Raw genomic sequence first — 63138 nt, 5'->3', positions numbered from 1 at the left:
CTGTTGGAGACGGAGGAAGGCACTGTTTCGCACTCGTCATGGCTGTGTGTAGTGGCGGACCTACATTGAAAAATACGTTACTGCTAGCACCCGAATGTCTTGATAGACGCCCATGTCCAGATGCCACCGGCTGCAGTCTGTTTTTCCCTCCATTTTGTGCGTCCACACGAGGGCCCACGTCGCCTAGACGTCGCTTGACTGCGCTTGCATCACTTGTGCCACACGGGGACCTGTGCCACCCAAACGTCACCCGCACGGAGACCGCTCGCGCCCCCTTCTGCTTCCCACATGCATCCCATGTGCAACATCCGATCTACTTTTGAAACATCCAGATGCAACACTTGCAACATACAAAAAAAAAAGACAGATGAAACACTTACAAAAACAATTGAAAATTACTCAAACATACACAACATCCAGATAAAACACTTGCAACATATGTGTGAAACATATGCAACATTCAGATAAACACACTTTACGTCAGAAAAAACAGATAAAACATTGGGATAGACGCTTGCAACATACATGTACAACCATTACAACATATGCAACATCTCGATCTACTTTTGTAACATCTGAGTGAAACACTTGAAACATACCTCTAAAACATCTTAAACATATGATGTGTACACTTGTAACATGCATCATATCCTGGTGCACCGCAGCCATAGCAAGAGGTGAGACCGGAGGGCTTCCACGCCAAGGCCCGACGCTTCTCCTTTGCGCTGGTGGCGCTTATCAGCGTCATCGAGCGGGGCGGGCAGCAAAGTAGGAGCAACGGCAGGAGCAGCGGGGTGGGCACACGGGGCGAGCGATAGGAACCGCGAGCGTGGGCCCGCGGACCGGGTGGCAGGAGGAGCGGGGTGGGCGGCGGAGTGAGAGATGACAAGTGATGAATTGACTGGATATTATTAAACAAAGGTTGTGTTACATGGCCCATATCCCACGTTCGTCTGATACTCGAGTAAAGAGTTGGATGCTCGGATGAAAACATTACCGTTGAAAATAGGGTTGCAAAGCACTACCCGATAATGTTAAAACAATAACTATGTCCCGGGGCGAAGCCCAGTTATTAGAGGCTATGGGTGCAGCTGCAACCACCAGAAAAAATAAATTTAAATTTTTACGACCATATCTTATTGGCCCTTTATTTATGCACCCCTTGGCCCAACATACTGCCCCCTCCCCTACCCCCCAGCTCAGACAACACACACAAAAGCTCAAATGCTCAATTGAGATTGGCTAGTGGCAACCAATGTGCAAGAACCCACAGGGCACAAGTCTGCAACCCCGTTCTTCCCCTCCACTCAACACCTTGTCTTGGACGGGCGTCGGTCTGACTACCCCAGGCTGGCTAATTAGCTTTTAACTGCGTAGTGAATTGGTTTGTTGGTTCCTCTACGAGAGAATTCCTTATTTGACATTGGGAAAATGAGTCGTTCTTTTCTTGGCCCTGAAATTTTCTTCGTTCCCTATTTGACACTCACTTCAACTTTCATCCCTAATTTGACACTACCGTCAAATCCGTTAGCTAACGGTGTTAACTGGCTGTTAAAAAGACGTTTTTGCCCCTAGAAAAAAAAGCGGCGAAGCAAATTTGAGAGAAAAAAAAACCTGCGCCCGCCTCTGATGCATGCGCCCAGCTGCAAAAAAAAGGCGCAGGTTTTTTTTCCTCTCAAATTTGCTTCGCCGTTTTTTTTCTAGGGGCAAAAACGTCTTTTTAACAGCCAGTTAACACCGTTAGCTAACGGATTTGACGGTAGTGTCAAATTAGGGATGAAAGTTGAAGTGAGTGTCAAATAGGGAACGAAGAAAATTTCAGGGCCAAGAAAGGAACGACTTATTTTCCAATGTCAAATAAGGAATTCTCATTTGCTCTATAGCTTAGCCCCTTTGTGGAATTGTGCTTTGTTGCGGTAAGATCGTTTGCCTTTGCAACCAGTGATTCAACGCTCCATGACAGTGAAAGTATAGAGATTAGCTGATTTAGAAGATTGAAGGTAGAGTATTGTAAAACTGATTTTATTTCCATTGAATAATTCTTAAAAAAATTTAAGTTATTTGTTCATATTTTTTAGGCCATTGAATTGACAAAGATGTTAAGTACTCCCTCTATTCGTTCATATGTTTTAGGCCATTGAATTGACAAAGATGTTAAGTAGACAAAGATGTTAAGTACTCCCTCTATTCGTTCATATTTTTTAGGCCACTGAATTGACAAAGATGTTAAGTACTCTCTCTATTCCAAATTAAAAGATGCATGTTTTGGCTTTTCTAATGCGTACTCCCTTTGTTCCAAATTATAAGATATTTTAGTTTTTCTTGATATGTTGCTTTTATTATGTATCTAGACATAGTGTATATCTAAGTGCATAGCAAAAGTTACGTATCTAGAAAAGTCCAAACATCTTGTATTTGAAACAGTAGTAGTTTTGATTTAGACATACACTATGTCTAGATACATAGTAAATTCAATGTATCTAGAAAAGTCAAAACATCTTATAATTTGGAACGGAGACAGTAAATATTTGAAGTTAAATGTATATTTTATCTATTTTAACTCTCTTTTGTTAGCGTTATACCAAGTTAGCACCCAATATTATCAATGACCACCTTTATTCTGATAGATGTTTTTCACTTTTTTTTTTTATCTCACATCCCCCTCCATTTTACTCTAGCTTCGCCACTTACTATATCTAAATTATAATCATATATGTACCCTTGTTGCATATGTTTAGGTACCCAAAAGATAAGAGTACCCCTACTAATTTGTTCTAGCTTCATCATTGGCTATATGGTGTGAATTATGATGGTACCCAAAGGACGTGGTGCCGGCTGTGTAAGGAAGAAAAAGATCAGTTCAGCTTGCACTTGCAAGCGACTAATGGATTCAAGCTATCAACATCCAAGCTATTATGTCCATGCAGCAAATTGTTGAATTTGTAGACCTTCGGGGGCAACTGGGCAAGTGCAATCCATACAACTAAAATCGGAAGATGAAGGACCAAGTTACATGGAGGCTCAGTGCAGGGTGAGAACTCGGCGCAGTCAGAGTATGCATCCCAATTGCTACTTCTTTGCATTGGCTTTTCAGATTCGCAGATTCGCCTTTGTCTGTCGATAGACTAGCAGCATGGGGATCCTGAAATTTCGATCAACTGGCAGCACAATCCATCTTACTTCTCGTGAAACCTGTACAAGCACAAGATAGAGCAGTGAGTCAGAAGTCACAGAGGTTATTGGGCCTTTTTAATTGCTTAGCAGAGGGCTTTGAAATAGACATATATACTACCATTATTATGTACAAGAACTTAAGCGAATTATTACTGTACCTAATAAGATCACGAGACTGAAGTTTATCATTGTCAGAACAAGCATGCATGATTTTTTTTTTCTTGGTGCTTGTATTTGTAAAAGTGTGGACAGATCAGGGTTCTGAATGTCGGCCAATTTTCATTATATCCATGACCTCCGGTATACATACAGATACTTTCAGTTCCGTTTTGTTTAGTTTTAAAATCCTCGCCAAAATTTCATAAAGATTTAAAAATTGCAACCGAAATTTCAATTATTTTCGCAATTCTCTATCCTACCAGTCCCCTCCGATATTTATATCTCAACCGATAAGCTGAACCCTGCGACCGATATGCTTCTTCCTTGAAAGAAGATGAAGCCAGATTTTTTCCATTAGCTAAAAAAAATATGGAACAGGTGATGTACTAGTTTGCTCTAGTGCCATCAGGCACGAAATAAAAGTAGTGACAGCATTGGAAACGGAATGCAAAACTGTGACAGAAAGTTGTGTTCCGAATGCAAAATAGTGACAGAAAACTGTGTTTAGAAGGCGCATCGCAAACCATTATCCCCTACCACACTATTAGGACTACATACAACACGGACAAACAAAACACGGTAGCATGGACCTATATAGTAAAACGTCTAGCAAAATAAGATGAACTAGCAAATTAGTGAGGGATGAATGTACCGAGGGGTTTGGATGCTGTAACGTTGGTGTGTCCAGGGAGAGAAGGCGCCGGCCCTTGATCAGGTCCCTTAGTCATATATCCTCACACTAGGAATGTGAGAGACAAGGTGCCAATCAGGCTCCACTCCTTGCTCGTAACGCGTAGCAAAACCAGGGGAGCCCCTAATGTTTTTTTTTTGAAGAATCAGGAGGAGCCAGGGCTCCTACTGCAAATGCATTAATAAACAAAAGAGTGTAATTACAAACAATCCAGGAGAGGGTAGGGAGAAAAGAAAAGAATAAAGAGGATTAGGGGACAGCAAAAGAGTGGAAAAAAAATCCACAAGATTACAAATTGGAATTGATCCATGATTCTAGAGAAGGAGCAATTCTAGCTTTACATCTATGCAGAAGCAACAGAGTCTCTACTGTCAAATGCCTTTTGCAATCTTGCACCGAAGGATTCATGTTTCTGAAGATGACATCATTTCTTGTCATCCAAATTGCCCAGAAGAGGAGGATGAAGATGTCCAGGGAGAATTCAACCTTTAGTAGAGATTTCCACGCTAGAAAAATTTGGTGGATTGAGAGGTGATCAGCAAAGTGAAAATCCATCCAACTCCAACAGTCCTTGGCAAAAGGACAGTAGAAGAGCAGATGCATGACTGTTTCCTCTGTGGAGTTCTGACAAAGGACACACTGGTAATTATCTAGATGCATTCCTCTTCTTCTAATCATGTTTCTAGTGTTCAGCCTATCAATAAGAGCCAGCCAGAAAAAAAAATTTGTGCTTCCCTTACAAGAGGTTTTCCACAACCATCTAAAAATTGGTTCAACCTGTGAGTGTTTTATAAGCTTTGGAGGAAGAAAACTGAGCAGAGCCCCAAATGTAAACCCAATTGTCATTCATTTCATTGAGGGCTATTGTTGAGAATTCCAGCTGAAATTCTTGAAGTTGATTATAAGCCTCTATTGACAATGGCAGGTTGAAAAGGTCATGAAGAGTAGCAGTACCATGTGCCTTGCTTAAACTTATCAATTTGTTTTTTGCAAAGGAGTACAATTCTGGAAATTGAAGCTTTCTTATTTGACTGTTCCAAATATCATCCCAAAGTAAACAAGTTTGCCCATTATATATCACCACACTGGCCATTCCTTTATATTTATCAAGCAATTTCAAGACATCCCTCCACCAGAAGGACCTTTTTGGGACAATTGCATTTGGCAGCGTTCCATTTTCTGTAATGCTTGTCCCAAACTAATTCCACCCAAGGTAAATTACACTTGTTGAAGAACTTGTGTAAATGTTTCAGTAGCAGTGCCTCATTGTGAGTTTGCAGATTAAGAACACCCAAGCCTCCTTCTTTAGGAATGCAGACTAGAGGCCAAGGTGCCTTTGTCATCTTTTTGACATTTGCCTCTGCCCCTCTCCATAGGCAATGCCTCCTATACTTGTCGATTTGTTTTATTACTGTTTTGGGCAGAGCAATTGTGCACATAGTATAAGTTGGCAATGCAGTTAGAACCAAATTTGTGAGCTCAAGTTTGCCAGCTTGACTGAGGAAAGGGGAGATATAATTGAGTCTTCTTTCATATTTGCTCATTAGTGGGAGGAAGTCATCCACTCTTGGCCTAGTTAAGCCTAGAGGTAGGACCAAATAAGATCCAGTCTGGCATCCAAAGGTCCTTGTAAGATGACTTAGCTTTTCAGAACTCAGATAAATGGGGACCATCATAGATTTTGAGAAATTGATCCTCAGGCCAGTTGAGTCACTAAAGGATTGTAGAACACCTTTTAGGAAGAAGAGTTGTGCAACTGAACCTTCCAGAACAATCAAAGTATCATCTGCATATTGGATGATGGGGAAATCCAAACTTGGTGCTGGGATTGGTAATTTGAGGAGATCATGCTGAACTGCTTTATTTAGGATGGATTGTAGCAAATCAGTAGCAAGAACAAATAGCAAGGGAGAGAGAGGGTCCCCTTGTCTGACACCCCTTCTGCAGTGAATTTTTTTTCCAGAGACACCATTTAGCAAGACTGATGAGGTACCAGAACTAAGGATGGAATCAATCCATGATCTCCATTTTGAGCCAAAGCCTTTATGATCCAAAACATCCAGGATTACCTTGTGTTCTATCTGGTCAAAGGCCTTTTCAAAATCAAGTTTCAAGACCACAATTTCTTTTTTGGAGTGATGGCACATGTGAAGATATTCAAAAGACCAGGCAAGACAATCCTGGATGGTTCTTGTCTTGATGAAGCCATACTGATTTCTATGCACCAGTTGAAGAATAATAGCCTGAAGTCTATTTTCTATAAGCTTTGTGATCAGTTTGATGGAACAATTCAGCCAAGAAATTGGTTTGAAATCACCAACTTGTTGGGCACCATCAATTTTGAGGATGAGGGTGATATAAGAATCATTTATGCTTTGAAGATTTACTGCATTGTCTTGGAAGGCAAAACATAGTGCATATAAATCTTCCTTAATGAAGTGCTAGCATCTCTTGATAAACTCATTATTAAATCCATCTGGGTCAGGAGCTTTGTCATTGGGCAGATTTCTTACCACTGCATCAATTTCTTCTGTGGTGAAAGGTTCTTCAAGCCAGGACAACTCTGAGTTACTTTCCAAGAAATAGCTGAGATTAAAAGCCATAGTGGTAAAATCAAAATGTCCCAATCTTTCTTTGAAAGCATCCCAGAGAATGATTTCTTTTTCTGCATGGCTGTGGGCTGTTTCTCCATTGTTTTTTGTAGCTGTGCTATTAAGTTATTCCTATGTTTGATAGTTGAGTTTAGTTCCAGCATCCCCATCCTTGACCCATCTGACTTTGTGTTATGTGGCCAGTTGGGATGGAGATGAGAGGGCGACGGTCGCGACGGCGGCTGACGTGCTACAGTACCCGTGGTGCTACAGTACCGCGGGTACTGTTCACAGTGGCGGCGGTTAGGGCTGCAAGGGCGCTGGGGGAGGCCAGCCGCGGGGCTTCGCCCACGGCCGGCAAGAGAGAAGAGATTTCCTTCTAATCTCTTACTTGATTATAGATTGATACATCTCCTCTCATTATATTGAGAGGTCTGACTTGGTTCCTAAGCAAGCGACTAATTAACCCTAATGGGCTAAGGCCCAATAGGCCCTTGACTCCTCTAACACTACACCCCACCTGGACATGCAGCTCGTCCTCGAGCTGCAATCTAACGATGACACTAACGATGCCTCCACTAGACACAAACTTAACACCTAAAAATAAGCCTTTGACATCTCGGCTTATTTTATTGACCTGAAAAAGACTACGACTCTTTATTTTTGACTCCTGAAGATACGACGGGCACCCTCCGCTTGCTGGACCAGCACGTGTGTAGCCACCTGGATCTCATGGAGACCATCGGAACGAGAGGGGTGCACAGGTATGGCCACCTAGAATTAGTGGCAACAGCAACCAGCGGAGACGTGCTCGTGGCGGACGGTGGCGGACTGCGATGGCGCTAGGCAGTACGTCCCCGCCGGTGACAAGGAGGGAAGCTGCTCCCATATCGCCGGTGCCGCAGAGTTGGAGTTCGCCGCCCACGAAAAAAACACCATGCTTGCGCCTGAAGACAACAGCAGGTCGGCGCGGTTGCTGGTGGCCATCCGACCAGGCGAGGTCGACCGACCATGCTAGGTTACGCTCCCCTATGCTGAGGCCGACCACCGCCAAGGTCGCCTCGTGCATAGGTGAGCGCATCTTCTGCAGCCGCCGGCGCGCTAGGAGGCCACGCGCCGTAGCCTGCAGCCGCACCGCCGCAAACACCTTGCAGGCACTTGCCCGCGCAATCGCCTTCCTCTCCGTGAGCTGCAAGGCTGCTGCTGTAGGGACGACTGGCCGCCGCCGCTTGAAGATGGGGTGTTGTCGTCCCTGCCGGCGCGCTAGGAGGCAATACGCCACCGCCTGCAGCTGCGTCGCCGATGCCTGGATGTCATCCACGCCCCCGTAGAAGACGCCATCGCTGTCCTGCTGTGGCGGCACGGGGCTGGGGGCGGTGAACGACGGGATCAATGAAGGAGAGGTGGAAGACGATGGGCTGGCATCGGTGGGCATCCCGTAGGGGTACGAGATCGGCAGCATCTGCTGGGAAAACGGCAGGAACGGCTGGGTCGGCATCGGCGGATGGAGGTACTGGAGGATGGACTGCATCGTCAGCCGCATCTCCGCCATGCCATTGCTGAGATCGACGATGGCCGCCGTCGTTTGCTCGGGCGTGAGGATGACCCGCGGGGCAGCCGGCGCGCCCATCGGCAGCGACGACGTCGGCACCATCGCCGACGTGGAGGAGAACGCAGGTGGCGGCGCGGTGGTGGGGGCAGGCAGCAACGCCGACGAAGACGCTGGTGGCCGCGGGTGGACATGATCGAACCAGAGATCTCTGATACCAGATGTTATGTGGCCAGTTGGGATGGAGATGAGAGGGCGAGGGTTGCGACGGCGGCTGACGTGCTACAGTACCCGTGGCGCTACAGTACGTGGGTACTGTTCACAGCGGCGGCGGTTAGGGCTGCAAGGGCGCTGGGGGAGACCGGCCGCGGGGCTTCGCCCACGGCCGGCAAGAGAGAAGGGATTTCCTTCTAATCTCTTGCTTGATTATAGATTGATACATCTCCTCTCATTATATTGAGAGGTCTGACTTGGTTCCTAAGCAAGCGACTAATTAACCCTAATGGGCTAAGGCCCAATAGGCCCTTGACTCCTCTAACACTTTGCCCCTTTGTTTCCAATATACTCTTTGCTGTTCTAAAAGATGACTTAACTTCTCATTGAGTGTTTCCTTGAAATTCCACTCCATTACTGTTAGATCTCTGCATTCTTCTATGATTTCTATGAAGGATAAGATAATCTTGACATTATTTAGTGTTCTCTTGAGACTTGAGAGATTTTGCTGCCAACTTCTAAGAACTTTCCTCAGATTTTTGAATTTGGCAGTGATTGTTCTTGCCTTATCAGCCTGGCTGCTAACTGCCTCCCAACCTTGCTGTGCAGTTGTTATGAAAGAAGGTTGCTGTAGCCAATAATTCTCAAACCTGAAGATTTGGCTCTTTGGGATAGATGCTGAGATGGATATGTTGTATGGCCAATGATCAGAGGTCTGCATCACTAAAGTACTGACAGAAGTTTCTGGTTAGAAAGTGGTCCAGGAACTTGAAGTGAAAAACCAGTCTAGTCTCTCCATTAGAGGTGACGGCTGTTTATTTGTCCAGGTGAATTTTCTACCATACAGAGGCAGCTCTATGAGTCCAAGCGAGCTTATAGCATCATTAAAGAGTAACATCTCATTCACATCTCCTGGCTTATTCCTGTTTTCAGGCTTTCTTAGTAAGTTGAAGTCTCCTATAACAAGCCGATTTACTACAACCACTGCTGTGTAATGTTTGAACCATTGAATGAAGCTTCTTTTTCCCTCATGAGTGCAGGGCCCATAGACATTTGTTAAGAACCAGTAGTCACTGTTATGTTAGGCAGTGAGTTTGACAGTTATGGCAAAGTTATTCTGAAAAACCAGCTGGCCACTAAATGTAGAGCTTTTCCAACCAATGATAAGCCCACCTGATGCACCATTAGATGGCAAAATTTCAAAGGAATCAAAGCCCGGGGGACTGAACTTTCTGAGGAATTGAGCATCACAGATTTGTCTCTTTGTTTCATGGAAGCAAAAAACATCGCAGCCAGCTTCAATTAAGGTATTCTTAATTGTATTCCATTTTTCATCTGAATTAATACCTCTGACATTCCAACAAAGGACTTTCCAAAATCTGTGGTTCTGATTATTCATGGCTAATAAATTTGAGAGCAATCGACAAGCAACTTATGTAACCGTGAGAAAGAACTAGAAAGATCACAAACATCATGGAGCTTGAACTTAGGCCAGTCTCAATGGGGATTTCATAGAGTTTCATGGGCATTAAATATGCTGACATGGCACTGTCTTGATGAAGAGAGAGAAGATAAAAGTTTCATGGGAGTAGAGAGAGTTTCATGGGGATGAAACTCTTCTGCACTGTTTCCAAAATATGGGTGTGTTGGAAACTGGGAGATGAAACCCCCACTGAGACTGGCCTTAGAGGTAACAAACAAGAGTGCCAGGTACTTGGACATAGCCCACTTCAGACCAGAACCAGATAGAACAGACAAAGTTTGACACAGACCAGAACCACTTAACAGCTACCGAGAATAGACCTAACCAAGTTCTTAAGATAATCTGCACACACATTCAGTGGCGGAGCGTGACCCAATATTAAGGGGGGGGGGGCTAATTCAATGCTAAACACTACAGTATTGTCTACTCCTACGTCTCTTGCTCTCTGCTGCCCCTTCCCAGATACTACTAGGCTTTACCTACTTTAATCTTCATCAGCATGCTACTACTAGTCCTTCGTGATTTTGCGAAGGCAAGCAGGGGCCGGAGCCCAGTTTCGCCTCTACTGAGCTCCGTCCCTGCACACATTGCCAAGCAAGCAAAGAAAAAAGAAAGGCAAACTGCCCATAACTCAAAAGTGCAATGCCAATCTTCATCTTCGAGCTGCACAATCATCCTCATTTCTTCATTTCCATTGCTGTTGCAGCACCCTCTGAAGCCTCAGGGTTGGCACCATCTTCATCTTGAAAGTTAGGATCATCACCCCTGGACTTCTTGTTCTTCTTCGCTTCCTTCTTCGCAGTGGTCTTCTTGATTCTTTTCTTCAGCTGACTTAGAGTTTCCTCTTCATCTTGATCATCAGAAATTACTTTGCTAGGCTTGACGTTTTCCTTCAGGATCTTCTTACTGACAAATTTCTTCTTCTTCTGATTCAAGGCTTCTATAGAAAGGAGGCCCTCATCAATCTGACAGAGGTTGTGACCCAGCTTCTTGATCATAACCTGTGAGAGCTCAGGTGGATCAGAGTTGCAGGCCAAGCATTTTTTGCTGGTGCAGCAGTCAGCCTTGAAACCCTTGTTTACTTCTTTGAGTCTAGGGCTCCTTTTAACTTCACTTTCAACTAATGGTGGGTTCCTCTTCTTTTGTTTCCCAGCAGGCAAATTTTCAGTTGCAGGCAAGTTCTCAGCTGACTGTGTACTTTCATTGATAGATTATGACAACAACAGTGGTGGACCGAACTCAGAATTGATGCAGGATAGGGACAACTTGTTCTGTGGGCCTTTGTCTGGGATTCTGATAGAGGAAGTTTTTAGGCTCTTATTGAAGAAAGCCCAAGCTTCAGATTCTATGAAACTTTTGGCCCACTTATAGTTTGCTGGTGAAAGCAGCAAAGAAGTGAAGAAGGGGGCCCACTGAGCTGCAACTTTTACATTTTTTCTAGGGATATTCTCCAAAGCTGCCAACCAGGCTTCATTGCAACTGTCCATAGAGCTATTCTTCTTATGGAGGAGGATGGGATCCACTGAGGTTTCATTTCTCAGCAGCACTGCTCCAATTTGCATAACATGATTCTCTGCATTTTCTATTGTCTGTTCTTCATTTTCATCATCCTCTGAATCTTGCTCATTCTCATTAAGCAGCATATGATAGGGTATTTCTTCATAACTATCATCAATTACAGGTTCAATTGACAGATTGACATGAGGAATATGGACTTCTTCATTAACTTGCTGTTGAACTGGCTCTGCAGGGAGACCATTTAGGTTAAAACCATGGTTCTGTGCTGCCAACTGGATGACCTCTTCATCAGCTTCCTGCATGAGGTTATTAAGTTCCAGAAAGCCTTCATTCATAGCATCAGGAGCAGCTGCGGGATTAATGATAGCTTCCTGCATATCCATGTTGTTGGCTGCCAGAGGGCAGCTTGGCCAACAGGCCGCTTGGATTGTATTGCAAAAAATGACTTAGATACAAGAAGATGCTAACCACTGCATATATAAGTAAGTGGTGTACCTACTCCTTAGCATATTCTAACTGCATAAAGCAGATGTTATGATTCCTACTTGGTTGCCAAGGCACCATGATCAACTTGGTTGCCAAGAAACCTGAAACCTTACATGACAGTGAATAGTAAATAGCTATAGTAGGTAAATAAAAAACATCAACACTAGGTTAACTACTGACAATTCTCCCCTTTAGCCTTGTGGTCCTTGGAAGTGATCTGCTTGAGCCCAATTCTTCCCCTCATCTCTTCAAATTTTGATCTTCCAAGAGACTTGGTTAGAATGTCAGCCAGCTGATCAGTGGTGGATATGTGATCAGCCCTGATACTTCCATCTTCCAAGCAGTTTCTGATGAAGTGATACTTGATCCTGATGTGCTTACTGCGCTCATGAAAGACTGGATTCTTAGCTAGAGCAAGTGCAGACCTGCTATCAACTTTCAGTTCAACCACTTCCACATTCCTTCCAAGGAGGTCTGCCAGCAGCCTAGATAGCCAAATTGCTTGTTTTGCAGTTGTGGTAGTGGCAATGTACTCAGCTTCACAACTAGATAGAGCCACCACCTTCTGCTTCACTGACTGCCAGCACACAAGATTGCTTCCCAGGAAGAACAAGGAGCCACTAGTGCTCTTGCTGGTGTCAATGTCTCCAGCCAAGTCACTGTCGCAGTACCCAACAAACCTTGCTCTCCCTGGAGCCTTAGTGTAGTGCAGACCAAGCTCCAGAGTACCAGCCACATATCTCAAGATGCGCTTGATGGCTGCTTGGTGTTCTGCAGTCGGCCTCTCCATGAATCGACTGACAAAGCCTACTGAGAAGGCTAAGTCAGGTCTTGTGTGGACCAAGTAGCGCAAGCTGCCCACCAATCTTCTGTATTGGGTAGGATCAACCTCTGCAGCTGCGCTCTGCCTGCTCAACCTTAGCCGCTCCTCCATTGGTGTATGGGCGGGGTTGCAGGCATCCATACTTCCCAGCTCAAGGATCCTCTTGGCATAATGGGTTTGCCTCAGAGTGATCCCAGCTGAATCTTGGTGTACTTCGACCCCCAGGTAGAAGGACAGGAGGCCGAGGTCGCTCATGTCGAAGACCTTCTTCATCTGAGCCTTGAAACCTTCTATGGCTTGAGCGCTGGCACCGGTGATGATCAAGTCATCAACATAGACGCCAATCAGCAGCAGCTCCTCCCCTGTTCCTCGCCTGTACATTGCGGCTTCATGGTCGCTTTGCTGGAAACCCATCTCCTTGAGGGTGGCATCCAGCTTGGCGTTCCAAGCTCGCGGAGCCTGCCGTAGGCCATACAAAGCCTTGCGCAGATGGTACACCATCTTCTCCTTCCCGGCGACGGTGAAGCCAGGCGGCTGCTTTACGTATACCTCCTCCTTGAGGTCGCCGTTAAGGAAAGCAGATTTGACGTCCATATGGTGAACGCGCCATCCTTCTTGGGCCGCCAGCGCGAGGACTCGGACGGATTCCATGCGCGCCATGGGAGCAAACGCGTCGTCGAAGTCGATCCCTTCCTGCTGGACGAAGCCCCGCGCCACCAAGCGCGCCTTGTACTTGGTCACCGTGCCCCGCTCGTCCTTCTTGAGCTTGTAGACCCACTTCAGAGTGATGGGCCGATGACCGGGAGGAAGCTCCACAAGCTCCCAAGTGCAGTTCTGCTCAACTGCCTTGATCTCCTGCTCCATGGCGGCCTGCCAGGCAGGATCGCCTTTAGCCTCCGTGAAGTTGGCCGGCTCGCCGGCGTGCGTGAGGTGAAGCTCGGCGAAGAGACGTGAAGCCGGCAGCGGTGTGGGTGCGTCCCCGATGATGTTGGGCATGGTACGGTACCGCAGCTGCTCGCCGTTGTAGGAAGCATCAAGGCGATCGTCGTCGTCCTCGAGCGGTGACACGAACTCAACTGGGTCCGCCTGCTCGGTCTCTGCTGCTGGTGAAGCAGAGGAGGCTGGTGAAGCAGAGGAGGCTTGTGGATCGTGCTCCCCTGGAGCTGGTGACGGCGCGCGCGGCGGAGCTCCGTCTGTGTCGACTCCCCAGAACTGGATGTCGAAGTCGCTGGAGGCGGAAGCAGACGTCCCGGCACGCGAATTGGACCAATCCCAGCCGCGCCCTTCATCAAACACCACGTCGCGGCTCACCTTAACGCGTCCCGTCGCCGGATCGAGGACCCGGTAGGCCTTGGCGCCCTCGGCGTAGCCGATGAAGACCCCAGCCTTGCCGCGGTCGTCGAGCTTGCGCAGCTGCCTGAGCTCCCTTGTGTAGGCGACGCAGCCGAATGTACGCAGGTAGCTCACCGCCGGCGCTCGTCCATGCCAGGCTTCATAGGGGGTCTTGCCTTGCAAGCTTCTTGTCGGCGCGCGGTTGAGCAGATGCACCGCCGTCATCACCGCCTCCCCCTAGAATTTTGCCGGCATGGACCTCTGCTTCAGGAGTGCGCGCACGGTCGCCACGACCGTCTGATTGCGCCGCTCCACAACACCGTTTTGCTGCGGTGAGTGTGGTGCAGAGTAGTGCCGCTTGACTCCTTCGGCGGCGAAGTACTGCGCCAGCTCGCCGACAATGAACTCTCCTCCATTGTCGGTCCGCAGTACCTTGAGCTCACGGGCGGTCTCCTTCTCTGCTTCGGCCTTCACCCGCTTCACGGCATCCGCAGCAGCATCCTTGGTCGGCAGAAGCACCGCCCAAATGAAGCGGGTGGCGTCGTCCATCATCAGCAAGAAGTAGCGGCGCCCTCCTGGTGTCGCCGGTGTCACCGGCCCGCACAAGTCGCCATGGACGAGATCCAGGGGCGCCTGCGCGCGGTACTGCGCCTGCTGCGGAAACGGCTTGCGGCGGAGCTTGGTGGTGACGCAGGTGTCGCAGACTTGCTCCGCATGCTTGATCACCGGCATCCCCCTCACCATCTCCTTCTTGCCGAGCTAGTGCAGCGCCTCGAAGCTGAGATGCCCGTAGCGCTCATGCCACCTCCATGACTCGTCCTCCTTCCCGGCGGCAAGACATACCGGCTGCGCGGCCTCCAAGTGCAGGATGTACAGTCGACTGGGCCCGCGATGTACCTTAGCGAGAAGACGACCACGCCGGTCCTAGATGCGGAGCACTCCATGATCAATCTCCACCCTGGAGCCTCCTTCGTCGAGCTGCCCCAAACTCATAATCGAGTTCCGGAGCGCTGGGATGTAGAAGACGCCATGGAGGACGCGCTGCTCTCCGTTCTTGGCCTGGAAGACGATGGAGCCGGTCCCCTTGATTTCCACTCGAGACGAGTCGCCGAAACGCACCGTGCCGCGCGCCGTGGTGTCGAGCTCGGCGAAGAGCTCCCGGCGGCCGGTCATGTGATGCGTGGCCCCGCTGTCGAGGTACCATCCGTCGAGCGCCTCCTCGTTGGCGCTGGTGTTGAGGAAGACACGCGCGCGCGGCTCGTTGATGTCAAGGGAGACCGTGGCCTTGGAGCAGACGGCTTCGTCCTTCTTGTCGAGCTCGAGGAAGCCTTGGGCGAAAAATAGAGCACCATCATCGTCCTCTGCTTCTGTGACGTGCGCAGCACCGCCACGCCCTCCACCGCGCCGTCCACCTCGATCACCTCCAACGCGGTTGCCTCCTCCGCGTTGGTTGCCACCGCCGCCGCCGCGGTCACCACCACCACGGCGCGGCTGGCGACAGTCGCGCGCCCAGTGGCCGCGATCACCACAGTTGAGGCAGGTGTCATCGTTTACCCCGCGATCGTCGCCACCGCCTCTGTCTCCTCCGCCGCGATTTCCCTTCCCGCGCTGCTTCTTGCCGCCGCGTGGACGACGTCGCGGTTCCTTGCCCGACGCGGAAGCGGCAGCCTCCTCCTTCTCCTTGGCACGCCACTGCTCCCTCGTCAGCAGCAGTCCACCGATGGCGGCCGGTTCCGCGTCCAACGCCTCCATGTCGTCCACCGTCTTCAAGCGCCCAGACACCTCCTCGATGGTGAGGTCCTGGAAGTCCAGAAGCGTCTCGATGGCGATCCGGAGCTGAGCGTACTTCGGCGGCACGGCGCGCAGGAGCCTCTCCACCGCGCGCTCTTCATCGATGTCGTTGTCGCCGTGGAGAAGAAGCTGCTGCTTCAGGGCCATCAAGCGAAGGGTGAAGTCCTCGATCTGCTCACCCGGACGGAAGGCGAGCTTCTCCCAGTCGCTGCGGAGTCGCTGGAGCGTGGCGCGGCGGCGCACCCGATCGACTCCGATCCGCGCGGCGGCGATGGAGTCCCAGGCCTCCTTGGCCGATCCCTTCTCGGACAGCGGCATCTGCATCTCCTGTGGCACGGCGGCGATGATCGCCTCCACCGTGCGCCTGTCCTCATGGTATGGCAGGTCTTGGTACTCGATCGCATCCCAGAGTTGCCGCGCCTGGAGCTTCAGCTTCATGATCGAGGCCCACTCATGATAATTTGTCTTGGTGAGCATCGGCCAGGTGGAACTTGCGCCAGAGTCCTTGTACACGGTCTGGATCACTGGCGAGCGGCCCCTGGCCTGTCCGCGGCGGCGATCCTGATCCCGATCGGGCGACCGCGTCTGCCTGCGCTCGCGCTCCGGACTCCTCTGCGGAAACGGGCGGCAATCGCGCGGCGGATCCTCCTCCACCAACTCTCGATGCAGAGCCGCGGCCGTGGCGGCCGCGTTCCGAGCTGCTGCTGCTGCGGCCTGCGCGGCCTGCTGCGCCTGCGCGGCTGCGGCCTCTGCCGCGGCCAGACGCTGCGCCCGCTGCTCGGCGGCGGCGGCGGCTGCTGCTGCTCTCTCTGCGGATGTGGCCATGCTTTTCCCTATCTCTCAACCGGCTCTAGATACCAGTTGTTGGCTGCCAGAGGGCAGCTTGGCCAACAGGCCGCTTGGATTGTATTGCAAAAAATGACTTAGATACAAGAAGATGCTAACCACTGCATATATAAGCAAGTGGTGTACCTACTCCTTAGCATATTCTAACTGCATAAAGCAGATGCTATGATTCCTACTTGGTTGCCAAGGCACCATGATCAACTTGGTTGCCAAGGAACCTGAAACCTTACATGACAGTGAATAGTAAATAGCTATAGTAGGTAAATGAAAAACATCACACTAGGCTAACTACTGACACATGTTTGGGAGACCAACATTCAAATCAATTCCCATGTTATTTTGAGCAAGAAGTGGCTGCTGATCTTGGGGGCTGGCCACTGATCCTAGGGTACATTCTGAACATTTTGTGCTGCTAAAAAATCCCACTGAGCATTGGGATTAACCTCTTCAACTTCAACTTCTTGATTATCAGCAATTGCTAGGTCATCAGCCTCTCTAGCCTGAGCTTGATTGTTAGCAGCATTACCCTGTCCAAACTGAAACTGTTGGTTGTTTTGTTGCCCCCCATCAACAGGTCCTGCACCAGGTTGCCCCAAACCAAAGAAGTCAAAGGGAGCAAGATGATCCAGGTGTTGTGGAGCAGGGTCTTCAGGTGGAGGACCACCTCCAACAAAGTCATGACTCACTATCTCACACTGGACTGTCCATGAATCTAAATCATTTCCCACTCCATCAGAGTAAACAATCCGTTGTGGTATGCTTTGCAGATCAGCAACCCTAGCTCTGACAAGCAACCTAGTGAGACGCCTCCTATTGTTTACCCAATTATCAACTATGCCAAAAGAACATATTGCATCCTGAATGTAATCTATGCCAAATCTCTGAGCAAGAAACAGGCACCCCAACCTGAAGACCCTGCTAGGCCGCCCGGCTTGCTGGCGAAACCAAGAAGAGTAGGGAGAGAGGGCTGCCGGTCCATTGTTTGCATCCAAAGGTCATTTGCCTTTTGAATTAGCAGCCTTGAGACATGTTGCCGCCACATGTCCCCAGCCAAGGCAGGCAAAGCATTTAATGGCGCTGTTACAGCTGCTCCTTGAATGGGTTGAAGCCAGGCATCTAGAGCACCGAGCTTGGTTAATGCCAGGATTAATGGACTGCTCACGAACCAAGGAAGAACTTTCAAACACAGCTGGCTGCAGACGTTCAAACGTAGAAACTTTTGGGAAGATGATTCTGTCCAACACAGACTTTCTGAATGGTTGCTTGTGAACCCCATTGCCTAACGTGATCGAACTGGAAGAGTGCTTGGATCCACCATTGCCTAGTGGGATGGAATTAGCACTAGACAGGGGTGGGCACTTGACCGCATCCGCGGAAGAAAAGCCAGGACGAGAATGAGCAGAGCGCAGAGAAGAATTGCTAACAGATGACCAAGAGGCAGCTTCTTCTTTACTGAAGGCAAGAAACTCACTTCACCAATTCGGACCACCACCTCCCCAAAGGTGAAAAAAGATCTTATGGGTATAACACTCATAGGAAATCGGACGTCGGACAAAGAAGCCCACTTGCTGATGGCTAACAAAGAACTTGAAAACCCGGGGGGAGAGCTGGGAGACACGAAAATGATTAGCCACACCACCAATGGTGGCCTGAATCAACAGACCAACTGACTCATCCAAGAGGCGGAACTTACATCGCCCAAAAGAGGCCACAAGAGCGAAAGAGCTACCAGAGAGCTCTGAGCAAGAAACACGCACCCCAAATCCATGCCAAATCTCAGACTGTACCCAGAGACCGGGCTCAAAGGAGAGACCACGGAGATCCATGGAGCAAAGCCAGGGAGGGCGAAGAGAAGGGGGGATCAAACCTTCACAGGCGGCAGCGGTCACCACTCACCAGCTTAGATTGTGCTGGCAGTGATCATCAGCTTAGATTGCGGCTCGCCGTCGAGCACCTTGAGGGCAATCCTTCCAGTATTAGTCCCCGTTCCTCCAGGAGTGACCAGCCACCACCTTGAGAAACCAGCACAGTCAACTCCGGTGAGAAGGAGTTGATTCAACACCCTTGGCCTGAGTTGAATCAACGCCCGAAGCCAGCGCCTCGGGTCAGTGGCAGCGAAGCCGCCATGTCGAGGGAGATCAGCAACAGAGCTCGGTGGATGCCGTACCGTCGGAAAGACGGACAGCAGAGGGCGTTCAGAATCAGGAGCGGACAGACGCCGCGGCCAAGGGGGCCGCCGACGGGCGGGTGGGCGAGGGGCACGCAGGCACAGAAGCGGCAGAGCGGTGGGAAGCAGTTCGCCGCGGCCACGGGGGCCGCCGGCGGGCGGGCGGGCAAGGGGCACGCGGGCTCAGGAGCGTCCTACAGCTGCTCACTCCGCTGAAGGAGGGTTGGATGCTAGCGCAACACACAGGGTGCAATCGACTGATCACTCAATCTGATTGTATGGGGGAGCCTCTAATGTACAGTAAGGCGTTTTATGGATTGGGGCAGGAACTGAAGGGCAGGACAATGCTGGATCCAAAGTTGCCGAAGTGCCGAGAGTTGTCCAATCCACTCCGGCAGCACAGTCAGTTCACCACATAGTGCCAGGTTGAGGTGCTAGCTCCAGGGAGCTGAGGTGCTGTATCACGTCAGGCAGCTGCTTCAGATTGTCCCAGCGAAAATGCTCAGCGAGACGAGGGACGTAAGTTGCTTTGTCGACTGTGGGAGATCGTCAATTAATGGGGTCACAAAGACCATCAGCCTTCGCAAAGAGCGCAGTTCGCCAAGCCAGTCAGGCAGCATGCCAAGGGCCTGGCATTCCATTTTCTCCAACTGCTGCAGGGATGTTAGGTTTCGAAGGATCTCAGGCAATTCTGTCATGTCATTGCAGTACTCAATGTGCAAGGTCTCCAGTTCAGTGCAGTGCTGCAGGTACTCCCAGCTAGATGATGATCCTGTCAGTCGTAGTTTCTTGAGACGAAGGGCTACTGAATGCACGTTGCTGGATGACGAGGATTCATCGGCAGATGGAGGAAGCCGCCGATGGGAGAAGCTACATGGGGATAGCAGCTGCTCATTGCTGTCTTCAAAAGACAACGTCCCCAATGAAGGTGGGAAGTAGGGCTTCACATTCAATTTTGGGCAGCCTGTTACACAGCTCAGACAGGACAGGGAAACAGCATTGTGCTCCAAATTCTTCCTCCTGAATTTCAAAACCACTTGTCGTAGTCCGCAGCTCCTCTAAATTAGCCATTCTGAGCTGGTTCAGTGACTTCAGCGAACCAAACACCAAAAGTCCTCGGATATACTTCAAGTTTGGAAATCCTTCTAGTGTCATGTTTGTTGGAGAAAGGAACTGGCATAGGCTGGTTTGCTTTATCATTTACCTGCACAACAAGAAGAATCATTTTGATTCATCATCCAATGCGGCAAACAGGGGCTTCTATAACCGCAGATTTTCAAGTAATTAATTTGCGATGGCGGTTCAAGAGCATTAAGCACACCCTGGTCTTGTTCCACATCTGATCCTAACTCTTCCTCGGTTTGACTTGAAGACCAACCCAACTCCAAACTCCATATATTCTTCTGCTTCAACATGGCCTTTTCTGCCTCACTTGGATCCTTTAGGTCTTTAAGGTTGCTAATTTCCACATGACCACCTATCAAATCAAGATTTTCAAGCCCTGAGATCCTTGCATCATCTTCACCACACCCAACAGCAAACCGGCCTATTTGTCTTAGACGAGTCAGCTGTCTAAACCCTGATGGCATGCATTGTAGTTTGCTGCAACCTGCTAGATTCAAATCCTCAAGATTTCTTAAGTTAGTTATACCTTTAGGCAACTCCACCAGCTCCTTGCAATTATGAAGGTCTATATGCTCTAGAGTACCAATTGAAGCAACCCATTGGGGTAGCACAGTCATTTGGTTTCAGATAGGTCAAGAGTATGCAGGATACGATAGGCAAATGTGTTTGGTAGATCTCGGAGAACCCGACAACCATGTAAGCTGACTGTCTGTAAGTTGCTTAACTCCCCATTGAAATCTAACAATAGTTGTTGCAAAGATGAACATCCAATTATATGAAGAACCCTTAGGTTTCCCAATCTGCCCACAGAGCTTGGTATCTCTCTGAGCTTTTCACAATAATTTAGTTGCAAGGACTGAAGATCTCGGCAGTTACCAATGGACTGAGGCAAAGTCTTGAGATCAGTAATAATATTGCACTCTAGGGTTTGTAGCTTCTTAAATTTGCCAATAGACTCAGGTAATGTCACAAAACCTTTGCAACTAATAAGATGAAGTAGGGCTTCACATGCACTTTCGGGCAGCCTGTAATGCTATGCTAAATTCAGACAGGACAGGAAAACAGTATTGTGCTTCTGATTCTTCCCCCTGAATTTCAAAACTGCTTGTCGTAGTCCAGAGCTCCTCTAAGTTGGCCATTTTGACCAGAGAGAGGGACTCTAGCAAAGGAAACTCCAGAAGTCCTCGTATATACTTCAAGTTAGGAAATTCTTCTAGTGTCATTCTTGTTAGAGAAAGGAACTGACATAAACTAGCCTGCCTGAACACTATACTGATAGACAATAGCCTAACAGGCTTAGATTCCTTGAATGAGTTTACAGAAGAGATTACATATAAAAAGAGAGGAGGAGGGTGACCCAAAGGGCCAGCCGAGTCCCAAGAGGCCAGCCGAACCCCAAGGGGCCAGCTGGGCATTAACTCAGTACAGCTAGCTAGGAGATTAAAGCTAGGAGATTACACAAGTAACTAGGTGATTAAAAGTAAATAGCAATTAATTCTAACACCCCCACGCAGTCAGATTGTCGGTGGAGCGAACGTTTAGACTGGAGCGAAAATCCATGAAGACAGAGGAAGGGAGCCCCTTGGTGAAGACATCGGCGAATTGCGACGTGGTGGGCACATGAAGAACCCGGACTGCACCCATGGCGACACGTTCACGGACGAAGTGAAGGTCGATTTCCACGTGCTTGGTGCGCTGATGTTGAACGGGGTTGGTGGAGAGGTAGCAGGCGCTGACATTGTCGCAGTAGATGAGGCATGCGGAGTCCAGGGGATGGTGAAGTTCCAGGAGCAGTTGCCGCAGCCAAGTGGCTTCAGCGACGCCATTGGCAACAGCCCGGTACTCTACCTCGGCGCTGGACCGGGAGACAGTGGGATGCCGCTTGGAGGACCAGGAGACCAGGCTGCCTCCGAGGAAGACGGCGTAGCCAGAGGTGGAGCGGCGGGTGTCCGGGCAGCCGGCCCAATCAGCGTCGGTGTAGACACGGAGCTGTGTTGGGGCTATTCGGGGAATGACCAGACCATGGCTGAGGGTGCCCTGAAGATAGCGAAGGATCCGCTTGGCAGCGACAAGGTGAGTTTCCCACGGATTATGCATATGAAGGCACACTTGTTGGACGGCATAGGCAATGTCGGGCCTGGTGAAGGTGAGGTACTGGAGGGCACCCACAAGGCTGCGATAAGCAGTGGGATCAGCAACAGACGGGCCGGCATCAGCTGGTACCTTTGCACAAGTGTCAACTGGAGTGGAGCAAGGCTTGCAGTCACTCATGCTATGGCGAGCAAGTATGTCCAGAGTGTACTGACGCTGTGAAAGGAGAACATAATCCCTGTGGCGCTGAACTGCAATGCCAAGGAAGTGATGTAGGGGTCCAAGATCTTTCATGGCGAACTCCTTTTTCAGAGCAGCAATGACACGGTGAAGGAGTTGCTGAGATGAAGTCGTAAGGACAATGTCATCCACATATAAGAGCAAGTAGACTGTCTCGGTGCCACTACTGAATATGAAGAGAGATGTGTCTGACTTGGCTTCAGTGAACCCCAGAGAGATCAGAAAGGAGGCAAAGCGGCTGTACCAGGCCCGCGGGGCTTGCTTCAAGCCGTAGAGGGATTTGTTGAGTCTACAGACATGATCTGGAAGTGCAGGATCAGCGAACCCAGTAGGCTGAGAGCAGTATACTGTTTCTGAAAGAGTCCCGTGGAGGAAAACGTTCTTCACGTCAAGTTGATGAATCGGCCAATCCCTGGAGTGTGCCACCGTGATGACTGTCCGAACAATGGCTGGCTTGACAACCGGGCTGAAAGTTTCATCATAATCAACACCGGGCGTTGAGTGAATCCCCGAAGTACCCAACGAGCCTTGTATCTCTCCAATGAGCCATCGGCATGGAACTTGTGTTTGAAAATCCATTTTCCAGTAACAACATTGGCCTTGGTGGGGCGGGGGACGAGGTCCCAGGTGTGGTTGTCCTGAAGAGCCGCATATTCATCTTCCATGGCCTGGCGCCAATGAGGATCAGCAAGGGCATCTCGACAGGACCACGGTAGGGGAGACAAAGCCTCGGTATGCAAGGCGAGGCGAGGCTGCCGGTAGCCTATTTTTCCACGGGTCGCCATGCCGTGGGAGTTGGCGACCGGCGGAATGGAAACAGCACCAGCAGGAACCGGAGGATCGCTCTTGACATAGCGAGGTGGAGAGGGGACCATGCTGGAACGTCGAGGAGGCGCTCCTGCCAGGCGCTCGAGTGGCGGGGCAGGAGCAGGAGCACGCCTGCTGTAGACATGAATAATGGGCGGCTTCTGAGGCGCAATCACCGGGGGGAGCGCGCCGGCTGTAGACGTGGACGATGGGTGGAGCCGGCGCCTGTATAGGGGCGCCTGTACAAGGGGCGCCTGTACAGAGGATGCCGGGGACCCCCGAGACACAGCCGGTGGTGCCGGGGTGGAGGGCGCTGGCAGTACCGGGGCCCTGGACACCGGCGTGCCTGCGCGTGCCAGAGATGGTGCCAGAGGCACCAACTGGAAGGGGGCAGCAGCGCCGGGTGTACCTGCAGGAAGGGGAGACACTGGAATGGTGTCATCGTCAGTTAGAAAATCAAGTTCCTGCTGAGGAGGGGATGGCCGGCTGAGGGAAAAAGGAAACGTTGTTTCGTCGAAAACAATGTGGCGAGAAATGATGACGCGGTTGGTGTTGAGGTCGAGGCACCGATAGCCCTTGTGATCCGGTGAATAACCAAGGAAAGCACAGAGGGTGGAGCGGGGGGCAAGCTTGTGAGGAGTGGTGGCAAAAAGGTTGGGGTAGCATGTGCACCCAAAGGCACGAAGATCATGATAGGAGGGGAGGGTGCCATGGAGGGTGAAAAAGGGGGTGCTCATGTTTAGAGTTTTGGTGGGAAGGCGATTGATGAGATAGGTGGTAGTGGCTAGAGCATCAGCCCAGTAAGAGGGGGCATGGAAGCTTGGAAGAGGAGGGTGCGTGTGATGTTATTGACGGTGCGGATCATGCGCTCGGCTTTCCCGTTTTGCTGGGAAGTATAGGGGCACGACATGCAGAGAGTGATGCCGTGAGCAAGAAAGAAAGCACGAGAGGCGAAGTTGTCAAACTCGCGACCGTTGTCACATTGGACTGATTTAATGGTGCAGCCGAATTGGGTAGACACATGAGCGAAGAAATTAGAAATCGTGGGGAATGTATCGGACTTAGCGCGAAGGGGAAAAGCCTAGAGGAAATGAGAGCAATCATCAATAATAACTAAATAATATTTGAAACCAGAGACACTAACAACAGGAGATGTCCACAGGTCACAATGGATTAAATCAAAATTCTTGGCTGCTCTAGATAGCGAAATAGAAAAAGGGAGACGAATATGACGCCCAAGCTGACAAGCGTGGCAAAGGGAGTCATCTTCAGGCTTGCTGCAGACAATGGAGGAGGACTGCGCAAGGGACTAAAGAGTGGCCTTGCCGGGGTGACCGAGGCGCCTGTGCCAGGTAGTTGGTGAAGGAGTGGCGACAAGGGCGCAGGAGCCAATGGTGGATGAAGGGATCTGAAGAGTGTAGAGAGGCCCCGTGCTGTTACATCGGAGGAGGGTGTTCCGGGTATGGAGATCCTTCACAGAAACACCAAGAGGGTCAAACTCGACAGAAACACAATTGTCAGTAGTGAATTTTCGAACCGAAAGGAGATTTCTGATAATGTCGGGAGCTACAAGGACATTGTCGAGGCGAAAAGGGTCTAGGAAGGACAGAATAGCCGGTGCCAATAACAGGGAGGGTGGCCCCATTGCCTGCGACAATGGAGGAGGGAAAGGAAGAGAATGGTGTAGCAGTGACCATACCAGGGTTGGCGGTGATGTGGGAGGAGGCGCCCGAGTCGATCACCCAATCCGAGAAACTCAGAGGTGGGGTGAGGGAGACGGTGCTGAAGGCGCTAGTGAGACCCTCGGGCGTCCAGGGCGCCCAAGCAGGAGGTGCCTGAGGGGGCTACGGGTAATAGGACCCGAAAGCCGATGGTGGAGCGAAGTATGCCGGTGGCACACCGGCCACCAGAGCCTGCTGCAGAGGTGCAGGCTGGACTGCGCGTGGTGGAGGGCCACGAGCGCCGCCGGCGGTGGACCCTGGCCACATGTGGATAGAGCCGGTCCAGGGGTTGAGCAGCGAGGGCCACTGTGGTGTGGCTGGTGTAGTCCCGCCCTGTGTACTGCTATGGGAGCTGCCAGAGCCGCGCCCGCCGTGGCGGCGTCGGCCGCGGTTGCCACTGGATTGCTATCCAGCAGCAGCATGATGTCCAGCAACAGCCTGATGGCCAGCAGTGGCTTGATGATGGCGTGGAGGCGCAGGCGAGGATGAAGTGGGCAGCCTGATGGAGGGCGCGGCGACGAGAGCCGAAGGAGAGGTAGAGGGCGTCCCCATGTTGAGCTCGGCCAAACGGAGGTCAGCACGAACATCGACGAAGGACGGGAATGGCCTCTGGCGGGTGACGAGCTGGGACATGAACTGAAAACATTCATTGAGACCCCATAGAACGTTCAGCACCCGAGTTCGGTCCTGGATGGGCTCGTCGAGGTCGGCGAGGGCATCCACCATGCTCTTCATTTTGCGGCAGTAGTCATCAATGGAGAGGGCACCTTGGCAGAGAGTGCGAAACTCGGCGTCGAGGAGCATGGCGCGGGACTCGCGATTGTTGAGGAACTGCTGTTCAATCCCGAGCCATGTTGTCCGGGTGGTGAGGCTGTCGTGCTCATGGATGACGTCTAGGAGGTCGGCGGAGATGGTGTTGAAAAGCCAAGAGAGGACGACGCAGTCCATGCGTGACCACGTCGGATCGTAGGGGCGGGAGTCGTCGCTGAGGACGTGATCCTTCAAGGCGAAACGACCGAGGATGAGGAGGACATAGCCGCGCAACTTGGAGTAGTTGGAGGATTGAAGATCAAGAATGATAGGGATGAGGTTCTTGATGTTCTGGACGGCAGCAGCTTGAGTGTGGAGGTGGGCGATGGCCGCTGCTTTAGAGGAGGCGGAGTGGACGTCGTCATCCTCAGGATCGGCGTCGTCGTCCGGATGCTCGGGGCGGAGGCGACCCCGGAGGGCCGCGGCCTGCTGCTCCAGGGTATCTGCCTGCGCGCGCTTTTTGTCAAGAGCAGCAGCAGCGGTGCGGACACGCTCCTGGGCGGCGGCGGCGGACTTGAGAAGGGCAGCTTCTTCCTCGAGCTGCTGGCTGGGCTCTGTGTTGGTGGAGCGCAGAGAGGAGGCATCATCCTCCAGGCGCTTGGTAGCAGAGAGGGCTTCGTCGCGGAGCTTGGTCGCGGTAGCCATGGCGGAGGAGCTGGAGGTGGCCATGGGCGCGCACAGCAGCCTGGGGTGGGTGGAGTGGGAGCGGAAGCAGAAGGATCGATGGTTTAGTCTGATACCATGATAGACAATAGCCTAACAGGCTTAGATTTCTTGAATGAGTTTATAGAAGAGATTACATATAAAAAGAGAGGAGGAGGATGACCCAAAGGGCCAGCCGAGTCCCAAGAGGCCAGCCGAACCCCAAGGGGCCAGCTGGGCATTAACTCAGCACAGCTAGCTAGGAGATTAAAGCTAGGAGATTACACAAGTAACTAGGTGATTAAAAGTAAATAGGAATTAATTCTAACATATACGAGCAAAGAAGGAAGAATCATTTAGTTCGTCATCCAACATGGCAACTTGGAACCTCTGTAACCACAGACTTTCAAGTTCTTAATTTGTGACGGTGGTTCAAGGGCATTAAGCACAGCCTGATCTTGTTCCACATCTGATACTATCTCTTCTTCAGTTTGATTGGAAGACCAGGTCAACTCCAAACTCCATATATTCTTCCGCTTCAACATGGCCTTTTCTGCCTCACTTGGATCCTTTAGGTGTTTAAGGTTGGTAATTTCCATACGTCCACTTACCATATCAAGGTTTTCAAGCTCTGAGATTCTTGCATCATCTCCACCACACCCAACAGTAAAGAGGCTGAATAGCATTTTGATCAACAGTAATCAATGCTTGGCCACTAGATGATGTGGAACCTCTGAAAAATATATCTGCAGGCTTATCCTTTCGGCCAAAAACAGGTTGTTGTGGAACAGCTGATCAGTGCAAAGCTTGTTCGCTGCCAAGAACTCGAAGGCCTCTTCATCTAGAGGCGAGGTGGTGTCGCGTGAGGACGAACTATCATCATAAGACAGATCAACAAGGTCCATTGGGATATCTGGTCCAAAAGCTCTGAGAAAGCGCATAGAGGAGCCTGAATGGTCAACATCAATAAGATCTTGAGGGAGGACCGTGTGACGCAGGACAATCACTTGTTGTTCGATTTCTGGGGGCTCTTGCAACTATTCTTTGGAGGAAGGGGTGCAGACTCCGGCACCTCAGCGACTCCGGCGTGAGAAATCAGAGATCAGTTTGGGGATTTGTTTCGGCATCCAAACTAATCTGGGCCGAGCCTTGGTAAGACACTTCCTTTGAATGTGCCCGTAATTGTGGCAGGCTAGACATCTAACTTCATTTCTGCAATCAGAGCGCAAGTACCCAACTGCCAAGCAACGACTGCAGCCTATCAAAGAGTTTGAATTCGAATGCAACTTGGAAGCCTCCGAAGAATTCGCCGCTTGCACGGGATCGTAGACGCGGACAGGGAGCGAAGAACTGTCGTGAAGAACACGGCGCTCGAGATGGAAATCAAAATTAACACCGATGAAAACACTGGGAGCCAAACAATGAATGGGCGAGGGAAGGGCACAACATAGAGATCCAAACTTGATCATCCTAGGGGTGATCTGAGGACACCCCCAGGGGATTTAGCCATGATCTTGGGAGGACGCTGAATCAACATTTTAGCAAAAGTGACATATTTATTGGTGGCCTTTTTGAGAGATCTCTTAGTGCGCTTGGCGAGGACTTTAGACCATTCTCTTTCCTGCTCTTCTTCCCAGAGGCGCTTCTCTTTCTCCCAATTGGGAGTACCATTACTCCAAAGATGGAAATAAATGTCAAACTGAGAAGTGATCACCCGTCGGAGGCGATAGACATGAAAACCAACTTGTTTGCAGGAGACAGAGAAGCGAAAGTGATTGGTACTTAAAAATTGCATGTGAAAACCCGAAGCACGGCCACCCAAACAAGATTGGTGGGCCAAAGAAACTGAATCTTCAGTCAAGCGAAACAGGAAATGACGGAAGGTAGCCAGGAGGAAGAAAGATCCATTGGCCCAGGGAGAAGGATGGTGTACCAGGCTGCCAAAACGACGATCAACCTCCTCGTCAAAGGCACGCCCGTGGGAGAAATCCAGGCGAGCCGCCAGATCAGAGGAGGACCCCATGTCACCACGGCGGGGCTGGTGATCTTGTTGGCAAAGATCAGAAACACAACCCAGATAGCCAAAGATGCACAGTTTACCTCACAGGCATTTTGTCAAACACCTCCTGTGCGCTTATCGATGTCGAGGTCGAGGTTGAGTCGCGTATTAGAGTGGTGATGGTGGTGGGTGCTGATGGGCTGTTCGCGGCACCGCACCGCCGCCTCCTTCGTCCCGCCCTCGTCGGGCTATTCACGGCACCGCTGCGCCGCCTCCTTTGTCACGCCCACGTCGGGCAGCCAGCGGAGCTGCGCCTCCGCCTCCTCCGTCGACCTCGCTTGAAGCCGCCGAGCCGCCGAGGGGGAGGGTCAGTCGGCCAGACACAGTCGCCGGAGGGGTGCTGCAGAAGGGGCGCCGCCACCGCTGCCTGGCTGCCGGTGGCCGGCTCCTTTGCTGGCCGTTTTCCTGCAGACTAGCTCATGTAGCTAGGTAGCAGCCAAAGTACCCAAATGGCCACTAACAAGCTGACTTGCCGACGTCGATCGTGCAGTTGCGCGAGCACACCCTGATCTTGTTCCACATCTGATACTATCTCTTCTTCAGTTTGACTTGACGACCAGGTCAACTCCAAACTCCATATATTCTTCCGCTTCAACATGGCCTTTTCTGCCTCACTTGGATCCTTCAGGTATTTAAGGTTGGTTATTTCCATACGTCCACTTATCATATCAAGATTTTCAAGCTCTGAGATTCTTGCATCATCTCTACCACACCCAACAGCAAACAGGGCCAGATCTCTTAAGAGAGTCAGCTGGCCAAATCCTGATAGCATGCATTGTAGTTTGCTGCAACCCACTAGATTCAAAACCTCAAGATTTTTCGAGTTAGCTATACCTTTAGGCAACTCCACCAGCTCCTTGCAATTATGAAGGTCTATATGCTCTAGAGTACCAATCGATGTAACCCATTGGGGAAGCGGAAGCACAGTAACTTTGGTTTCAGAAAGGTGGAGAGTACGAAGCATCGGGCAGGCAAATGTGCTTGGTAGGTCTTGGAGACCCCAACAACCATGTAAGTTGACTGTCTGTAAGTTGCTTAACTCAACATTGAATTCTGAAGGAAGTTGCAAAGATGAACATCTGAGTATATGAAGCACCCTTCGGTTCCCCAGTCTACCCATGGAGATCGGTATGTCTCTAAGCTTTCCACAGTAATTTAGTTGTAAGAACTGAAGATCTTGACAATCACCAATGGACTCAGGTAAACTCTCAAGATCAGTAATATCATTCAGCTCTAGAGTTCTTAACTTCTTAAGCTTGCCAATAGACTTAGGTAACACAACAAAACCTTTGCAACTAATAAAATGGAGTGACTGCAAGTTCCAACAGCATGATATAGCCTCTGGAAGTTCCGTGCATGTAAGTTGATGCATTTCAAGATATCTAAGATGTTCTAACTTCAGTATGAATTGTGGAAATAGAGTATCAACTGCATAGTCTAAAACAACACTGCGGATATAGCAAATCTCATGGTTATCAAATGACGGGTTACCTCCAGAGACATATACAGCACAGACTTTGTCAAATAGGCCCCCCTCAACCTTCTCACTGCAAGACATCAAAGACAAATATCTGCATTTTTGTGACCAGTTATGTGTAGTCATGTTCTTTGGTAGAGATGCCATCACTTCATACTGTAAAATATAACGAGTAAGATCATGAATCAGGTCATGCATCTCGCATACTACACTTTTTTCAGGCCAAGTTTCAACCGGACTTTGAAGAAATCCAGCTTTCATAAGAGCATCAAAGTATTCATTTCCAATATCATGTGCCAGCTGTTCATTCTTCAGCTTGATGAATCCATGGGCAATCCTTTGTTCAATCAAGTAGTCTTTATTGATTTTGTAGCCTTTGGGGAATATGGAGCAAAATGTGAAGCACTCCTTTAGATGATCTTTCAAGTAAATATAGCTCAGTGTCAAGGATGCAAACACTCTGCCTTCTATAATCTCTTCTTCCCATAGATTATTCTCTCTTATGGCTCGCCAAGTATTTATTGTTCTGTTTTCATGGAGAACAGATCCAAGAGTTTTTATTGCTAGTGGCACCCCACCACATTTCTTCACGATATTTTTTCCAACTTGAATATAAGAAGAATCCAAATCTTGTTCCACCCAACCACAACTGTTTAGAAAGAAGCTCCAGCTCTCATCCTCTAAGAAGAACGGCAATTTGAATACATCCTCTGATTCCACAGCTTCCGCAACACTTTGGTTGCGAGTAGTTAGAAGAATCTTGCTTCCATAGGCACCATTATTTAGGAGAACCATGAAATTTTCCCATTCTTGCCTATCCTCATGCCAAGCATCATCCAAGACAAGAAGAAACTTCTTTCCGCTCAATTTGTTTGAAATTGCATGGAGCATTTGATCTTGGGCATGGACACCAGAGTTTTGCTCAACGACAGCTTCAAATAGCTTCCCAATGAGTTTATCCTTGCAAATTTCTTGCAATACATGGACCCAGAATATTGTATTTGTGAAGTGCTCCTTTATCTTGTCATCATGGCAGATATGTTGGGCTAAAGTAGTCTTGCCAGAACCACCAAGCCCAACAATAGAAACTATATGATTACATTCTCCTTTGTTAGGTTGTACAAGCTTAGATATGATTTTGCCCTTCACAGGATCCCTTGATGGTATTTTTAAGTCTTCAACATAACTCAACAAAGACTGATCTGATGTTTCCTTGTTTCTGCTTTGAACTGGTTGATCCACTTGTAAATCGTGTAGTGTATTTTCCTTCACAATTGTATCAAATGTCACCTTGATTTCATCGATCTTATGGGCCACCTTGTGTGGGAACACAAGCAACTCCGGTTTTGCTGAAAAGTTGTCAGTTATAGCAGGCTTATCATGGTCACTATTTACCTTGTGTTTCTCATCTTCAATGTAGACATCATCAAGTAAATCATAAATCTCATTAGCAAGACTTCTCAATTTCATCACCCCTCCACCAGATACTTCATGGTCTATTGTTCTGCCACGAACCACAGACAGCCAGCTCATAATCTTTGTATGTATATCCTGGAGCTCGGAGAGGTCCTTTTTTAAACCAATTATGGAAGCAAACTCACTGGATATCAGTGAACCTAGCCTGTTTCCTGCAACCGTCAACAGTCCAGATGCTAAAGCACCCTCAATTCCAGCCATATTTGGAAGGCACCTGCTCCAAACCCCTGTGGATGAAGTTGCAAAATGAATGGTTATACGTGTTTTGCCACCTCAAACTAATATGGTTGATGTGCTAATACAAGCAATATTATTTTTGTTGGCCCACAGGATCACCGGCTCAGGTGAGTAAACCACTCACTAGTCTTGCCGAGCATCCGCTAGTGTTGCCGAGCACCCACTAGCTAAGCCGACCACGAACAAGCGTTGTCCGTCCCCACACACTATGGCTAGAGATTGAAGAAGGAGAACATAGCATACACACACAGTACAAGACACCAGCGTTGGCCGAAGCCCTGTACGGGAGATGGCAAATCTGAACTCTCTTTACTGAGTTGTCGTGTATGTCTATTTATACAACTCTATTCATCTAGTCCTAGTATAGCGCACATGCTATAACAGTAACTAGATAACACAGCAGGACTGACTTCTCCGCCTGTCCCTACATGTGGCTACAGTGCGTCAGGTGAGCCATTCGGCGCCTGCCTCTGTCAGCGGCTACAGTACCACAGTAGGGGGCCTTTTCGGCGTCGCCTACCCTTGCTGTGTGTTCACACAAGGAAAACAGTAGATTATTCTAACAATTCTTCTCCTAATCCTAATGCTATCCCTTGTACCCTCTCTATGCCGATCATCTCCTTCAGCTCCGTGTGTCGAAGACGTCTGAGCGGCTTGGTGAGGACGTCTGCGAGTTGCCGACCAATTTCGACGAACTCGATGACGATCTGCCCTCCATCGACATAGTCCCTGAGGAAGTGGAACTTTACATCGATGTGTTTGCTCCGGTCGTGCAGAACCAGATTCTTCGCGAGGGCAATGGCAGGCTGGTTGTCCACCATCAGTGCTGGTGGGTGAGTTTCCTCGCCGGTCAGCTCGCCCAGTAGCCGGCATAGCCACACAACTTGGCACGCCGTTGTGGCCGCCGCTACGTACTCTGCCTTGCACATAGACAGCGCCACCATCTTCTGTTTTAGCGACAGCCATGAAATTGGGGCCGACTCGAGGAAGACGAGCACATCAGAGGTGCTCCGTCGCCCGTCGATGTCCCCTGCTATGTCTGCATCGCTGAACACAGTGAGCTGCAGCCTACTCTCGCTGGACTTTGGAAAGATGATCCCTTGATCCACCGTCCCCTTGACGTAGCATAGTAGCCGCTTCACCGTAGCCCAGTGATCCTCTCTGGGATCCTCCATGAAGCGACTGACGTAGCCCACGTTGAACGCAATGTCCAGCCTCATGTGGACTAGGTAGCGCAGACCGCCAACGATGCTCCGATAGAGTGTTGCATCCACCTTCGCCACGGTGCTGGCCTTTGTTAGCTTCAGCCGCTCCTCCATCGGAGTCTCGCATGGCTTGCACTCAGCCATGCTGCTCCGCTCCAACAGCTTGGAGGCATACATGCTCTGACCGAGCGTGAGTTCCTCCTTCCCCTGTCTCACCTCGATGCCGAGGTAGTAGGAGAGTACGCCGAGATCGCTCATTCGAAAACGAGCCGCCATCTTGCGCTTGAAGCTGTTGATGTCCTCCGTGCGCGCGTTGGTGACGATCAAGTCGTCCACATACATGCCGATGATGAGCTCCTCCTTCCCCCATCGCCGCGTGTAGAACGCGTGCTCAGTTGCGCACCATTGAAACCCAAGCTCGCCCAGCATGGCGTCAAGCTTGGCGTTCCATGCTCGTGGGGCCTGCCGCAGCCCGTAGAGCGGCTTACGCAGTCGGAGCACCCTGTGCTCCTCTCCCTTGACGGTGAAACCTAGAGGTTGCCTGACGAAGACCGTCTCCGCCAGCTTGCCGTTGAGGAAGGCCGATTTAACGTCCAGTGATGGATGTGCCAGTCCTTTGCTGCTGCCAAGGCTAGTAGCAAATGGACCAACTCCATGCGCGCTACTGGCGCAAAGACCTCCTCGAAGTCTATGCCCTCGTGCTAAACAAAGCCTCGGGCGACGAGGCGTGCCTTGTGCTTGACAATGGCGCCGAGTTCGTCCCGCTTGACCTTGTACACCCGCTTCAGGCTGATCGGACAGCATCCTTGAGGTGGATCGATGAGCTGCCATATCTCGTTTTCCTCAATCGCCTTCATGTCCTCCAGCATCGCCCGTCACCAGTTTTCGTCCCGCTCGGCCAGCACGAACATGGGTGGTTCCTCTGCACTGACGAGCAGCAACTCTGCATCATTGAGCAGCTGACCAACCAGTCCTGAGGGTCCTGTGCCGCCGACGATGTCGTCCAGCCTACAGAACCGCACCTCCTCACATTCGTGGAAGGCATCCACGAACTCAGTGATGTCACTTGGAGGAGAGGCGAACTCGATCGGCGTCGATGGAGTTCCCTGTTCTGCTGGAGTGCTCGGCACAGCACCTGGAGTGCTCGGCACCCTGGTTGCAGTGCTCGACACTACTTCTAGACAGCTCGTCATTACTCCTGTAGTGCTCGGCACCACTGTAAGAGTTCTTAGCCTTAGTCTTGGAGTGGTCGGCACCACTGCAAGACCTCTTGGCTCCACCACGGGAGTGCTCGGCACCCGTCCTAGAGTGGTCGCCACCACTGCAGAACCTCCCAGCGCCACTCCTGGCGTGCTCGACATCTCTCCAGGAGTGCTCAGCACTGCCCTAGGAGTGCTCGGCTCTGCTGTTGGAGTGCTTGGTGCACCTCCCGAAGTGCTCGACACCTCTTCCCTAGCGTCTCCACCATCGTGGATGACCAGGTGCTCGACGACGAAGGTGCTGGTGAAGCCGTTAGCTTCCCCATGCTCGGACTGGTACAGTCCCAAGCCGCCTTCTCGTCGAACTCAACGTCGCGTGAGACAAGCACCTTGTCTCCGCATGGGTTGTAGAGCCGGTACACCTTGGTACCGTCCGCGTAGCCCAGGAACATCATGGGTGTGCTCCTGTCCTCCAGCTTGGTGAGGTTCGGCTTTGTCTTCTTGACATGGCCAATGTAGCTGAATGTTCGGAGGAAGGACACGCTCGGCTTGTGCCCATACCAAGCTTCGAACGATGTCTTGCCCGTTAGGGCTTTGGTCGGAGCGCTGTTGAGGATGAACACCACCGTGGTCACCGCCTCCCCCTAGAACCTTGCCAGCATGCCTTTGGCCTTCATCATGGATCGGGCCATGCCGACCACCGTCTAGTTCTGTCGCTCCACCATGCCATTCTATTGTGGTGAGTACAGCGTGGTGTGGTGTTGCACCACACCCTGATCCGTGCAGTACATAGCGAACTCCACCAAAGTGAATTCACCGCCACGATCAGTCCTCAGCACGTGGAGCTTCTTGCCGCTCTCGGCCTCCGCGCGCATCTTGAACTTCTTGATCGTTGCTGCCGCTTTGTCCTTGCTCGTCAGGAGTTGCAGCCACATGTAGCGACTGCAATCATCCACGAGTAGGAGGAAGTATCGCCGACCACCGTTTGTAGTAGGCGTGATCGGCCCACAGAGGTCGTCGTGGACGAGCTTGAGAGCGTCCTTCGTGCGATACTTGGCCACCTTTGGTAATGGTAGCCTCCTCTGCTTCTCGGCCAGGTAGCTATCACACAGCTTGCCTCCGTGCCTGGTGTGGGGTAGCCCTCGGACCATCTTCTCCAGCCTACCAAGCGCGTTGAAGCTGAGATGTCCGAACCAGGCATGCCACATCCATGGTTCCTTGGAGTGCCTTGCCGCCAGGCACACCGGCTGCTCTACCTTCAGGTCGAGCAGGTACAACCAGTTCAGGGACCTCTTTACCTTGGCGAGAAGTCACTGCTCCCGGTCCCTAATCCTAAGGACTCCGTCCTTGATCAGTACCTCGCTACCGCGCTCATCCAGCTGACCAATGCTAATGATGCTGGAACGCAGCTACGGGATATAATATACATCCGTTAGCGCGCGGTGCTCCCTGTTCTGGCACTTGAAGATGATGGTGCCGCACCCTTAGATAGCCACCCTTGAGCCATCACCAAACTTCATCGTACCGGTAACATCGTCATCGAGCTCAGAGAAGGATTCCTTGGAGCCCATCATGTGGTTGCTGGCACCAAAGTCCAGATACCACCGCTGCTCCTGGTCGGCACCCACACGTTCGAGGTGGACTTAGGCGCATGGTTCGTCGAGGTTGATAGTCTTCAGGGCCTTCCCAGGTCCTTCTACCATCGTCGCCTCTTCCTTCTCCTCGGCCTCGACGTCGTGCAGTGCACAGAACATCGCCATCAGGATAGTGGCCTCATCCTCATCATCAGCTTGCGCCAGATGAGCCTCAGCCTTCTTCTCCTACTTGCGATTTAGGCACTCCCATGCCCAATGGCCCATCTTCCCACAGCGCCGACAGACGTTGGGGTTGACCTGCTTCTTCTTCTCCGAAGAAGCCTTGCTGCGGCACTTGCCATCGCCACCGCGGCTGGAGGAGGCTGCCTTCCCAGAGTTCCTCTGAGCAGCCCACTCCTCTTCCGTCAGTAGCAGTTTGTCGCTGTCCTTCGTTGATGTCGCCTACTCCAGGCGCTCATCCACCGCCCGCAGACGGTCTGTCACATCCTCAATGGTGAGGGTGGACAAGTCCAGCGTCGTCTCTATGGAGAGAGCGATCTAGATGTACTTTGCCGGCACGGAGTGGAGGTACTTGGAGACCGCCTCCTCTTCGTCGATGGTGACGCCATGGCTCTTCAGCTTGTTGATGAGCGTCTGCAGGTAGAGGGAGAAGTCCTCCACTGTTTCACCATCCTTGAACTTGAGGTTGGCGTACTCCTGTTTCAGAAGCTGGGCTTTCGCCTTCTTTACGCGGTCAGAACCAACGCGCATTGCCGCAATAGCCTCCCACGCCTCCTTAGCAGAGCTCTTCATCGCCAACGGCTTCCTGTACTCTGCCGGTACAGTAGTGAGGATAGCCTCCAACGCTAACATGTCATCTTCCTCATTGTCGGTGCCCTTGTCAATAGCATTCCAGAGCCGTCGGGCTCTGACCTTTACCTTCATGGTCACCGACCACTCCATAGTTGGTGCGAGTCAGCGTCGGCCAACTGGTGTCGCTGACCTCCCGCACCGTGCGAACAATGATCTCCGGTCGTCGCTGGGTAGCCACAACAGTGCCACTGCTGTCGCCCATCTCCGAACCGCCCATCATCGCCAGCGGTTAGTCTGGCGACGATGCTTGTACGGCTCCGATACCACTTGTTGGCCCACATGATCACCGTCTCAGGTGAGTGAACCACTCACCAGTCTTGCCGAGCACCCGCTAGTATTGCCGAGCATCCACTAGCTAAGCCGACTACGAACAAGCATTGTCCGTCCCCACACACTATGGCTAGAGGTTGAAGAAGAGGGAGAACAGAGCATACACACAGTACAAGACACCAGCGTTGGCAAAGCCCTGTATGTGAGATGGTAAATCTAAACTCTCTTTACTAAGTTGCCGTGTATGTCTATTTATACAACTCTATCCACCTAGTCCTATTACATCGCATATGCTGTAACAGTAACTAGATAACACAGCAGGACTGACTTCTGCGCCTGTCCCTGCATGTGGCTACAGTGAGGCAGGTGAGCCGTTCAACGCCTCAGCGGCTACAGTACCACAGCAGGGGGCCTTTTCGGCGCCGCCTTCCCTTGTTGTGTGTTCACACAAGGAAAACAGTAAATTATTCTAACATTTTTTCGGCTCTTGAAGGATAAAACGGATGCAAAAGGTCTGAAATTATGAACTAAGGTGAGCTATCTGGATAGTATATAGGAACTCACTGGAAAAAATTGGTCCTACGGCATTTTATCTTACATGGGAAAACAAAAAGATATAGTTTGGAATGGATGTTGGCCCTTGCTCCCTGTGCAGATGCTCTAGATTAAGCAATTCCATGCCACTTCGTTATGAGCCACATATGAGAGGATACAAATTGATGCAGCGACAGAGAAATAAGTTGTCTACAAGTACCTCTGGTGATGGTCAGAGCAGAGCAAGAGCAACAAATGTATGACATATGACACTTGTGCTTATTATGATGTAAGTACCTTGTGTAGATTGTCTAATTTGTGGCACTCACTGAGAAACCTGTAAAACAATTCAACATCGTTAGCGAGAAATTTAATCAGGGAAGACAGTAGGAAGATATAGTTGCAGAAGGAATCAGAGCATGTACGTAGAATCGAAGCTCTAATCAGCTGCCTGATCCTATTGCTTCCCCTGATACGGCACTGGCTTTGGTGGTTCAGGATGCAGAGTTGCAGACAGTAGGAGCCTAGGAGGTGCAGCTTAGCTGGATGCCTGGATGGCAGAGAGACGACCCTGGTAGTGCTTTTGGTAGCTCCAGTTCAGCGCTTCGGGGTCAACTGTCCCTGCATGACACCACAAAATGCAGTGGCGCATAATTTCTGCGGATTAATATCATGAAGGAGACATGTAACTACTCTTGGAGCCTACTGCAATCAAGGAAGTGGAAAGGAAACCATCATAAAAATTCGTTGCCATCCAAAATTCGAACCATAAAAACTATACCTGTGCGTTTGATACCTTCACGGATGGTTGACAACAAGTAGATGAACTCCTTGGCGCTCTCTCGTCCGTCGACGTTGGTGATGCGCAGGCAGGACAGGCAGGCGAGAACTTCGAGAAGCCCCAGGCCAGCAGCGGTCGAGGACGCAGCTACGCAAGTACCCATGCCTTAGACTGTCTCCAACAGATCGGACATAAAAACGAGAGGCATACCATGGTTTGGGTACCGCACAGCGAAAGGTCACGGACCAAAAAAAATTACCTTTTCCAACAGCCGACACAAATGAGAAAAGCTCCCATCGCCTCCCCTTCCTCTCTCCCTCTCCCTCTCTCTCCCGAGGTGGCGGCGCTGCGGCGGGTCCCGAACGCGGCGGCCTCCCTGCGCTGCGCGTGGCCATGGGCCCCGGCGGCGGGCGAGCTCGGCTTGGCGTGGTGAGCCACCTCTCTCTCTTCCCCCTCTCCCGGTGTGCAGGCACATCGTACGGGCCCGCCGCGCTGGCCGTCCTCCGGCGAGGTGGCGCTTCCCACGCAGTCCGCCGCGCCGGAGTCCCGACCCGGCCTGCGACCGCCGTCGCCACAGCAACCGCCATGGCCGGACGCCGCTGGGGCCGAGCATCGCCGGAGCCGCGCCACCGAGCGCCGCCATCCGCGACCGCCGCCGATGCCCTGTGCCCGAGCACCACCCGCGCTCGCCATCAACAGTCACCGGAGCCGGGCACCACCAAGGCTGCTGCTAGTCGCCGAGCTCTGCTCTCCCTCTGTTCCACCCTCTCTTCCCCACGCTCTCTCTCTGAATCCGCTCTGCCCTCGCACTGGAGCTGAGCGCAGCTAGCAGCCGAGGGCCTGCCGCGCCGAAGCCCTCACAGGAGAAATCGCTGCCGCTGGCCGTGCCATCGGAGATTTGCGTAACGAGGAGAGAGGCAATGCTTTTTTGCCTATGGTCTGTGCCAGTACGCAAAATGGGTGATGTGTATGGGTCACCCGTTGGAGGCTGTTTTTGGGTAGGCAAAGTACTGTAAGGAATGCATTTTGGGTTTGCATCTCCTTATTGGAGATAGTCTTATATCCGCCAGAAGCTGTGATCTGACACGATACTCCGTCCTTGGGCTTTCCGTCGACAGGTCCGCAGCCATTTCATCGACCTTGCCGTCCTTGGGCTTTCCGTCGAATGAGAATATTGCATACTTAGCACTCCAAACAATGCGCTTCGCAGATATAGGACTCCAAACATTGATTTCATAGAAATAACCTTCGAAACGTTGGCTTCTTGATTTCCATGACATTAAGTGTATTTCATCTCTTCTTTAATCTAAATTGCTGGTACCTTCACATCCATTGCTGGTATCTTCACCCTCATTGGCACCTTCACCATCTTTGGAACCTTTCTTCTTGTGGCCACCTTCTATCCATCCCTTCCTTCTTAGTTTTCTTCGTCTTTCTACCAATAATTTAGCAAGAGGTGCACCAACTAAAAATGGTAGTTCAACTTATGGCCATTGTGTTTTGTCTGTCATTGGCTCAATCTCTCTACCATAAGCGGCCCTGAATCTATCAACCAAGTAATAGTCATGCACAAACTGTTCAAGGTCAACTCCCCGTTCGCTGGTTACAAAGGCCAATACATGTTGACATGGCTTACCAGTGTGCTGCCATCCAAAACAAGTATAGGTCCTTTGGTTTAACTTGACAATATGCCTCTCAACTTTGCTGCTATGGTCCCACACCTCTGCACTCCAATTAGCACATGTAACAATTTTCAAGTGGTCCAAACCTCTAGTATTTGCCTTCAGCTGAAGCATAATAGCCGAAAGTATCCTGTCGGTAGGGAGCCTGTATGCAATATTTTTTCTCTTGTTCTATAATACCATGATCATTTCTCTAATCTTATCAGCAAGGTCAGCAACAGGTAAGTCTTTATGTTCTCTAATCTAGTTATTAAATGACTTTGCAATATTACTAGTGATGTAGTCACATTTAATTTCTGAATTGAAAGCACACCTATACCATAATAGCTTATGATTGGTCTGTAACCATTTCACTGCTTCTGGTGATTCACTTACCATTTTTGCTATATTGTCATAGAATGTCTTCTTTGTAAGCCCATGCTGTAGGATATATCTGGCTGAACCCTCTAAACCTCTTCTAAAAATTTCTCACAAGATGATAAAAGCATTTTCTTTGCTCTGCATTTGGGAACACATCCTTCACTGCATTCTATAAGCCCTTGCAAGCATCAGAACAAATAGCAAGGAGTGGAGGATTAGCTATTGTCTTCTTTAGTTGTTCCATGAACCAAGTCCAGTTGTCTGTTGTTTCAGAAACTATGAAGCCATAAGCGACGGGATACATCCAATTGTGACCATCAACTGCTATAGCTGCAGCCAAGTGGCCATTCCACCTTCCATTAAGTGTTGTAGCATCTATGCTCAAATGAGGCATACAACCTTCCAAGAAACCATCAATGCATGGTTTAAGAGCATACAAAAAATGGTGGAAATATACTTGTCCATCCACCTCAAGTACCTCAATCTCCATGACACTCCCGGGGCTCCGCTTCATTACCTCGGCCTTCCACCTAAACAATAGCTCAAAACTCTCTTCCCATTTGCCATAAACCTCGGCAAGAGCTCTGTCTTTACCGCGCCATACAATGTCATATGCAATTGTGACCTTATGATCTGTCTGCAACTTCTTTTGCAATTCCTTAGCACCAATATTTGGATCATCTCTAAGGATACTCACAGCCTTGCTAGCTACCCACTTTTGAGATGGAGTTTTAGTTATCGTCCTCATGGTAGACGCACATATATAGTGATCGACCAAAACTATTACCTGCAAAACACAAAATCAATGAGATTCATATTAATTTAAACGAAAAGTAGAATCATTCATAAATTATACAAAGACTGTGAAACTAACAAAAGAGTGAAAATAGCATTTGCGCTAACAAAATTTAATACAAATTGACTTGTTCTGATTTGTATATGTAATGTCTAGAAACCATAAAAAAAGTCAATGTCGTAAATATATATATCTGGAAATATTCGCTCAATATGCTAAAGCAAATGGTGCAGGTCAAGGAAATTTGCTATTAAGTAATTGCAAAGACCACAAAGATAACTGACATGACCTATTTGAACAAAACTGTTAGCTAGAAAAGGCAATAGCTAAAAGTAGAATTAATGAAAACAAATAAATTTATTCACCTCTACGTTGCTTTGGCCTTTATGTTTGGTGCCATTTATTCTCCAAGGGCAATCACCACCGGACCTGCAATAAGCCATATATCTCGTCTTACATGACTTATTAGTGTAACACCTCTGGTGTTACGAGCTTGCTTAGCACCGAGGTTTAGACCTAAGAGGATTTAACGAAATGATTTTCTCGAATTTTAAAATTTTAACTTATGTTTAAAAATGACCGATAACGATTCTAGCAAGTAAATGACGAATGGCTTGTTCTGTTGGATTGAGTATGAAAGCAATTTTTATAAACAAAATAAAATATACTTTGTATTTAGTACTTGAATAAATATGGAGCGCAAGTTTAATAGATGAAAATGCAACTCTTGTTTTGGTAAGAAAAAGTTATTCAATAGTATATATGATAGCTCAGAAATCGAATCTGAGATTTAAACTAGAACTTTTCGTGAGTCGGCAAGAAATAGGATTTATGTTCGAAAGGCCAATTTTGGCAAAGTATGTTAAGCAAATAGTTCAATAGCGCTTAAGTATTTCGCTCCTATGGGTTAGTATGCAGTATGGGCTAGGTCATGATATACTTGTTATTTGATATCGATAGGATTTAGATCTTTTGGTTTGCCGACGATGTATCGCTATTCACATCCGTGCCGCTTCGCAGTCGTCACATAGTGGCCGCTGGTCCTGGCTTCTGGTGTGACAAGGCACCTCACTGCCGTCCTGATCGCTAGGCGACGTGGTGCGTCCCCCGCTCGGAGTCAGTCATCCAATTTATTTGCGTTGCGCCGCATTGTCGAGTCGTCGTTTAGTCTTTCTTTTCTCTGCTTGCCTGCATCTGCTTGTCCCTTCTCTACTGGATACTACTGCTATACTGGACGAGCACAGTGGCCATGTGCGCTTGCTTTCTCGCGGTCTTGCTTGGGAAGATTGTTGAGTCGCTCCTTGCTTTCCCTCCCTCACTGCCTATCTCGTCGTTTGTTGCCGTTTTTCACGTTACCGCATGTGGTCCTCCTCCTACCCAACGCAGTGCCATTACGTCAACATGACCATGCCGTGCACGCCGGTCCATCTCCAAGCTACTCCTGCTACCTCCTACCCTCTGTTTCTTGAGGACGCCAAGCCACTGCTCGCCTTGCTCGCCCCTCTCTCGGTCTCACCCTCCCGGTGCTCCCTGCTCCCTACCTCGCACGAGCACCCGCCTAGGGCCGTGACCGTCGATGCCGCTACCCAGCCACCACACGCGTAGAGCCCACACGTGGCTCTTCGCTCCCTCTCCCGCGCTTCTTCTTGTGCACGCCGAGGTTGAGTTGCAGCGCCGCTGCGCACCGAAGTCGCCGTGCCATGTCTTCTTCCCGTCTGTCGCGAGCCCACGGCCCCACGCTGGTGCTGCAGCCTTGCAACGTTGCCTCCTGAGTGTTTTCCTCACCGCCAGGTCCGCCGGTGATGGCTTTTCCCCACCGCGCTCTGCCAACCGTGATGTCCCTGGTCGCGCGCCGCCGTCGCCGGTCAACCTCGTGGGTAACCACGTGCGCGCATGAGTCCCTCGGCTCTACGCTAGACCTAAGACTCCACAACACTGTCTTCCCGTGGCCACTTCCACCGCCGCCACCATGCGCCGTGGCATGACAAAGTCACCGGCCTCTCCCTCGCGAGCGCACCCGAGCTCGCATTGTCCTATGGCCGCTCGGTCACAACCGTCACCCGGTTTCCCTCACGCGCGCGCGAGCTCCACTGCGCTGCCTTTCTGCACGCCTCGGCCGTGCTGGCGCGCCGCCGGTGCCCCATGCGCCACCCCACCATCTCCGCCGGCCGGCACACCGCCTCCCCTACAGCAGTCGCGTCCGGTCGCCATGCCACGTCGCCACCGCACGTCTCCCCGCTGCTGTGAGCCACCTCCTCCCGTGCTGTGGGCACCTATGGTTGCGGGTTGGTCCACCGCTGCCCGCGGCCGGTTTTCTGCCGTCCCATGCCCTCCTCTACCGGGATTGACCGCTGGCCGGTGCTCCTCTGTTCCTTCATTCGTAGAAGAAGAAGAAGAGAAGGTGAGAAGGCTAAAGTAGAAAGTGTTTTTTGGATCTGAATGCGAAAACTATGACTCATGTTAATAGTGTTAAATAGTGTAGAGTACTGCAGGTGGATTAAGTAAAAGTACAGGGGCCTCAGCGCAAAGTGGGCCACCGCCGTTGGGCTTCCCATCGTGGGCCGGCCGGCTTGCACTGGGCTGCTCGCGCCGTTACCACGCGCCCCGCCGTTGCTGGGCCACTGCCCGCGGCCTGCTCGTCGCCCGTGCCTAGGCCGAATGCGCGCGCTATGCGCCTAGGCCGGGCGTCCATGTGGGCCGACCGTTCCGGCTGCTGGACCACTGCGCCGTGTTGGGCCGCGCGCGCGCCTTGCAGGCCGAGTGTGTCCGCCAGGCCTTTTTCTTGTTGTGATGTTTTGTTTTGTTAATTCAGTGCTCTTCGAAAATGGAAAATATAGAGTAGAAAAATCATAAAAATGCCAAACTAATTTTGTTAAGTTTCTAAAATCATGATCTACCTGATAGGGTATTTCGTTCGCATAGGTTCTGTATATTTTTAGGGTTGCTCTAATTATTTTAACATGCTTAATATTGTTAAAAGATGAACTTGTAGGAATTTCCGTGATAAATCGGTGATAGTGTTGACTCTGAGAATTTTACAATAAATTACTAATATTATTAACTGCTCACTGTAATGTTCGTAGCTCTAGAATAATTAGTTTGCTAGCTAGATAATAATGCCCTATTTCGAATAAAGATTAAATCGATAGAATGAAATAAAGAAACACATTGGAATTATATAACTAAAATAATTATGGGAAATAACGCCTTATTCGACAACATGGATACGTAGCCTAATTATGGTCGTTGCTAGAACTACCTCGTTAACTTGAAAGGCGGAAAGCGTATTTTACGAGTCACGATTGCAGTTGATTAATTACGTCTTTGCATTGCATCGCATTGCATATCATAATAGGGACATCGATGGATCACGGAGTCATCGGGAGTTGCTGGAGAAATGGTGCCTTTGGAGATCATGTCGCCATGATGGAAAGCTAATTTCTGATTAAATCTTACCTAGACAAGCCCCGGTGCATAACCCCTATTATTCTGCACTTAAAATTATCTTTGTGCATTAAGTTTTAAGGAGTTAAATGAAACCCACTTGCATATATATATATATATATCTTCATCCTATGAGTCTTACTAGTACGATAGGATCGTGTAGATTGCTATGCTACAGGACTCCGGTAGAAATCGAGTGATTGCCTGTCACCCGCGAGAGATAGGAAATATATTACTGCATGATAATCACATGGAAAATTTTTGTAGTTCCAGAATAATTAGTTTGCTAGCTCGATAATAATGCCCTATTTCAAATAAAGATTAAATCGATAGTGTTGGCACGAAAATTCGTCCCGTGCCGAGGGCACACGAGCAAGCCGGAAGGGTCCGCTCGATGGGGCTGGAGATCCACCTAGCTTCAGCATAGGGATGGTCGATCCTGCGCACTCCTCCCAAGACGTGCCAGTCAATTTGACCCTGCAATTGATAAGGAGAGAAAGTTTATCACTAATTTAGGGCGGAACGTGCCGGTGTTGCCAGACAGTCCCGAATGTGCGGCTCTGAGAGCCGATATGAAAGGAGATCGACTAAATAGTTGATTCCAGCATATTCATAAGAATACATCAGTCAAAGCTCATGGGGTTGTATAAGAAGAATCAGTTATCGTTCCGGATGAATATCATTATTTGGATAAATATCGGTCAATGGCAATAAGATGTCAACAATAATTAGTTTACGTTAAGGCAATGACTGCGAGTAACCAAACCTCTTTTTATGTAAAAGAAACAGCACATCATCATTCAACCGTTTAATAAAGATAAATCTAATGAACATATTAGATCTCATCTATCGCTATGACTAGTGGGGCATGAGGTAGAATCATGCAGGCCGTAGAAACAACAATAGACTTGATGACCCTAACTTATTACTAATATCAGTGAGGCATGAGGCAGAATCATGTAGGCCATAATATAATAATAAGATCATGGGGCTAACACATCTTTCAACCTATCCCTACTTCAATGATCTCGTGATGTGAACTGTTCGTGAAAGCGCTCGATATCGGCTAAAACAACCGATTCAGGCATAGCACACAGTTAAGATCATGCCCTCTCAGGAACTGATCTACCAAATAACGATGCCCACTCCACGGTGCTAACAGTGGGGTGTGACGCAGAATCACACAGGCCGTGATAACGGGCAATGGAACGGTTTTCGCTAGCCAATAGATCTACTCAAGGTCAGACATGCCATAACCGCAGCTTATGCACGATCAAGATTGACATAAAACAGTCGATAAAACATAACTCATCGTTTAAAGTGTAGATTAGATCAGTTTAGATTAACAAACGATGGGTTAAACAAAATATAAGGCCGATCTAGGTCAATCCCAATCGGGCGAAGTGATATTGCTGTAATTAAATAAATAATGGAAGCAATAAGCAATATCGGTAACTTAATGAATCTATCCGAAGGAACACTACCCTTAGATAGAGCCGATAACTTGACCTTAATCTAGTTCGAGCAGTGGAGGTCGACCGGATCAATGCAGCCTTACTTGAACTAGACAAGAATTGATAACTAACTTATACCAGAGTCGTAGTGGAGGTCGACCGGATCGATGCAACTGTACGAATAGAGGTATAAGCCATGACGGTACTTACAGACAAGCAATGGAGGTCGACCGGATCGATGCAGCCGTACTTGCTAAAGAACTCGCTGAGATCTACTCTACGCCTACTCCTAAGGGTTGGCCAGAGCCAAAAAAGTAAGTAACTTGTATTTGATTGATTGTGTGTTTTTTACAATAGCCGAGGTTTGATATTTATACCCGGGACCTACGCATGACTCCTATCTAAGCACGACTCATCACAATCTTTGGCCTTAGAGAAAAAATTCCTAATTTAAGATAACTTGGACTCTAATCTTTCCCTTTTGTAGAGTTCAACATGCTTTGTCCCGGCGCCGATCGTAGCCTTTGACGTTATCTGCTGGCGCTACCTGAAGAAAGCCGACTCCAGTGTTGCATTCAAATCAGCTGGTTCCAATCTACATGCAATTAATTCCTTGATGACATGATCTTGGGAGCTTTTGAGTCCCTGCGGCTCTTCTTCCAAATTTTGGTGTAAACACATGCCCCCCAATTTTGGGATAAAAGTAATTTTATTCCAAAATTATCACGTCTATACCCCCGATAGGTCCGCAGTCACGGGTAGAGAATCTTGATCTGGGGTCTACTGTTTGTCGCCACCTATGTCAGCTCATGAGCCCATGCTTCAAAACTTTTATGAGAGCATTATTGCTTCACGGGCAGTTGGATTCATCTTTCTAGGCCGTCTTTAAAATGTCTATCCGACCCTGGCAAGAGCAACTCAACAATTCAGCCATGTTTCTCTTCTATCTGCCTCCTCAAGTGCTTCCGACTCCATTGGACCCTCCATGGTCTATCCTTTTGCTATGAAGATCTTGATCGGTTAGAAGAATTCTTGTGCATAGGATGATTGTGTTGCTCATTCTAGCTCCTTGTCGAGCAAGAGGATCAGCTATTGCGGTTAGAAGAATTCTTGTGATTTCACCTGAGTCTTCTCTCCATGCTCGCAAAGCTGTTCTAGTGTTTGCAAGGGCTAAAATGTGTGGACACCTTTCCCTTGTTTGTTCCACCAAACGCCCACCGGGAAAGCCACATGCTTCTTTCCCATAGTTTCTCAGTTTACCGAGAAATTGACTGGGCATCTGTTAGGCAGGCGACCTTTCCCCTTCTCTGGCACAATTTTATCAATGGGCCGATGTGATTCGGTTCACGATGACCTTCGGCCTTGTGGGGACCCAGACTCCCTTCAATCCAAAGAAGCCTTGATGGGTTGATCTCAGGTCAATGTAAATTCTTTGCATCCATCCCACGATATTTCATAATTTGGGGAAGCAATAAGTTCGAATCTATTATCTCTTTGTTAGCTGTCCCCTGAATTACCGGAGTGTCGATCCGTTTCCGTTCTTGATTTCAATTTCACACCCCGGCGAAATCTATCTTCTTGCCTTCCCGGGCTATATATACGGGCCACGGTTGTGGATCGAAAAAAAAAACCCGCTTCATCTCAAACCTTTTGCATCCTTAGTATACTTCCTGCTTTTTCCGTAGGTTTGAGATCGTGGAGAACACAGCAAGAGGTCTGCTGAGGAGGCCCTCAATGGATCTGCATCATCGCGCCAGCGCCTTCATCGCCAATAGGGTGCAACTTGGGATGCTCCCATCATTCCAGAGTAGAAGACCGACTCTACTCAGCCTTTGGGGTCACCTTTAGCACTAGTTCGCCGCTAGCTCCCGCGTTACCCGAGGAGGCAGATCGACAATGACGATCTGCTGGCCTCCATCGATCGGACTAACCAGAATCTAGCTAGCTGCCTCTCCCTTGCAGAATCAGCTTTGGCCATGATTCAAAGCCGATCATCCCCTGAGGCCAGCCCGGTGGGGGAAAGGTTGGCTAGAGCTGAAGCCAGAATCATGGGTGAGACATCTGCCACAATTTTTTCTGCCTTCTTCTTAATTTTGCCCTCAAGATTTCTGATCATTCTTTCCTTAAATCTTTTTAGATCTAACTGCACAGTTGGAAAGCCTTCGATCAGCTGAGGATCACGTGGCGGGATTTGTCAATGCCAGGGGCGCCGTTTCAGTGGTTCGCTTGCATGACATCCCGAACCGTGTCAGGGAGGTCGCTCTTCATGGCGTTTGTCATGGAGCTGCCATGGCGTTGGCTGCTGCACAAGCTCGTTCTGGCCACAATCTTCATCTTCTTCCCCATGGTTTTCTAGATGCGGCGCACCCTAGGGAGCATGAGCATTTGGTTGAGGATTTTTCTAGTGTCGCCAACTCTATAGTCTTCAACACCCTGGCCGATGATATAGTAAGCAAATTGTTTTCTAGCCCATAGCTTGTAATAGGTGATATTTAGCAAACAACTTCTTCGTCTTGAGTGATTTTCCTTTGTTTCATACTCCATACACATCACTTCGTCCGTGTTTTCTTTGCTTCTATAGGCGATACATATCGTATCGGCTTTTACACCTTTGGGTTTATTTTTGCACTAGAGGCGATACCTTTTTTATATTGGCTATTAGAGCTGACGGCTGAACAAATTGGTTATTAAGTATTCATCCAAACGCTAGGGTAATATTTCTTTAGATATTTCCCATTGATTGCTCGGCCAAATTCTTCCTCTCCTCTTAGTGTCTCCAAAATATAAGCATTACCAGGCACACAACGTTTGATTCGATAAGGTCCTTCCTAGTTAGGTGACCATTTACTGAATTTACTGTCCTTTGACCTGATCGGCAATTTCACTTTCTAGACCAAGTCTCCCTCAGAAAATTGCTTAATCTTGACTTTTTTATTGTAATATTTTGCAATCCTTAGTTTATTGGCTTCGATATTTTTAAGAGCATGTAGCCGAAGGCAACTCAAGTCCTCCAAGTTGTCTATCATAAGATTCTTGTAGACTTCGGCTGACAAATCATTCTGCAATGTAACACGCCTCGATCCAATCTGAACTTCCCAAGGAAGAACTACATTATGGCCACACACAAGTTCGTAAGCTGATGTTTTAATTGATCCATGACATGCCATCCTATATGCCCATAGTGCCTCATTAAGCGTTGAATGCCACTTCCTTGGCTGTTCCTCAATCTTTTTCTTGATCAGCTTAATCATAATATGATTAGACGCCTCTGCCTGGCCATTAGCTTGAGCATAGTAAGGAGAGGAATTTAGTAGCTTGATTCCCATACTGGCAGCAAAATCCCCAAACTCTTTTGATGTGAACATTGTCCCTTGATCGGTAGTTATAGTTTGAGGAATCCCAAAACGATACACAATGTGTTCCCCGACAAAATCAATCATGTTCTTTGAGGTTACCGTCTTCAAAGGAATTGTCTCAACCCATTTAGTGAAGTAATCTGTTGATACCAATATGAACTTATGTCCTTTGCTTGAGGGCGGAAAAATTTGGCCAATTAAATTAATTCCCCAACCTTGAAATGACCATGGCTTGATTATTGGATTCATGGCCGACGCAGGTGATCTCTGGACATTACCAAAACGTTGATAGTCCTGGCACCCCTTGTAATATTCAAAACAGTCTTCCAATATCGTTGGCCAGAAATATCCAGTTCTGCGAATAATCCATTTCATCTTATAAGCCGATTGATGAGCTCCACATATCCCTTCATGTACCTCACCCATCAACACCTTAGCTTCTTCTTGATTTAATCAACACCCCATCGACTGTTTTATAATATAACTGATCATCTAATAAAACATATTTAGCCGATTTATACCTTAGCTTTCTGGTAACTTTTTGAGACGGATTTCTAAGGTAATCTGCTATTTCAACTCTCCAATCATCATTCGAGGTTTCACTACTCAAGATCTCTCAAAACACTCGATATCCTAACGCACTTTGAGCTAGATGATTAGCTTCTTGGTTTTGTGCTCTCGGAATATGTTGGAAAGAGACATGAAGAAATTCTTTGAGCAACCTTTGACATTCATCATAATACCTCTTCAGAGTTTCTTCTTTGCACTCATATAGGACGATCAACTGATTAATAATTAACTATGAGTCTCCAAATACTTTGATTGCTTTGGCCTTTACTTCGTGAAGAAGTTGAAGTCCCTTAAGAATAGCTTCATATTCCGCTTGGTTGTTGGTAATCATTGGCCCAGTCAGAAGAGCAAACTCAAAACTTGCCCCTCGAGGCAAAATAATAACGATGCCAATGCCACCACCTTGCTTGCATGATGATCCATCAAAGAACAATGTCCAAGGCACCGGTTGTACATAATCAATGCTTGGCTTATGATGTTGGGTGACAAAATCGGCCATTATTAGCCCCTTGACTGCTTTAGCCGATTCGTACTTCAAGTCAAATTCCGATAATGCAAGAATCCACTTTCTCACTCTCCCATTCAGTATTGGCATTAATAACATATGCTTAATCACATCGGCCTTGGAAACAACTATACACTTGGCCGATAATAAGTAGTGTCGTAGCTTAGTGCAAGAGAAATATAAGCACAAGTATAACTTTTCGGTGGGAGAATATCTTGTCTCTGGATCCAATAGTCTTCTACTCAGATAGAAAACAACTCTTTCTTTTTCTTCAAATTCTTGCATCTAGATCGATCCAATTGTCTTGTCATCAGCCGATATGTACAACTTAAAAGGCTTTTCTTGCTAAGGAGGGACCAGCACAGGTGGACACTTCATGTATTGTTTTATCTCTTCAAACACCTTTTGTTGTATGTCACCCCACTTAAATTCTTGATCATTTTTCAACTTCAACAAGGGAGAAAACGGTAGGATCCTTTTCGACAAATTTGAAATGAATCTTCTGATGAAATTGATCTTACCAAGCAAAGATTGCAACTCTGTTTTAGTAGTCGGGGGAACTGCCTCATCAATTGCTTTTACGCTTTTCTGACCAACTTTGATTCCTCTCTCGTGGACCATGAATCCCAAGAATTGTCCAGCTGATACTCCAAAAGAATACTTATTAGGATTCATCTTTAGATCATGTTTTCTTGTGCATTCTAGGGTTTCTCGCAAATCAGCTAGGTGCACTTTGTACCCTTTGGATTTTATCATTACATCATCAATGTAGATTTCAATAATCCTGCCGATCAACTTATGAAAAATATAATTCATCGCCCTTTGATAAGTTGCACCGGCATTCTTCAGACCAAAAGTCATCACAACCCACTCGAATAAACCAATCACATCTGGGCACCTGAAAGCGGTCTTTGCTATGCCTTCCTCAGCCATGAAAATTTGGTTGTACCCTATATTTTCGTCCATGAAGCTAATGACCTTGTGCCTGGCTGCTGCATCTACTAACATATCAGCTATCGGCATCGGCTAACCATCCATGGGTGTGGCTTTGTTCAAATCCCTGAAATCAATGCAAACTCTTAATTTTCCATTCTTCTTATTCATAGGGACAACATTCGATATCCACTCTACATATCGGCACGGTGGGATAGATTTTGCTTCCAGTAACCTTTCAGTCTCCTTTTTTATATCATCAAGCACGTTCGGGTTGAATCTCCTTGGAGCTTGTTTAAATGGCCGATATCCATGTTTGATTGGCAACCGATGTTCAATAATTGATCGGTCTAGACTAGGCATCTCATAGTATTCCCAAGTAAAGTAGTCTTTAAATTCATTTAATAAATCAACTAATTCTCGCTTATACTTAGGTTCCAACTTAGCACTTACGTACGTCGGCCTAGGTCTATCTCCAGATCCAATATCTACTTCTTCTAATTCATCGGCCGACGTGAAGCCGTGTCCTAGTTTGCCATCTGTACCATCTATCGGATTATCCAATAAGACAAATTTTTAAAGCCGACTGCTTTGATCGACTGTTGGCTTTCACCATTGACTCTAATGAAGCCTCCTTCCCATAACTTGCCAGAAAAGCATTCGAAGTCTCCTAGTTCCCAGAAGACTGGATCGGCTATTGCGATGCTCACAGACTCATCAGCGCAAACTAGTTCAACATCATCCCCATGCCATTGAATCAAATACTGATGCATGGTCGATGGCACACAATAGTTTGCATGAATCCAATCATGACCGAGGAGCAGGCTATACATCCCTTTTCCATCGATGATGAAGAATATGGTGAGCAGAGTCTTACTCCCGATTGTTAGCTCGACGTTTATTGCTCCCCGGGTCTTAGACGCATTACCTCCAAAATCCTTAAGCATCATGTTAGTCTCCATCAGATCTCCTGGTCCTTTGCCAAGTTTACAAAAAGTGGTGTAAGGCATAAGATTGACAGAAGCACCTCCATCCACCAACATCTTGTTCATCGGCTTCCCATCAACAAAACCTTTCATATATAAAGCCTTTAGGTGCCGATGCTTGACTGGTTTATCAAATATTGCTTGTTGTACCACCGTCAACTTGGCAACTATCTCCTCGTACTCTGATTCATCAAAATCTGAATAAACTGCTTGGTCTGCGGAGCTCTGAATTATGATGGCAACAGAAAAGCCATTTGGATATTAGCCGATGGTTGCTTTCTATCGGCTATTCGCTTAGTACGCCATACTTGAGGTTTACCGGATGCCTGAGCCTATTCCAACTCTTTATTCCTTAAGCATTGTACACTTCTCTTCTGGCTTCTTGTCAAATCTCCTGGACACCATTGGCCTTCCTACCAAACATATTTTCTCTCATTTCCTTCTTCATAATCAGCCCAATCTTAGTTAACAACTCTTTTTCCCAGCCGATTATGAACACTTCCATTTTTTAAGCGCTGATCCATGTTATTATGATGATATGCATATTGAGCATGGATAGACCGGCGGTTGATTTGAGATTGCCTAAACTCCCAATATTGATTGCTGCATTCTGGACAGTCAGGTCTGGTAGGCAACTTCAAAACTTCATTCCAACAATGTCTGAAGAAAGGACAATTTCAATGTGATTCAGCTTGTTTCCTTTCATACCTCTCTTTTTCCAGTTGACGCTGGTATTCTTGATCCTTTAATCAACGCTGATAATCCTTTTCCTTCTGTCGCTGCCACTTATTCAATAGGATCCGAGATGTAACTCGCGGCTTTGTCGCCACATCTTTTGACGTTTCTCCCTGCTCATATCGACTCTTTTGCTTATCGCGACATCTCTTAATTTCCCTGTATTCATCGGCCTATATTTGCCTCTTGGGATCGATTGTTCCAGCTTCTCTAGATTTGGTTGATGTTAGGACCTTAGTTTTTCCTTTGAGTAGCCTAGCATCAACCATGTTTTGATCTCCTGGGAAAGGATTATCATCAACTTTCATTTTCCGAGGCGTATCTAATTTAATCCTCCCTTGCTGAATAACCCTCTGTATATGCTGCCGGAAAATTCTGCATTCATTAGTGGAATGAGAAGTAGCATTATGGAACTTGCAGAACTTCTTATTCTTCAACTGATCAGGGGGCAACATAACATGATTATTGGGCAACTTGATCTGTCCCTTCTCAACCAAGAAATCGAAGAGCTTGTCTGATTTTGTGACATCAAAGTCATAGCTCTCCCTGACTCCTCTTCCCCAAGGATTTGGCACCATTACCATCTTTTTGCCCCAATTCCATTCAGCCATAGCAACCTCTTCCTCTTCACCTTCATAGCTGTCATCGACTGAGTATGGATTATAAGCTTCGGCCACTGTGGTACTCTTCTGAAATTGGGTATCTCTGCGTATACTCTGGAATTGGCTATTATGTGCTGCCACTCGTTGAGCCAATTGACCCAAGTTATCAAATTCTTGTCCTAGCAGCTTTTCTTTCCACATGGCAGAATTCCCTAAATGGCTAAAGCAGCTAGTTGATCATCAGCCAAGTTTAAGGAGAAGCATAAGTTCCTAGTTTCTTAGAACCTCTGAAGAAACTCAGTGCCGGATTCATTAGTCTTCTACCTTATAGTTGTTAGATCGGTAATCTTCTTTTCTCTAGTCCCAGTATAAAAATATGTATGAAATTTCTTCATCATCTTGGTCACCTTTAGCAACAACTCGTTAGCTTGCGGATTTGGATTTCTCTGCACCTACTGACCCATATGTGGATTGAAATCCCGTGTGCCTTGATACCCTAGATTCGGAATCATGTGAAGGGTGTTATAATCTGTGCTATAGTGATACCCTTGTGGAATCTCTATCTATTAGGTCCTTTGCTGGCTTGCTGTTTGAAGTCTCTGATTGTAGACATAAGGATCTATATCTCTATGGATCCTTTGAATTGATGGTGCTACTTTTTGAGCCGATGACTGTATGTGGCCTAATGTGCCAAAATTAACCACCTGGTTTTGATCTTGCCCCACCGGCTATTGCACACGCTATACCGATGGTCCAGGATTATACGGTATCTGATTAGTAGTAGTACCTTGAGCTTGTTTAGATGAACCCTGAACTGCATGGACATCACCATTACCAGTTGGTGCTGCTTCTTTATGGCTGGTACCGACTTGATTAGTCCCTTGGGTTGATGAATGTGGAATATTGTAATAAGTCGGCCCAACTTGACCAACTAGAAACCCATGAATCGCTTCTTTCATGGCGTTGTGGAACGTGTCCAAGAAAGCTTCATTATGGCTTGACATGGCATCACAAACAGATTTGTCTACAACTTCCGTAAAGAAATGCCTGTCTTCAGCTTCAACTGTATCTGTCTACCCATGTAATAGAACTCTTGGTAGTGGAAATTTCTGAACAATTATGTTGTCACGTGTTTTGGTGTAGGACAACAAACATTTGTTCTGAAATTCTTCTGTAGCTTTGCTGATGATATCTTTATCTCCATCAGGTAGGTCTTCGTAATGTACCATAAGGATGTCGTTGTTGTTGTGAACCACCATGATGATTGTGGGGTCCCACCGAGCGTGCCAGAAACATGTGTCAGCACGAAAATTTCATCCCGTGCTAAGGGCACACGAGCAAGCCGGAAGGGTCCGCTCGATGGAGCTGGAGATCCACCTAGCTTCAGCGCAGGGATGGTCGATCCTACGCACTCCTCCCGAGATGTGCCAGTCAATTTGACCCTGCAATTGACATGGAGAGAAAGTTTATCAGAAATTTAGGGCGGAATGTGCTGGTGTTGCCAGACAGTCCCGAATGTGCGGCTCTAAGAGCCGATATGAAAGGAGACCGACTAAATAGTCGATTCTAGCATATTCATAAGAATAAATCAATCAAAGCTCATGGGGTTGTATAAGAAGAATCGGTTATCGTTTAGGATGAATATCATTATTTGGACAAATATCGGTCAATGGCAATAAGATGTCAACAATAATTAGTTTATGCTAAGCCAATGACTGTGAGTAACCAAACCTCTTTTTATGTAAAAGAAATAGCTCATCATCATTCAACCATTTAATAAAGATAAATCTAATGAACATATTAGATCTCATCTATCGCTATGACCAGTGAGGTCGACCGGATCGATGCAGCCGTACAAACAGAGGTATAAGTCATGACGGTACTTACAAACAAGCAGTGGAGGTCGACCGGATCGATGCAGCCGTACTTGATGAAGAACTCACCGAGATCTACTCTACTCCTACTCCTAAGGGGTGGCTAGAGGCAAAAAAGTAAGTAACTTGTATTTGATTGATTGTGTGTTTTTTACAATAGCCAGGGTTTGATATTTATACCCGGGACCTACACATGACTCCTATCTAAGCACGACTCATCACAATCTTTGGCCCTAGAGAAAACATTGCTAATTTAAGATAACTTGGACTCTAATCTTTCCCTTTTTATAGAGTCCAACATGCTTTGTCCTGGCGCCGATCGTAGCCTTTGTCGTTATCTGCTGGCGGTACCTGAAGAAAGCCAATTCCAGTGTTGCATTCGAATCAGCTGGTTCTGATCTGCATGCAATTGATTCCTTGATGATATGATCTTGGGAGCTTTCAAGTCCCTATGACTCTTGTTCCAAATTTTGGTGTAAACAGATAGAATGAAATAAAGAAACACCTTGGAATTGTATAACATAATAGGGACGTCGATGGATCACGGAGTCATCGGGAGTTGCTGGAGAAATGGTGCTTTTGGAGATCATGTCGCCATGATGGAAAGCTAACTTCTGATTAAATCTTACCCAGGCAAGCCCCGGTGCATAACCCCTATTATTCTGCACTTTAAATTATATTTGTGCATTATGTTTTAAGGAGTTGAATGAAACCCACTTGCATATATATATATATATATATATATATATATATATATATATATATATATATATATATATATATATCTTCATCCTATGAGTCTTACTAGTATGACAGGATCATGTAGATTGCTATGCTACAAGACTCCAGTAGAAGTCGAGTGATTTCCTGTCACTCGCGAGAGATAGGAAATATATTACTGTATGATCATCACTTGGAAAATATAATTGGTGGAAAGGAAAAATGGTGACTGGGCAGGGATATGGTTAGGGTATTGAAGGGTTTAAGAGGTTGTGTCCTGCGGCCAACGGGGCATAGCTTGGTTACACTGTTTTCCCTGTCCGTATTGGTTAAGGACCGGCCGTTGCATAAGACTTGTTACTCTCTTGTCATGGGTTCTGGCTCTTTCTGGACCGACTGTCATGGTGGTTTTTGGGTTAGGAGGTCCTTGCACCGCATAGAGTCTAGGACTTAGGGACAGGGGCTTGGAGTCCTAGTTTGGACGCGGACCTAGACCCCATGATAGGAGGGTAGTGGGTTGGTCCTGCTTGTGCCTAGGGTACAAGCGGGTCATGTGTTTTTGGGGTACCCAGCTAGGGGCATTGATTCACAAATCACTGGCGTTCCAGTATGGCTTGTCAACGGTCTAGCACCGTAGTAAGAACTGAAAGATGACATGTGATGAAGTGGAACTGATTGCTCAACTCTTGCTTGAAAGTAGAACATGTGCTTACATAGAATGGTTAGTTAATGAACTAATGCACTGCTAATAAAAATTGAATATAAGGATGCACTTTTAGTAATGCTCCTATAGATGCAATAAACCCACAAGCCAGATAGCCTTGCATATCCTTGGAGTTTTTTCTTTCCTCCTGTCGGGTAAGTCTTGCTGAGTACAATTGAGTACTCAGGGTTTTATCCCCCCCTGTTGCAGGTGACAGGTGGATGCTGGAGCTGACTCTTGTGTGTGGAATCCTCCTGGTGGGCTCAGAGAGGACTTCATTTACGCTGCGATCATAGTTTTATTTATAACTCTCACTAAATATTTTCTAAATAAAAGTTTTATAATCTGTTGTCATAGTTTATATATCAATGCTTCATCATGTCATGAATAGATATTTATTTCTGCTATAATTCTGATAACATGTTTATATTCTGCTGTTAACTTAATTTGTTCATAACTCTGATAATATGATTACATTCCGCTGCTATAACAATACATATTATACTCTGATGTTGTATTAAAAGTGATGTAAGAAATGGTTTAACGATGATGTAAGCTTTATTCTCTCATTTGTGATCCTGATGGAAAAATGTGGATTTTTAGGTTCTCCCTCGGGGTGTGCTCGACGGGACCGTGTAATTTAGTGTCCTTCCTTAAGTGCTTAGTGTCTAATGGAAGACGAGCACTCCTAGGAGGCATTGGATTAGGTGGTTCTACCACAGGTGGTATCAGAGCATAAATGAGGAAATAAAGCTTCAAAAACCTTTTCTAAAATAAAATTTGACAACAAATTCTTTTCAAAAGATAGGACGTTTGTATGCGAAGTTATATACGTAGCCCTATTACTATGGTTATGTATCCATGATAGATGGCACTCTACTGACTTAGGTAGGATTAATCAATTTTTCTGCAGGTACACTAACCCCGAGCATAGTCCGATAGTATCGACTAGTTACAGGGAGAGAACGATGTGCCAAAAATCTGAGAACGGTTGCCCTATATGTTGGCAACAGTGGAAGGGCATGTAGGACGTGCATTCATGCATATCCTGCTTATGCATTGTAGTACTCATGTTATTTGTAGATACGCCATCCATAGGTGTCACGCGTGTTATATTGTGCATGACTGACCCGTTCCTATTCTGGAGTTACTGTTGAATTATGGCTTCGTGTTCTGCGTTCACCCATGGTTCACACCTGTCGTGACCCACATCTCCCATACCCCTTTTCTGTGCTCTTGTCGGACCCTTGCCCTATAGTCATACTAGTCAGTAATGGCCTCGAACATCGCTCACCTCGAACATGTGGAATTTTGGTTGATTCATTCATAGTGATCCCGTGCAGGAACCCTAGTGGACTATGCTAGGACCACTGAACGCTCTGCCTTTATAAGTAGAGCCTAGCTTAGCCTTTGGTACCACCACTTAGCGCACTTTAGCTCGCTTAGCTTTTCTTTTGAGCAAGCCTTTCGCTCAGTCCTTCCTCACCACCACCGCCAGGGATGGTAGGAGCCTAGGTAAGTAGTTACTGCCTGAATGTTGAGGGTTGTCCTAGAATCCTGCATGCCACCCTACAAATGCTCAGAGTCAAAGATCATCCCGAGTATGAGGGCCATGAGTACGAGGAGCATGGCATCGAGCGGTGTGAGGTTACCGTCTACATCGGGAAGAGTGAAGAGTTCCCCGACATCACCAAAGCCTAGAATGTGACCGCAACCAGGTTTTGCTTCATCGACACCTACCAGGTTGTGGCCCGTAAAGCCTTGCAGTACCTTTGCCAGATCTATGAAGAGCCCATTGCCCATACCCCCATGAGGTTCTTTCCACCTTTGGACAAGAATCGATGGGCATGGAGGGCTTGCACAGAGTCTTTGCAAGGGCATGATGCGCAAGAGGATAGCTTTACCATGGTGCACTTGACCACATACCTGCTTGCTCTGGATGAGCAGTATGACTGACAAGCCTCAGAGCTGAGGACGTGCCTTTGTTGAGCCGAGGAAGTTGAGATCTTCTCCAGGATGCTCCAGGTGCAGCTTGCTGAAGCGCATGCCAGTGCGGCAGCCATGGAGAGTCAGGAGACTGCCATGTTAAAAGCTCTGAAAGAGGTTGAAGACTGGCATGTCCATCAGCTAGGTGAGGCCTATCTTGTCACCAGGGCCAAGTGGAGGATGTTGGTTGTGGAACAGCAGGATCCCTTGATCGTGGAGGGAATCCCTGTCCACCCACCAGAAAGAAGGAGAACCGGTGTTGCAGCGTTGCCAGCACCTCCACCCTCAGAAGTGTCAGAAGTGGAGCCCTTGATTCCTCTCACTCAGCCATTGCTAAGAGAAGAGACAGATCCATAGCTAGGGTAGTAGAAGAATCCGCCGAGCCCAGGAATGAAGATGCATGGTCTAGAGTAGATTGGTTGCCTTGGGAAGCTGTACTCGTAGTAGTAGTGCTTTTTGTTGTTGTCCTCCAGTATTGTACTCTTGCTGTTGTTATTGGTCCGTAGTTGTTGAGATCGTCCGCTGTAGTGGAGGTGAATGCTATGTCATGAATGGGAGACTGGATGCCTATATGATGTACCCGTATAAGACCGTTGGAATGTGCATTTTGTTATCTTGCTATGTTTATTGCGTTCATCTACCTTAAGTTTCGTTAGACATGCTTAAAGTTTTCAAGGGTGATGTTAGGTGGGTTACAAGAGAAGTTGCCATTCAGATATCAGCAAACCAGTCATGATTGGAGAACATAGGACACTATGTCGACTAATTGTGGATGTCCCAGCAGAACACTTGAATCTCTTTAAATCAAATCCACCGTTGGATTTGAATTCCTTGCCCCTTGTTGTGAAGATAAGCCTTGTTGTCTGAATCTTCCCTTGCAATACTCCTCTTACTCTATGGTCTATGACCCCACCACCTTCATGGCGTGTAAGTTGGTAATAGCTACCTGGTTAATAACTTATGGTGGCGCAATGAAACTGAGGGCTCCCTATGGAACAACTGCCACATGGTGATGCTGCTCAGCATGCACTGGTATCGAGGTTGTTGGCCAAGTACCTTTACCAAGTTACACCACCATACCGCTTTTGCTACAAAATATTTTTTCTTGGAAATGTTCATGTGTTCAAACGGGAAATCCACAACGGGTTGATGAAATAATGTTCTTGCAAGATAAACAAGAGGAGGTGGTTTTGGAGGAAGAACGTATGACATGATCTTGGGTTACATGAAAGACGGATGTGGTCAAAGAAGGAAAGGAAAGAAGAGAAGTAAGGGAAGTTAGTCGTGGTTAGTCATGAGTGATGGTAAAAGCCTGAGTGGACGTCATGTCCCAAGCCCTATGTTTAGTTGACCGCACAACGCATGCTGGGTCACTTCGCTATGTGCCCTGTGGACGCCGTCTGTGTCGGACCCATTAGCACCCCGTTCTCGTGTGGCCATGGCATCATGCCGCACTCACCGTCTTCGTGCACTATGCATTTCTCCTTTTCCTAGCATTCGGTCGGCTCTCGACCCCCATGCTTCGTCCCCCGTACTAGACCCCCCTTTTCCCCCCTCCCTTCTCTCTTCTTTTGGGAACACGGCCGCCCACACGCCTACCTCATCGAGTGGACCCCCTTTCCTTTCCTCCCCTTATCCTCTGCTGCTTGTGTAGGAAGCACACCATGGCCGAGTTTATCCCCACCACATGACTCATCTGTGTATCGCATTCATGCCACCTCTACTTCCGGTGTGTTGCGCCCCACCTCTGTTCGCCTCTATAAAATACCCTTGGTCCTTGCTCTTCTTCTTCATCCCCATTCGCCTCGCATTCGGAGTAGAGCTACGAGATCCAGTCGTCATCCGAGGAATTAGGTTCGTCAGTCTGAGGTGATGGTGTAATCTGTGAAGAAGAAAGGATCTGGTTTCAAAGAAGTTCAAGTCTACCATTGGTTAGTCGATCTTAGGGTTCATGATGTTTGACTTCTCAGTCGACTGTTTTTGGATCTGTTGGTCATACTCCATGTTTTGGATACTCTTTATCTTGTTGTTTCTCCATTGCCCTTGTCTATCTCAACTTCTAGATTAAGTCTCGGTTGTATTAGGTTGCTCTTAACCATGTATCTCTAAATCCCATGTGGTTTAGTATTCGAAGTCATGTAATCTTTTGTGTAACCTCTGATCTATGGAATGTAATCGTGTTTCCCCTCTTCAGGTTCTTGCTTCAAATCTCAGGACAAGATTTTTTTAGGGGGGTTGGTTGTAACACCTCCGGTGCTACGAGCTTGCTTAGCACCGAGGTTTAGACCTAATAGGATTTATCGAAATAATTTTCTTGAATTTAAAAAATTTAACTTATGTTTAAAATGTCTGATAATGATTCTAGCAAGTAAATGCCGAATGGCTTGTTCTGTTGGATTGAGTATGAAAGCAATTTTTATAAACAAAATAAGATATAGTTTGTATTTAGTACTTGAATAAATCTAGAGCGCAAGTTTAATAAATGAAAATGCAACTCTTGTTTTGGTAAGAAGAAGTTATTCGATAGTATATATGATAGCACAGAAATCGAATCCAAGATTTAAACTAGAACTTTTCGTGAGTCGGCAAGAAATAGGATTTATGTTCAAAAGGTCATTTTTGGCAAAGTATGTTAAGCAAATAGTTCAATAGCGCTTAAGTATTTCGCTCCTATGGGTTAATATGTAGTATGGGCTAGGTCATGATATACTTGTTATTTGATATCGATAGGATTTAGATCTTTTGGTTTGCCGATGACGTATCGCTATTCACATCCATGTTCATAGTCGTCACGTAGTGGCCGTCGGTCCCAGCTTCTGGGGTGACAAGGCACCTCACTGCTGTCCAGATCGCTAGGTGATGTGGTGCGTCCCCCGCTCAGAGTTAGTCATCCAATTTATTTGCGTCGCACCGCGTTGTCGAGTCGTCGTTTGCTCTTTCTTTTCTCTGCTTGCCTGCATCTATTTGTCCCTTCTCTGCTGGATACTACTTCTATACTGGACAAGCACAGTGGCCATGTGTGCTTGCTTTCTCACGGTCTTGCTTGGGAAGATTGCTGAGTTGCTCCTTGCTTTCCCTCCTTCACTGCCTGTCTTGTCGTTTGCTGTCATTTTTCACGCTACCGCACGTGGTCCTGCTCTCGCCCAGCGTAGTGCCATTACATCAACATGACTGTGCCGTGAAGGCCGGTCCATCTCCAATCTGTTGCTGATGCCTCCTACCCTCTGCTTCTTGAGGATGCCAAGCCACTGCTTGCCTTGCTCACCCCTCTCTCGATCTCTCCCTCTCGGTGCTCCCTGCTCCCTACCTCACACGAGCACCCGCCCAGGGCCATGATCGCCGACGCCGCTACCCAGACGTCGCACACACAGGCACGCCCGAGCCCATGCGTGGCTCTTTGCTCCCTCTCCGGCGCTTCTTCTTATGCACGCTGAGGTTGAGTTGTAGTGCCGCTGCGCACCGAAGTTGCCATGCCGCGTCTTCTTCCTGTCTGTCGCGAGCCCATGGCCCCGCAACACTGCCTCCTGAGCGTTTTCCTCACCACCAAGTCCGTGGGTAATGGCTTTTCCCCATCGTGCTCTGCCAGCCGCGATGTCCCTAGTCACACGCCGCTGTCACTGGTCAACCTCACGGGTAAGCGCGTGCGTGCATGAGTACCTCGGCTCTGTGCTGGACCTGAGACTCCACAGCACTATCTTCCCATGGCTACTTCCACCGCTGCCACCTTTCACCACAGCACGCCAAAGTCATCAGCCTCTCCCTCGCGAGCGCACCCGAGCTCACGTTGTCCTGCGGCCGCTTGGTCACCGTCGTCACCCGGTTTCCCTCGCGTGCGCGCGCGAGCTCCACTATGCTACCTTTCCAAGCGCCTCAACCATGCTGGCATGCTGCTGGTGCCCCACACGTCGCCCCACTATCTCCATCAGCCGGCGCACCGCCTCCCCTACAGCAGCCGCGTCCGGGAGTCATGCCGCGTCACCACCGCACGTCGCCCCGCTACTGTGGGCCACCTCCTCCCACGCTATGGGCACCTATGGTTGCAGGTTGGTCTGCCACTGCCCGCGGCCGATTTTCCACCGTCGCCGTGCCCTCCCCGGCCGAGATTGATTGCCGGCCGGTGCACCTCTGTTCCTCTGTTCGTACAAGAAGAAGAGAAGGTGAGAAGGTTAAAGTAGAAAGTAATTTTTGGATCTGAATGCGAAAACTATGAGTCGTGTTAATAGTGTTTAATAGTGTAGAGTACTGCATGTGGATTAAGTAAAAGTATAGGGGCCTTAGCGTAAAGTGGCACTACCGCCGCTGGGCTTCCCATCATGGGCCGACCGGCTCGCACTGGGCCGCCCGCGCCGTTACCGTGTGCCCCCCCATTGCTGGGCCGCTGCCCACGGCCTGCTCGCCTCCCGCGCCTAGGCCGAATGCGCGCGCTATGCGCTAGGGCCACGCGTTTGCATGGGCCAGCCATTTTGGCTGTTGGGCCACCGCGCCGTG

General features: G+C 48.4%; 1 protein-coding gene and 2 pseudogenes across 1 annotated transcript; all 3 read right to left on the bottom strand.

The window, feature by feature from the left end:
• Positions 1 to 4035: 4035 nt before the first annotated feature.
• LOC136481751 (putative disease resistance protein RGA3) lies at positions 4036 to 31472 on the bottom strand (annotated as a pseudogene).
• LOC136479671 (uncharacterized) lies at positions 7458 to 8269 on the bottom strand (annotated as a pseudogene).
• Positions 31473 to 40155: 8683 nt separating the features above from the next.
• Positions 40156 to 40734, bottom strand: LOC136479670 (uncharacterized). Its single transcript, XM_066477454.1, has one exon. It carries the CDS (start codon positions 40732 to 40734, stop codon positions 40156 to 40158), a length of 579 nt encoding a protein of 192 aa, XP_066333551.1.
• Positions 40735 to 63138: the final 22404 nt, after the last annotated feature.

This window comes from Miscanthus floridulus, chromosome 9 (assembly GCF_019320115.1).
Source record: "Miscanthus floridulus cultivar M001 chromosome 9, ASM1932011v1, whole genome shotgun sequence".
In the NCBI taxonomy this organism is placed as follows: domain Eukaryota; kingdom Viridiplantae; phylum Streptophyta; class Magnoliopsida; order Poales; family Poaceae; genus Miscanthus; species Miscanthus floridulus.
This window is presented reverse-complemented; position numbering and strand designations above follow the sequence as displayed.

What these genes read in the sequence shown, in the direction of transcription:
- LOC136479670 (XM_066477454.1), bottom strand. Translation starts at nt 40,734, where the DNA reads ATGAGGACGATAACTAAAACTCCATCTCAAAAGTGGGTAGCTAGCAAG.